The sequence below is a fragment of the Sander vitreus genome, chromosome 7 (genome assembly GCF_031162955.1).
Source record: "Sander vitreus isolate 19-12246 chromosome 7, sanVit1, whole genome shotgun sequence".
Taxonomy (NCBI): domain Eukaryota; kingdom Metazoa; phylum Chordata; class Actinopteri; order Perciformes; family Percidae; genus Sander; species Sander vitreus.
The window spans coordinates 4,489,786-4,561,874 of NC_135861.1; the positions used below are offsets into that span (position 1 = coordinate 4,489,786).

The 72,089-nt window shown below is 41.2% G+C and overlaps 1 protein-coding gene and 1 long non-coding RNA gene across 2 annotated transcripts in view; one reads left to right on the forward strand and one right to left on the reverse strand.

The window, feature by feature from the left end:
- Nucleotides 1–3,242: 3,242 nt before the first annotated feature.
- ntsr1 (neurotensin receptor 1 (high affinity)) lies at nucleotides 3,243–54,134 on the forward strand. Its single transcript, XM_078254268.1, has 4 exons — nucleotides 3,243–4,046; nucleotides 24,768–24,969; nucleotides 35,647–35,731; nucleotides 50,041–54,134. The coding sequence occupies exons 1-4, from the start codon at nucleotides 3,387–3,389 to the stop codon at nucleotides 50,294–50,296; spliced, it is 1,203 nt and encodes a 400-aa protein (XP_078110394.1). The 5' UTR covers nucleotides 3,243–3,386; the 3' UTR covers nucleotides 50,297–54,134.
- A 16,301-nt stretch (nucleotides 54,135–70,435) lies between these two features.
- Nucleotides 70,436–72,089, reverse strand: part of LOC144520242 (uncharacterized) — a 1,948-nt gene continuing 294 nt past the window's right edge. Inside the window, exons 1-2 of the long non-coding RNA XR_013502194.1 lie at nucleotides 71,639–72,089; nucleotides 70,436–71,527 (exon numbers count right to left, since the gene is read on the reverse strand). The exon at nucleotides 71,639–72,089 is cut by the window's right edge and continues 294 nt beyond it. This is a non-coding gene — a long non-coding RNA (uncharacterized LOC144520242). The remainder of the gene's footprint in view (nucleotides 71,528–71,638) is intronic.

Sequence of the window (72,089 nt, forward strand, 5' to 3'; positions counted from 1 at the left end):
CTGCCATGACGATTGCAATTTGTTTAAAGAAATGCCAATAAACCAGAGCACATTTTTCTCCCATCCCGGAATGCTGTGTGGACTAGCCAGACCCTCATCCACAGCACTGTGGAGGAAAGTCTGGAAATGCGAAATTATGAAGTGGGTAATATGTGTGCACAGTAAGTCCTGACCAGAGAAGCCTCGCACCTCACTGTAGGGCACAAAGTGAGAAAGGGAAAATAATTATACATTGTAATCAGTGTTAATGACAAATATTAAGCTCCAGTATTGGATACACCAGTGATGATAGAGGGCCTGTAACCTATGTAATAAACCTATATGCATTATTTGACTTCCTTAAAATACCCTGACTTAGGGCTCACCTGAATGATTAGAAGCTTTGATACCTTGATCTTTGCTACGGTAATCGATTTAAATCATAATTCAAATGCTTAATACTACATGCAAACATTAGTGCTGGGTAGTATGATGAAAAACTGTGACCAGCTGAATTATTATAAGTAATGCTATATGTTTTATTCCTCTGTGACAGCCTGTCAGCCGGAAATATGAATAGTTTTCCTATTTAAGAAGAAGGGCATTTTCTCACAGTCTGAAGAATATCACCAGCAGGTTGTTGATGTATGTAACAGTTACAATTGTGAAATGTGCCTTAAAGATATACTGTGTTGCCTACATACGAGAGAAGCAACGTCTTCAGTTGGTGCCCCGTATTCTTGAGTCAGTTGGGGCGGCACGTCTGTTTCAATCAGGGTTGTAGTGCTATTTGTTTGAGTACCAGAGCACACCTATGACACGCAAGTTTAGATACATAAGTTAATTATAACTCTAAAATGAGAGGATGATTTGCTGCCTTTTCATATTAACTAGTTAACAGTTAGCTATAGACTGAGAAAAAGTATCCTAATTCACTGTGCCGCTCAAAGGCTACGGCCAGCAGCTACCAGTAACTTTTAAAGGTGCACTATGAGTTCCGACATGGTCACTTCTGTTGACGTTCCAAGTAAATTCCAAACAAAACAAAAGCAAGCTTGCCCCTCCCCCCATGTTTCCCCCACTAACTGTCACTAACCCCCACCCCCTCCCCCAACCATCTTGTCGATGATTGGCTGGAGTAGTTTGTTGTATTTTGGTGCACAGCCTGTGCCTCTAATGTTTGTTTGACGTTTACGAGTCCTGTGTTGTCACCTGAGACCGGGCTTTTTCACAGTGTATTCAGGGGGCAGGCAGCTAGTGGATCAAGGAGAGATGCCTATAATTTGAGACAAAAATGAAATTGCTTGAAACCATGCAGGAACTCATAGTGCACCTTTAAGGTGGAATGTTTTCTTGCATATTCCTCAATGCATGAGTTGATGGTGTGAATCAATTAACACACCTTAAATGTCAATATGACAACTTTAACCATTCCATTTGTTTTTATTGTCTCTCCTGCATGACACACACATCAGTGATTATTGACTCTTCAATTATGAACCATCTGGACCACGGAAAATTAACTATCATCTGAAATTAAGCTACACAGATATTGCTTTCTTTCCTTCCTTCAAAAATATAATTTCCACAGAACTGAGAATATTCTATTTCCTCTCTTTGAGAAGACTTTGCCTCTCAACTCAAGTGCAAAATTTGGCTACATGTGGCCTCGGTTTTGATCATGTACGATAAAATAGTAGCTGTACAACTGGGCTCGATAAGGTTGATGTATGTATGTATGTATGTATGTATGTATGTATGTATGTATGTATGTATGTGTATGCAAGTAATAAACGACAAGCACTGTGGAAACCCCAGTTCAGGTGTTGCTGTGAGTTTTAAGCTATTGTCTCCTGCTCCGCTCTCCTAGCTACCTCACCGAAGGAGCACAGACCCAAACTGTTACAATGCCAAGCAGAATCCTTCAGCAGAAACACAATATTATACTGCAGCACATAAGCACACATGCTTTAATCTGTTACAGTATGTGTGTGCCTATGCATGAAACACATGATTAATATTGAGCTCCGAGGCGGAGACGTGCCCACTGATACTTGCCCAAGCCCTAGTATCTACTCATATTTCTGTCATACACACTGTTGAACTGATATGGATAAACCTTCTTTTGATGTACCACTAGTCGTTTAACTATGTGTGAAGAAATGCTGTGTGTGTGTGTGTGTGTGTGTGTGTGTGTGTGTGTGTGTGTGTGTGTGTGTGTGTGTGTGTGTGTGTGTGTGTGTGTGTGTGTGTGTGTGTGTGTGTGTGTGTGTGTGTGTGTCAGAGAGAGTTGAGGACCTGCTTTGGTACATTGGTCCCAGCAGTGGCAGCTGCAAAGTAACCATTAAAGAGGCATTTCTTCTCTGCCTGTCCAGTGATAATATTTCTCCACACTGAGACTGGATCATTAGCACTGAAGACACAATCTTAACTGCCGCCTCTAACACAATCTGATATTGCCTACTGTAGTCTCCAGCTGTTGCCTAACATTATTTCTTTGCTCTTCTGTGTCTTGGGTGAGAGAGAAGGAAAGAGAGAAGGCAGATGCACAGTGCTTGTGTGTGTGTGTGTGTGTGTGTGTGTGTGTGTGTGTGTGTGTGTGTGTGTGTGTGTGAAATGCTATATTTAATATAAATCAATAATGACGTAAAGTGTTGATGTTCACGTTACTGTTTATTGTGTACTGTCCGAATATTTGGAGGAAAATGCGTTTTAATGCTTTGGCAAAATTGTTAGTGAATGTTCTTAATGCCAATAAAGCTCTATGAATTGTATTGACAGACACACTCACACACACTCTCTCTCTCACACACACACACACACACACACACACACACACACACACACACACACACACACACAGACACACACCAACAACAACAATAACAACAAATACTGTATATATATATATATATATAAACCAATCTTAGTGTGTTAATGTTTATATTATTTTTTATATTGTTCTGTGCGAATATTCGGACACATTGTATTTCAATGCTTTGGCGACATTGTTATTGAATCTTCCATGCCAATAAAGCTCTTTAAATTGAATTGAGTAAGTTCTGGGTACAAAAATAAAATAATAATAAAAAAGAAATGTCTCAAGTGTACTTGAAATTAAATGGCCATGATTTTCTATGTATTGGTCCTTCGCGTTATTTTTGATTTCCAAGGTAATACATGAATTGATAAAACGACAACGGCTGCACTCACTGAAAGGCTGTTCGTCAGAGCAGCAGCTCTAATAGCGAGCACGCCTCCTGTCGTGGCGAATATAAAAAGCTGCTCTGCTCCGACTTTCGGAGACTGAACCCATTTTTTTCCTCAGGCTGACGGAGATGTGAATATGTTCACTCATTGCAACCAACCATACTTTCTGTGTACATGTTTTCACATATAGAGGCATCATGGATTTAAACTTCACGCTCTCAGGGCGCGACTTGGCCGGCTTGGGTGCGAGACTCTTTGGGAATAACTCACTGTTTCCGTTTGAAAAAAACACCACCGATTACAAAACGGATGAGGAAGACTTGGAAGTCAACACGGACGTTTACTCCAGGGTGATAGTCACTGTCATCTACGCTGCGCTGTTCGCCGTGGGCACTCTGGGGAACTCCATTACCCTGTACACCCTGCTGACCAAAAAGACCCTGCAGAACCTCCAGAGCACGGTGCATTACCACCTGGCCAGCCTCGCCGTCTCCGACCTGCTCATCCTTGTCCTCTCCATGCCCATCGAGCTCTACAACTTCATCTGGTTCCACCACCCGTGGGTGTTCGGGGACGCCGTGTGCAGGGGTTACTACTTCCTCCGGGATAGCTGCTCGTACGCCACGGCGCTCAACATCACCAGCCTGAGCGTCGAGCGCTACATGGCCATCTGCCACCCGTTCAAAGCCAAGAGCATCATGTCCCGCAGCCGCACCAAGAAGCTCATCAGCGCCATGTGGCTCGCGTCCTTCGCGCTCGCCATGCCGATGCCCTTCGTCATGGGCCAGGTGATGCGTAAAGGCGAGAAGATATGCACCGCGATCGTCTCTCCTGTCACCATTAAGACCGTGCTGCAGGTGGGTGTCGGGGAAGTGTCTTTGTCGCTGGTTTGTGTGTTGGCTTTGCAGATGTCTCCACAGTTGGTCTTTACGCACCGGGGACTCGGTTTTGTTTGTTTCGTTTATCTCGAACAACATCAACATACTGTGAAAGAAAGAAGAAAAAGGAAAAAAAAAAAAATCTGATAAAAACACAAAAATAAAACAAAATCATATCCAAAAACATCAAAAAACAAAAAGAATTGAGTTTGAGGAGCAGGCAGAAGCATAATGCTTATAACGTCCTGGGCCTACTTTACAATATCATATTATTAGATGAAAAAAATAAGATATGCATATAGCATACATCATTTTAAGTCATACAACAATCCGATAAGTTAAACAACATACAACTGTGTGTACATTCCCATTTATATATTCAGGTCACCTTTCTGTATTTGTCAAGTATTGTTTTCTTGAATCTATTTTTGAAACGTTTATTATTATTATAGAGTATATATAGAGTAGAGTATATAGAGTTAAAGGTGTAATATTAACATCACTCTGGTAGGGCTGCACGTTATAAGACAAATATGCGATATGTGATAATGTTGTTGAATATTGCGATAACAATATTACTTGTGATAATAAACAGATATTAAAGTGTTCTGCTGCACCAACCGAGCCAACCCGGCCACTGCTTTCAGTAATTTAAAATACAACAAATTGCTCGTTGAATTCAAAACAAATGAAAGTAAAATAATTTCCAACTTTCTTGATTGAACATTGAATTAAATATATAAAAGGCACCACTGAAAAAGGAATGATTTTAAAGTGCAATTTGCGATAATTTTTTGGGCATTTTTAGGCCTTTATTAACAGGACAGCTGAAGACATGAAAGGGGAGAGAGAGGGGGAATGTCATGCAGCAAAGGGCCGCAGGTCAGAGTCGAACCTGGGCCCGCTGCATCGAGGAGTAAACCTTTGTATATGGGCGCCCGCTCTACCAACTGAGCTATTCTGAGCTATAGAATCGCTGAGTAACGCGTCTCCAAAATCCCTGTTTGTGCGCACCGATATGTTGGTTTCCACTGGAAACTACAAAAAGGGACTATAGCAGAGCCTACGGAAAACAAAGTATGATGTAAACTATAGGTTTTAATTCTGTATATACAAAAATGTAGCCACATGGTTGTTAGTAATTCCACTTCACTGCAGGTTCATTTCTGACAGGAAATGAACAAGTCAGACTCACCTCAGCAACAGGATGCTTATTTCTGCTAAACTGATCAAACCTTGAATGTACAGGAAATAATCACATCCTCGGTTTTTAATATCTGTAAAACAATTGTTGAGCAGCATAAACAGCTACAAAAAAAGATGAGCGAACTGAAAGCACCATGCAGGGCGCTACAGGTGCAGCCTGTTCTCATGAACCATGCGTTCAAAAAGCTACGAAAAGTTAAGCACTGTCATTCGTAAGCATTCTACGTATTTTACTACATTGACGGCCGCTGTATAAGAATGCGGCTGGCCGCATAAGGAGGTGGTTGGGGTGGATGGGTGAGCGTTAACTTACAGGACTTTTAAGCCAGAGAGCAGAGTTCACTTCCCAGAAAAAAAGTCTAAAGTCTTCCACCCAGGAAATGCATGTTCCTTGGGAGTGTTTTAATCCAAACCACGATCTTTTTCCTAATCTTAAAGGTGCACTATGATTTCCTGCATGGTCACTTCTGTTGACGTTCCAAGTGAATTTCAAACAAAACAGAGCAAGCTCGCCCCTCCCTGCATGTTTCCGTAACTGTCATGACTAACTGACTTAACTGTCACTAACCCCCACCCCCTCCCCCAACCATCTTGTCGGTGATTGGCTGGAGTGGTTTGTTGTATTTTGGTGCACAGCCTGTGCCTCTATTGTTTGTTTGCAATGCCCAGCTGAGGGTCTGCAATGCCCAGCTGAGGGTGCATCTACCAAAAGTAATATACAAAAAGAAATGTCTAAATCAACAAAAACATACACATACAATGAATATCTCTTCATGACAATTCATGATTTCTCGCACACACATGCGCACGCACGCACACACACACACACACACACACACACACACACACACACACACACATAGAATAGAAGAATAGCCTCTTTTGAACATATGAGCATGAGCAATAAAAAGCTTGCCCTCTACCCACCACTGCTAATATTTCAATCAACATTCAAGCTGTGGTATAGGCAATTTATTTTTGGCATTGTTGGAAAAACATTCCATATTAATGTTTTGAAGGTGGTGGAAATGCAGCAATTTTTTAAAGTGAAGTGAACAAAGTGAGCATGCACGTCAGTGTTTCTTTGCTGTGCTGCCCCTCCTTCACTACAAGCAGTTAGTTGCTGGGGAATCATGTATTTATGATAGCAATCAGTTTGTTGGACTATTTGTGTGTCTTTCCACTAAACGGCGGACAGACCATTTACTGCAAAACCTGCGTAAGTGCGGTTTGAAGCAGACTGATTGTGTGTTTGGTGAAACATTTTACAGGACAAAGAGAGCACACACGTTTGTGTTTATTTGTTGTGCTGTGCTTGTACTTCAGAGTAACAAGCAGCTAACAACACAGTTGTGCTGCTAAGAAAAACGTATGAGCAAGCTATAAAGGGCACATGGTTCTCTATGTCTAGTTACTTTGTTTGTGTCATGGGTGAATTGTATTTTTGCCCTCCATTTTAGAGCCGTGGTCAAACCATCTACGCTTCAGAGAGCCACGAGTGTGCGATCCCAGCTTAAAAATCAATTGTGCATTCAGGTGCACCTCGTAAACTCTGAAGTCTATACAAAAAAAAAAATTCCATGAGCTCACTTTGCAGAACAATTAATTGTATCTTCAACAAACAAAATACAAGCAGATACCTAATTAATTTAAGATTGATTGGGGTCTTATCACCGATCCTAAATTAACTGCCAACAGTTTTTGTTGAATATTTGTATACTAGGTCTATTGGAATACTTGATCAACACTGAGGGAGGCAGTATGTTATGTTATTCAATAGTTTATCCATATGTTAAGTATTGTAATATACATAGCTTTGATAAGTGCTCATCAGACCAGACTTGAGCCTGTATACCATCCTCAGAAATGAGCACTAAGAATAATGTGCACATCAAAGCCCTCTCAGCCTTTTTTGTCTTCAAGTAAGTGTCTTGATTATCAAGTGCACCATCTCTGGATTGGTTTATTTGTTCACAGCTCCTTAAAAAGAACCATTCTCCCTTCTTTTAATGAGATACTTGCATACAATTAACCATTTCACACTTATTGCACATGTAGCTCTTGCCTCCCTGGACCTCCATTTCATGTACTTCCCAACTTCAGTTTAGTTTACCGTGGATCTAAGGTTTGACATTCTCTACCTTATACTTTTTTATTTTATTGTCTTCACAGCAGTTTTAAAGAGCCCTGAAATTATTTATTCTAATTAACCGATATTTTCCATATGGACTGCCTAGACAAGTTGGGTCTAACCAATATTTTCAATTTTGTCATTCAAGTCTAAAGGCCTATTATGATTATGCCGTGTTTTCAGATGGGTGTTTATGGCATGCATAATTGTCAATGTTTCTATTTTTTAAATATTTCTAAAATTATTGGTACATACACATTGGGTATATAAAATTGCCATAGTTATTTCCTGTAATATGCTGCCTGGGGAATGCCACTGGAGTTGTTTTTTTGCAATTCTCCTTCTCATTCCCTTGCAAATTGCATATTGTATCTTTTTTATGTGTGTAAAGAAACAAATCAAGCATTTTTTAATGATTTAATGTTGAAATCACATTTATATTCTATTGATTGGCATAGGCATTTGTACAGTCTATGCTGCAGACATATAAACACCTGGCAAAGTTCTGAAAACCGCCTTTGTGTTTATTTCCCGCTACAGTAGGTGTCTCTAGGACACTAATGACACACACACACACACACACACACACACACACACACACACACACACACACACACACACAGACTCATAAGTTGAAAACAATAGCGTCACTGTCACGACAAACAATCTTTCATCATAATCACATAGTCCACTGTTAGGGAGGCATGCAGCTTAATGTAAATTAAAGAGCCAGTGAGTCATCAGCAAGTGTGTAGGTGAGAAACAAAGAGAGGGAAAGACACATACACACACACACACACACACACACACACACACACACACACACACACACACACACACTTCCATACTCTGGGCAGAGCAGCCCCCTCTAACATAAACACAAAAAGGCTATTTCTCAAGATTCTCCCCACTGCTCCCCAAGATAAATTGTGTTGCTTGGGAGGTCCAGTTTGTATAATTGATTAGGCCAATCTGCCCATCTTTGTTTACAATGCACAAACTTGGCATTGACTCTGAATCCGAGGTGTTTTGGTGATTTAGGTAGTGAGAGCATTGGAAACGATCAGTTGATTGTTTTGGTGATGCACTATTACTATGGTGAACCTTTACAGACACTTGGCATGAGACAAAAGCAAAAGGAAATGTGACATCAACTGCTGTGTATCTAATGTAATCATTACACTTGTCACCATCATCACTTTCATCTGCTGTGTTTGGCTTTACTTTCTTATTATTACAGTACATCACACTGATATTTTCCCATCTGTTTGTCTTGTCTTTTGATTGTCCTTTCATGTCTTGTATTTTCTTTGTGTTGATATGCCTCCTCTATTCATCACTCCTGCATGACAGTAACTAACCAAGGCTAACCATTTTTATCTTCCGATGCTTTGAGACTATTGGCATTCGTAAGCCAGCTAGGCTCCAGCAAAGAAGAAACATGTTCCCACAAAAGGTCTTACCCCATAGAAATCACACAAGATTTTCTGTTATTTTTTCCACTTGATGTAAAAAGTAGAACAATAAATATGTTGGGACAGTTGAGTCTGGGAACATTATGTGACGCACGCTGAAAAGGAAGAAAGGATTACATTGCTTCCAAACCTTTTTTATCAATGTGCGTGTTTGTGAATTAATTGCGCAGTGCACATGTATATGACAGATGCAGCATAAGCTGGTTCAGTTGGCGTCCTGCTGCTACGGAGGATCCCCAAACACTTTACCTTGTTTTGACAACAGTTAGTGAAACTGATGGGAGAGAAGGTGTTTGTGTGTGTGTGTGTGTGTGTGTGTGTGTGTGTGTGTGTGTGTGTGTGTGTGTGTGTGTGTGTGTGTGTGTGTGTGTGTGTGTGTGTGTGTGTGTGTGTGTGCGTGCGTGCGTGCGTGCGTGCGTGAGCACACAGTGCTGGGGGTGGGAGTTCAATTCCACCTGCAGTTTCATTTAACTGCAGTGCCGTGAGTAAAACTGTCTTCTGAATGGCAAATATAAATAATGCAGAACATCTGAAAACTATTTAACTTCTTTAAAACCTTCAAAGGCAGACTTAAAAATGTTGCCAGTTTAACGTTATAACCCTAAAGGTCTCAGAAATACATCAGAAAAGGTTATTGTTGAATAATTAAGATTTTGTCCATCATGCCATGAGCAACTGTGATGTGATGCTGCGCACAAAGCAAGTAGAAGTCTTGCTGCAAGTTGTGTTGCTCGCTGTGGCGCCTCCTTCTTATTCTATTACTTCATAATATATATATATATATATATATATATTCAAAAAAGATCCCCTGTTGTCAAATGTCAAAAATGACTGTTGACTTGGGTAGCATTTTTTATGATTTATAACGATTGCAGACAATGTTAAAGTGTGTGACAAACACATTACCTGTGGCTGCTTCACAACAACAGCCATCCGATGTTTTGCCAATTAAATGCTTTAAAGCTTTAGTGTGTAACTTTTTGATATTAATAAACGTCCATTACATTCAAGCAATGAGTTCCTACAAAGCTCATTAAGACTATCAGCTCCACACAACTCTCTCTGTATTTCTCAGTATGACTTTGTTCAGAAGATTGTGGCGTCCGGTGAATTTCCCGCGCAGAAGCTCAAGTGAAGATAATCACCTCTTCTGAAGAGTCCATCATGTTTTTTTAATCCTCCGTGTCCTACTTGGCTACTAGCAACTGTGTGGAGGAGGGGTGGGGGCTCGTGCGCGATCACGGAAGACTTGTATCATGTGGATGCGCCGGCAGTTTTGTTGTCATTATTTAGAATTCCTCATGGGGGCGACAGAAAATACACACTACAGCTTTAAATGTGAATCAGCAGCAGCAGGATATGTTGTTAGGCAAGGCAAGGCGTGGCCAGGCAATTTATTTATATATCATATATAAATATATATCATATATAGCATATCGTTCATATACAAAGGCAATTCAAAGTGCTTTACATAAGCATACGCATACAAAACAAATACAACATGAAATGCAACTACGGTGACCAGACGTCCCGAAAAATTGAATCCTGCCCTAATTGTCCCAAAAATTAGAGCAAAGTCTCAAGAGCAGACTCTCGAGTAGTTATAGTCTGATAGAACATTAAAAACTGCTCATGTGGGCGGCCTCTAGCTCACCCAGTAAGAGCGTACAAAAACACACATCAACTCCCATGTTATGTGAGGTAAAATTACTTTTCTTCAGAGGTAGCATAAAAAAAACATTTAAGCCACCAAAAATATATATGTACATAAAAAAAAAAACACTTAAAGCATCTTATTATTTTTCTTAATGCGGGAGCAGCAACTTCTTTTTTTCAAGGTTTTCCCACTGATTTCTAGAAGAAAATTCTGTAAAATGAGATAAGAAACAAAAACACACTTGCATGTGTGTAAACTATCTACTGAGACACAGGAAGAGTGTATGAAGGAGGAAGAGAGCGTGTGAATGTGAGAGGCTGAAGGACTTAATGAGCAATGAGTATTTAATTCCTTAACTCGCTGCAGTTTAACAGTAAGCTCAAGATATTTCTAGTACATTTAAATTGTACATGCTGTGCATTTACCTTGGCCTGTGTACCTGTGAGCTTGTTTTCAGTTGTTGCAATGAGTGGTCTCCTGCTGTTCAGTATAGTCTCTGCTTGGGTTGTACAGGGTCATGCTGTTTGCGGAGCAGTAAGAGTTAGAACTGCAAAGCTGACTGATTCATCCAAGTCAAGTCAACTTTATTTTCAATTCTCTCAAAATACCAGACATGCAGATGACTCGAAAAATACCTTTCTCTCTGACCCACGGTGCAATAAGTACAAAATATATACAATACCATAGATGAATTCAAAATAGTGCAAAAGTGAGGCTAAACCAAGCAGCATAGCAAACTAAAGAAATTGGAAAAGTGCAATATAAAGGAAAAATATAAAATGAAAGGGAAAACGTGCGGCGGGGGATTCAGAGTCCGGAGTTCTTGGTGGAAATGTGGAGGGGAGGGCGAGAAGGGAGGAGGAGAAGGGTGTTGAGCTCCCTGACAGCCTGGTAGAGCAGGCTCTGAGGTTCCGGTACCTTCTCCCAGATGGCAGGAGGCTGAAGAGGCTGTGTGATGGGGGGGTGCTGGTTGTTCTGCGGGTGAGGCGGGTTTGGTAAATTTCCAGGAGTGAGGGGAGTGGGACACCAATGATCCGCCCAGCAGCCTTCACTATGCGCTGCAGGGTCTTGCGGTTGGAGGCGGTACAGCTCACAGACCACACAGTGATGCAGCTGGTCAGGATGCTCTCGATGGTGCCCCGGTAGAAGGAGCATATGATGGGTGGGGGCTCTCGCTCTCTTTAGCTTGCGGAGAGAATAACTTAAAGAATTATATTTATCGATAAAAAGTCAGGGGATCACCAAAGTGATTATAATTCCTCCTGAGTGAAGGGTCCATAGATGGGTCCCTTCAGACCAAGGGCCCTATAATGCAGCTACACTTACTGCACTGCCCATAATTCGCTCAATTGGTTTACACACTGTTCTTTGAGTCATACACACACACACACACACACACACACACACACACACACACACACACACACACACACACACACCCAGCCCTACATCATATCACCACAAATACATTATACAGTAATCCACATGCCCCTTAGCACTCAAAATACCAACCATTAAAATGCACACAGGTACAGTCAGAGCACCAGGCTGACTCCAGAACTCACTTCTGCTGACAGAAACTTTAAATATTCTCCCCTAGAAATTCAGAATTTAGTCTAGAGATTGACACCACATGCCTCCAGCAACTCTGCAGGTAAAATGGCAACTGGTGTGTGTGCGTGCGTGCGTGTGTGTGCTTGTTTTACTATATTCGTGGGGTCCAAATAACCGGGGAGTCCAGTATACTTGTGGGGTCCCGACAGCCTTGTGGGGCCAAAATGCTGGACCCCACAAGGTTAAAGGGCTGTTTGAGGGTTAAGACTTGGTTTTAGGATTAGGGTTAGAATTAGGTTAGGGTGAGGGTAAGGGATAAGGTTAGGCATTTAGTTGTGATGGTTAAGGTTAGGGTAAGGGGCTAGGGAATGCATTATGTCAATGACGGGTCCCCACAAAGATAGTGAAACAAACGTGTGTGTGTGTGTGTGTGTGTGTGTGTGTGTGTGTGTGTGTGCGTGTGTGTGTGTCAAAACCCACCTCTTCACCACAGCCTACGGACTCTATGAAATTCTGTTTTTACCAGCAAACATTGCTACCGCTAACCCATTTTTTATTTAGTTTTGTTTGTGTGTTACTTTTACTGGCTTCATGTAAAACGTCCTTGGGTCCCTTGAAAGACGCTATTAAAATCCAAGCAATTATTAACAATAATATTCAATTACAATCACAGCATTTAAACACGGTGTTATAATACCAGCTGTTATTCATATTTTGAATAGCCCTAACACCAGTCAACACGACTAAATCATGTGCCTTAAATCATGGCACATAATTTAAGAATTTAGATAGCACAGATGTCAAATCCATCTCTGTCCATGATGGCACATACTGACACCAATGGGCTGCATAACAACATATTTTTACACAGCAGATACGTTGCATTCAGGAAGTGTTCAGACCACCGTAGTTTAAAGGTCCCATATTGTAAAAAGTGAGATTTTCATGTCTTGCTTAATTATGAAGCAGGTCGAGGTGCTGTATAAATACTGTAAAGTATCAAAATGTTCAATCCACAGAGAAATGCACAAAAAGACAGGCGCTAAAATGGAGCATTTCAGACGCAGGTATATTCAGACAAACAGTATGAAAAAAAAATGATGTGTTTTTTGAACATTTAAGCATGCAAACGTGTTCTAGTAGAAAACCAAACTAAATATAACTGGAACTGTGCATTGTGACCATTGTGTCATGAAAAAGCAGAGATTAATAAATAAATATAAATTAAGCATTAAGCAATCTTAGTTCTTAACTTAAACTGCTTAATTAAAAGAGACGATTAAAAAAACGTTCATAATCAATTTGACTTTAGCTGAAATTGAACTGGAAGAGTAGCACAATCTTGTGCCGAAACCAATCCCTCTTTTTGCGTAAAACTGTCATTTAAGCATCCTTCCTGGCTTTCTTCCTGTTTGGTTTTTCATCTTTAAAAGAAACCAGTCCAGATCTCGTAAGATCACAGGCAGAACAGAGCCTCTGTTATGTATACATGCTCAAAGCCTCAGTAGCTGAACTCAAAGTGATAACTTGAGCTTCAGCCTCACAGACAGAAATTCTACCAGTGCATTCAAGTTATGTGCTGCCTTGATCCCCTGCATGTGTTAGATCATTTTTTGGGGGGTTTTCAGCTGTGTTCTTCCTAATGGTAAAAAAAAAAAAAAGCAAAAAAAAGACGGAAAAAGTTGAGACGGATCCAACTTTCGGAGTAACGCAACTAGACGTCACCCTGCAGTTTCTAATCATGTACCGGCGATCAACAACATTTTACAACACCATGAGGGTAAAAAAAACTAAACTGCCCAGGAGATTGTGTAACTCTTGGATGGATCACTTTGCCTGATCTGAATGGGCCTTCGCAGACCTTCGGGTGCGTCGGGTTAGTTTCCTGCACAGTCGATTGAGTAAATGTCATTTAAATGGAACTCTGGCACTAAATAGACACTCTAAAGGCAGATTTATGCTTATGTGAGGCTCTACGCAGAGCTTTCACCTTAGCATATGTAAGTGGCCTGAAGTTTATACTTGTGCGTCGTTGTGTGCGTCGATCTCTTTAAGAGAACAGCAGGGCCGGCATGTGTGTGTGCGTGGGTAGTGTGTGGTAGAGAGAGTGACATTGATTAGCTTCGGCGCGAGTACCGACTCTAGAGTCATAGTGAGAGATACAAAGTGTCTCCCCTTCTTCTTTCTGACCACGGTCGGAAATCTGCAGCAAGAAAAGTTAACCCTCTCCTTGATTTCATGTTGTTTATGGAGCAGGACCATCTTATATATAAGACCAATCACAATAGTTTGCAGTCTGCATCGCAGCGAGGTGTAGTTACCCTTTTTTAGAGGTGCACGTCAGGATACGGCTGGTCTGTTTCTATACTTACCTACGTAGGTACCCAGTAGGTACCCACGGCGTCGATTTGACACGGGACCATAAATTGGCCTTAAGCATTAGCACCAGTAACCACCAATTCAACTAATAATTCCACAGTATATCTGAGTTATCTGGTAGAAAATATGTGATGGTAAGGGGAGGGGGCAGATTTGCATACGATTATGGTCATTACATTTAAAATTGTTCACAATATTGAAAAAAAAGTGTTGAAAGTGCATGATGACATATCTGCAAATTGCAGGTGAAAGCATGTTTTGGTTCTCTGTTTTGTGGATCTTAGAGATGACACAAGAGAAAAGCCAGATGCGATTGTTTCTGCATGAGATTATAAAACACCACATGACACATGGCGTGTAGCCTGTGCAGAGACCTTCGTCTAAACAATGTCACCATGATGCAAATATTTGGATTATTCCCTGCTGAAAGTGAAACAGAAACATGACAATTATGAAAGCAGTGTGCCGTAGGAAAAGATAAACAGGCTCTCTATCTATCTCAAACACCCGCTATACGGAATTCATTTCAGGGTTACGAATATTTTTTGAAAGGGTAGTAAAACTTTTTTTCCATTTCATACAGAAAAGGATATAAATAAAGGCATGCTGTTCATTGTTTTGGTTGTCATGCAAACTTTGGGAAATTTTTATTGGGTATCAATGTTCAGCTATTATCTGGACATTTTTTCTTTGTAATTTCCTAGATTTTGTGTCATTCTCTTTGTGTAAAGATCAAGTAAAAAAGTAGTACGGATAGTTTTTTTTTTTTTAATTGCAATGTGTTTAGCTAGAAAATTGAAAATGCGAGAGTTCTAAAAATGTTCTGTTGGATCCACTTTACTCTCGTTTTTAAAGAGAATCAGCCACTGCTGATGTACATATTTTGCTTGAGCGAGAAAGAGACATCCTGCGGTTACTTCAGCTTAACTCGGCTGTCTAAACAAAGGTTCTTGAGTGAACAAGTCAGCGGTACTGTAATTAATTTAATGTTGTTCCTCCAGCCTTTTGGAGATAAATTGGCCTTCTGGTCTCCCTTATCTGTTCCAGTTTGATAGAAAGGTGAACAGCTGTGGTGAGAAGTACAGTTGTTTCATTCCATTTTATGAGGGAGACAGACAGAGAGAGAAGGATGACAAAGGACGTGAATGCTAGATGTTATAAAACCATGGAAATATTGTATAAAAATGATCAGCAAGGATATACAATATTCCTGAGGAATGCACAGAATGTCCTTCGAGCAAAATGAAATTGTATTATTGTGCAATGTCAGACCAATGTGACTGAGAAAATGTGTGGTTACAGATGAAATGACTCACAGCATGAGGTTCTGGTAAACAGCATAAGTCATTTACAACATACTTTAATTGAATCTGACTTTAGAGGTAGAAAACAGAATTATACTTTTGGACTGAATTTTCTGCCAAGCTATCTTTCTATGGCAGATAAAAAGGTTTTTTTTTAAAAATAGTACAATGAGGCAAAAGGCAGAGTGTGTGTTTGTGTGTTGCCAATGTTGGTTTCTTTCTTTTCTTTGTTCAGATACCTAGCCAGGCAGGAAGTGTGACAAACTGCATGGTACATAATCCATGGCTAGCGTAGCGTGGACGATGTTGTAAAAAAGGACTGCCAGGTATTCAGAAAGTAGATGGTGACCGTGAGGCAACACAGAGCACCTATCTATAACTATCAAAAATAAATACAAGAAAATATGCAGTGGTGACCACAATTCCGTCTAAAGAGCCTGATTCGGCTGCCAATTGTCGTCTGGCCGTCCATCCTTTCACAGAGAAATCTCTCTCTCTCTCTCTCTCTCTCTCTCTCTCTCCCCCCCTTCATGGTGACACAGCTGATCTCAATTCATTTCAATTCAAAAGGGCATTATTTGCATGGGATACAGACGGTTACATTGCCAAAGCAAGTGTGATATTGAAAATATTTGTATCTACAAAAGTGGGGGGCCGTGCAGAAAAGGTTTAGGAACCACTGGACAAGATAATCATCAGAGGATTGAGTCCATGAGTCCGCGCGTGTGCTGTAAAAAGGCCAGCTCTAGCATTCGCCTCGTGCCTCAAAAAGTATTCACAGACCATTCAAGGCTAACTCTAGCTGATAGATAAATATTAACGCTGCCTTACCCATACGGACAGCTCCCAGGCATGAAAGCAAGTTGGTTAACACGGGCCAAACATCCACCGTCTCCCGTGAGTTGTCAAACTGATAGGAGGTGAAAGCTGAGCTGTGTGCCGACAACATCGAAATGGTGTGAACCACAGTGATCAAAACACGCCGCACCAAGGGGCTTCGGCCTCGTACTGTTTTTGTCAGTGTATGTGTGTATGGTGCAGTCAAGTCTAGGCTTTAATTTTCCCTATTCTCATATAAACAGCACATGTGCATACATGCCAGCTAACAATTTTCACCACACTTAACAATGAAAACGCATACACAAGGATACACAAACAAGCATACAGGCTGTCTGTTTATTGTTGTTATTGTTTATTGAAACAATAACAACTTGTCGTAGCAGTCAGCTACTCTTCCTGGGGTCCACACTAACACACAATACATACACATGACATCACAGAGACAACCCATTACAAATAATATATATGTAAAATCCCATCAATGTGCAATACACTTATCAAGCCCCCATACATACACATGCAGTTGGACACCCGGGAACATACACGCATGTACATTTCTGTTCAAACAATAGATCAAACTAACAGTCTCACTCAGGAACTATTACGTTATAAATAACCCACTAGTCTCGCTTTGCCAGACCTTCCTCCACAGTGCTGCGGAGGAGGGTCTGGCAAGTCCACACAGCATCTCGGGATGGGTTTATTGGCATTTTTATTAAACCAATCACAATTGTCATGGGCGGCGAAAAGCTCTGCGCGGTGCCGCTGTAAAATAGCCACGGGAAGGACCTTGTTTTGGTGGAACATGTGTACGTTCAAAAGTTGTTTTAGTTGTTTTAGTCGTGCGAGATAAAACTGAGACTGAACAGATAGTTTAGCTAGCTGTCTGGATTTACCCTGCAGAGATCTGAGGAAATAATAATAATAATAATAATAATAATAAAATGCCAACACAAAGAAAGCAGAAGGAAACGGACATCGGCGAAAAGACATGCATCCAGCGGAATTTCCTGCGGCACCGGAGAAATCCCGGAAGTGGAACGGCGTGGATATAGACTAATAACCTACGATCTAAAACATTTTTGCATAGAACAAACATGTTTTATAGAAAAACAATTATAAAACAATAGGAATATATTTTTATAAACGCTTTAAGAATCATATAAGACTAATACAGTTACTTTCCAGTATTCAATCCTTCATCTGCATGCCAGATAGATACCTCTGCATATACTTTTTGAAAATGATTGAGTATTAACCAAATACTCAAGGGTAACTTATTCCAGTTCAATACTCAACAGTTTTTTTTTTTTTTTTTTTCGATCAGCCAGTCCTTAGGCCAGGTACAACGATATGACCATTACTAGCAAATCTTGTCGTATGGCTTTGCGTATTATTACGCTTGTCTGTTTTCCGTCTACCTTTTTTCCTTCTAAACGATCAAGACTGAAACGGTTCCCAACCAAAAGTTGAACAGTGATTGAAAAATCAGCAGGGCATAAAGGCTCAGGTAAGAAACAATTGCATTAACAGGTCGTTTGCCCTTATCAACAGTAATGGTTTTATCTAATGCAGGATGGATACAAATCGATATGAGAATAATCATAGCTTCCAGTGTTCCAATTTCTGGCACACGTTTTTATGAGTAAAACTAGAAGAGGGTCGGTTTTTACATCCAGTTACCATCTTTAATGAATATCCCAGGTGAACATTTTTGCCAGAAGGCAGACCATGCAAGCTGCTCAACATAATAGTGTTAGAAAAGCATTAGTGCTGGCTGTTGTTTGTGATCAACTGCAGCTCCCTCACACCCCCGTTCAGCAGTCAAATCACAGTTCAAGTTGCAGACTCTCAGGGTTTACACCCACACATTTTGAGCAGAGCAAATGATAGATTCTGCTGTGTAGATAACGCATTATAATACACATTATGCTTTAAGCACGATCACACCAGCATTGCTAACAACCCTAACCCCATGAATAAATCCCTTAATGTCACATATGTATGCATCATGAATTTGTTTCAGCTTCCCAGCTTAACCATTGCGTTAATCTCGGGTCAAATTTGACCTGTTTCAAAGTTCACAACCAAATTGCCCCACAATAACATGGATGCATAGATGTATGTTGTATGGAACCCATGCAACATTCTTTTCGGGTATAATTAATGATTACTTTCATTAACATTTGAATGTTGGTGTTTTATTACATTTTAGTATAATATTTAATAGTTTCCCTGCTCAACTTTGACATATACCAGTCTGTGATCCACTCAACCTCCTCTCATCTTAGCTATTAGTCAAAATAATTCATCATGTCGGCTTTTCTTTTACTCAAAAATTAGGTATAGGGTCATATATATTAGGTTTATTGATCATGGATTTAAAAAAACACATAAAAAGGAAAAAAAGCACACAAAGAAAGTTCATTTTCGATTTTTAGCCGGAAAGACAAGTTCAAGGTCGACGGGAAGACAACACAAGGGTTAAGTAGTTTGCCAACCAGCCCTGTGACTAGTCACTATGTTACCACGCTTCTAGAAGCAGGTATAGATCCACCAAACTGGGTCGAGGAACAACTGGAGATACTCTCATTTCATTCATCTAAAATGAATGTTTGATTCTTTCATATGTCAACACTTTTACTAACGTTAGGTTGGAGACCTAATTGGCTAATTTGGGCCACAGACTAAAATGAATTGACATTACCCAGACTACCAATCCGTCCGACCGGTTGTGAGAAGTTGCTGTTCGTAGAATAATTGGTTTATCGAAGATGCTAGCAAAGCAACACAGTACATGAAATAAGCAGTGGACATCTGTGTTTAAAGCTAGTAAAGTAAGTAAGCTAGTATACTACATAGTTTCTGTCTTCCCCATGAGGAATTCTAAAGCCCAGTCCAGACTAATCTCGCCACGAGACGAAACCGGTGTAGAACGTTGCAGGGAAAAGTTGCAGCAGTCTGAACTAGTCCGTCTCAGCTCGAATCAAACCAGCTGATGGTTTCGCTGTGACTCAACTGGTCAAGTCGCAGAGGCTGGTTTTAGAACATACAGGACGGCACCTGTTTTCAACAACCAATGGAGAAGTCAGCTGGTAAATTCAGCTATATTGTGGCCTTTCTAAAAGGGAGTCTAAACACTACCATGCTAGGCGTTGTTATGCAAAATCAAAAGGGCACATAAACAATGCAAATGACCTTAACATATCACACACAAACAAATGCACGTTGCTGAGGTTGCTAGGTGACAGGGTGCTAGGTGACGATGGCATACAGAATTGGATAACAAGAACCCCACAGCTGCATGATTGAGCCAGAGGAGATGAGCAGCCTGATGGAAATACAGCATTGCCCCTTTTAACACAACATTTAACTCAAAGGGTAATTTCATAATTTTTACAACCTGGACACTATTTTCCCATGCATTGGTGTCTAAGTGACTAATTTGTACAAGAATCTTGCAAATTGGTCCAGTATTATACAGCGAGAACGCTGTAACCGGCAGTCGCGTACTTGGCTGCAATGTAATCTCATATAGAGCAAATGTGCATTGTCAAATTTGTTGTGCTGTTTTTGCTACTGACAGGCTCAGATTATTCTGTCTGGCCACATTATGGAAAGGATCCTTACAGAGATAGATATTTTTGTTAAAGAGTGAGATCCTTTTGGTTTTATCAGAAACGGCTCCGAAATCGACGTTGCCAAACCCACCAGACAGCTTAAAAGTGAACCAGTATTAAAGATTGTTGTTCCCATCAGTCAATTAGACACATAAACATAGGGGGAAAAAAGAAAAGGTTCCAGGTTTAAAAAAAAAAAAAAAAAAAAGATTATTCTTTAATGGCCAGTTTGTTTATTCATTTATTTATTTATTCATTTTTGGGGTTTATTAATAGACAAGTGATTAACAGGAAAACACATACTGTATGAGACATGACAAGGCAAGAGAAAGGAAAACTTGAAAATGTAGAGATATCTGCAGGTGTTTTAATGCACATGTACTGTACCTAAATAGGACAGGCATCTGGATGGTTCGTACAACTAGATCCTTTCAAAGCAGTTTGTAAATTGTGGAAGTCCAAAGTGAGCCAAGGCTCAGACCTGAGGCAATACAGGATAGCAGCACTGCAGTCACCCATTAAGAAAATGAATTGCCCACTGATGCGGTTTGACTGTTAACCTATTAAGGATGGAGGGCTCCTCCATAAATCAAACAAGCTCCTCAGGACAGTATGTAGTAATAATCATAATTTAAGTTTAGATTAAGTGTCACATGTGCATGTACAGTGTAAAGCGGGATATGTGCTTCTGCGGATGCTCCATGCAGAGCTTTGGCCGTAGCCTACGTAAGTGGCCTGATGTTTATACTTGTGCGTTGGTGTGTGCGTGAGAATAGCAGAGCCGGCATGTGTGTGTGTGTGGGGACTGTGTGGTAGAGCGAATGAGAGAGTGACGGTGATTAGCTTAGCATAGTGGGAGAAACAAAGTGTCTCCCCTGTGCTTTCTGAGCATGGTGGGAAATCTGTAGCAGGAAAAGTTAACCCTCTCCTTGATTTCATGTTGTTTATGGAAAAGGAGTTTGGGGGAAATGCAACGCTACCAAGCCAAAAGCAAGCGGCGTGCGACGTGTGACGCCACAACGTGTAGTTACGTAATTTGAGAGTTGCACGTCAGGCTACTGCATAGGGTCCAGCGTAGGGTCCATATCTCCACGTACCTACGTGTGTTCCGGATCGGGCCGCATTTTTCTGTCGAGCCCGGCCCGCGTCCGACAGAGCAGTAACCGAACCCGACCCGAGCTCGACAGCCATTAAGATATTTATGTCCAAGCCCGACCCAAGCCCGACACAGTTAAAATCAAATTTTTTTCTCATACTAATGACACGTGTACGTTTGTTTGTGTGGAAAGCCCGCTTTTATTAAGCAACTGTAGGAAGGCATTCAGAAATGTCAACAGATGAGCGCATCAGCGCACACGGGGCAACAAGTGCACGTTAACACAAGCTGTTTTAAATTTAAAATGTCAATACCTTATCTCACTGATGTGACCGAGCCCAACCCGAACCTGAACATCCTTTCTAATTATCTGTCCTAACCCGGCCTGGTCCGTTGGGACCTGACGGTATCCGACGGGCTCGGTATTATAATAATAATAATAATGTTTTGTTTTGTTTTTTTACGCATCTTTCTTTTTGGAGCAAGTTTTGTAAATGTCCTGGAGTTGTCCCATGCCAATTATTGTAACTGCTGTCTTTTATAGTCTATTCCCAGCACACTCTCAATGTTACATCAGTAAATGTTTACAAGAACTTAAGCTCCCATACCAAAGGTCATGCACCAATTGGATACTGATTTTTGATACTGACCCAAATAGCAGAATCAGGCCGATCTATTCAATTCTATGTCCATATTTTGTTTTGTCTCTCCACCCCCACCAACAAGATAACTGGCTAGTAAAATAATCTTTGAGGCATACAGCAGGCCTTAGGTCCTGATTCTTAGTAGTAGAAATTATTGGAAGATGAATGTAGTTTATTGGAGAATGCAGAGGTGCACTTTGACTACAGTTGTCCTCTCTACTTTACTCATGGATTTGATAATATTAAAGAAATTGATTTAACAGCAGTTGCAATTGCATGCAACCGTAAAAAGATCAAGAGTAAATAAACATAGGTGGTTATTATTGAAAATGGCTCTGAATTAGTCATCAAATTATTTTCTCATGCTAGTTTAGTCAGGTACAAGTATCAACCACCGGTTAAAAGGCACCCGAATACAGGAAATCTGCTTTGTTACACAATTTCTTGGAGTAATAATCATGATTTTAGCCAAAAATGTAACATTTAGGCAAATTTGTACATAAAAAGGCTCAATTTGAAATTTCGAAGGATCATCGCCCTTGATTTGTGTTGATGTCTCGTCTCATGACAAGTCTCCGCTTTTAGCTTGTCTTTCTTTAATGACTGCATTTAGTTTGCTTTGTGTATCCCTGAATCATGCCAATCTAGATGGGAAAATGAAATAGAAATTTGTCACTAAAAGCAAATACACATACAAATATGCACACCCGTAGAACACACACACCTGCATAAACCTTGTTTCCAGCAAGTGATGTGATTCTCAGCTCATGCGACTCAACAACATGTGTCAACAGAAAAAAAAAAAAAAACATTTTCAAAATATATTGGGTTTCTTATCAGGATGGGAAGCTGCCAGAAAATAGACTCACCACTCACTTTCAGTCTCATCCAACAGAAAAGACAAGTGATGCAACGGTTAGTTGGTGAATTTTAGGAGGTGAATTAAAAAAATGGGTTCTCAACTCTTGATAAGAGTTAGCCTAACTATTGCACACAGTCAAAGCTCTGGCAGGAGTTAGCGAAGGGAACACTAAAGCCCTGTAGTCTTTTTTTAGACTTACAATATATATACACTGTATATTTTAAGATTTTGTAACCCTTCCCCTCCTGGGTTTTCCTTTTACATGCCTCAAAATGTAGTTTTAATTTTTACTGTTACCATTTCCCCTCCAGTCATTCCAGCCCAATATCTAAATTTCCCAATTATCCACATTAGCCAGTTGTTTGGCTGCTTTTCATATTTCTTTCTTTCCACCCTCCCAGAGGTCTCGTCTCACTCTAAAGCCGAGGTTTGCCTTGCTGCTTTTCTTCTGCTCTCCTTTTCAGCTGTAATCGATCAACAATGTCTAGGAGGCAGGGGGCCCTCAGAAGTCAGCCAGCCTGTTCATTAAAGCCATTAACGTTTCTCAACCATGCATATGTGTGTGTGTGTGGCTGTGTGTGTGTGTGTGTGTGTGTGTGTGTGTGTGGGGTGGGCGGAGAGGGAATGCTGTAGGAAAGAACTGATCTGTTAGTTACATTGCTTAGGCAAATATCTGCACAAATTACAAACCTCAAACACCCATTTACATTTTCTCTCTTGAGCAACTTCTCATACCGGCTCCACACGGTTACACAGTAGCTCTAGTAAGAAGTCAGCTGTCATGAGGGATGTCTAGCAGCACCTCCTCTCTTCTGTTTTTGCTTTCTGTTTTCTCTCAATAATCTTCGCTGCTAACTTTATTCTTCCACAAAATGTGTCTTTATTATGTTCTACCAGTGGTGAGGCAGCACAGTGTGAAGAAAATGATTTGCGCAACACTTTCCATTCGGAATTTGATCAAAGTTGGCACTTTGTGTGTTTCTCGATGGAACTGAAAAATAAAATAAAAAACTACTTGGAAGTCAATATGTTTTCATCATTCCTCTGCCAGGGAAATCAAAGCAAGGACACTCTTGATATGTCTATTTTAAATTGATTTGATCAAAGGACTGCATTATAGTGGTTGTATAAAGGTTTTGAAAAGCACAAAAAGTGGCCAACTCAATTAGTTTTGCTTCATCCCATCTATTTTTCCTCGAATGTAAGAGATTCACCCTGCTGTCACCCAGTTCGCCTGTACCTCTCGTGCCCTCTCATCCTACTCGCTTTCTTCTGCCAAATCTTTTTTTATATATCCTGTCCGTCATCTGTCTCTCTCTCTCTGTCTCTCTCTCTCCCAAGATGTCTGTGTAACATTCACAGTCATTTTCCATGATTCAACAGTGGTTGCTTTCCAGGATGTTTGTGTTCTTGTTTTATGTTTATGTGTTGTATTGTTGTACCTTATCTATTGTTTTAAGCCATCAACCTGCTAAGGACTGCAGATGAAAACTAGCCTGCATGTCGAAATCTGACACATTTACATGTTGTACTCTGTGCTCATGTTTATTAGTGTGCATTGTCCCTTTTAAATAAAGAAATCTAAAACAAATCTAATGATCTGCAACATTTGCATAAAATTTTTTGTTTTGATCACAGTATTCATTTCCACTGGCTTCATTAAAAAGCTGAAAAAGAGAGACAGAAAAAAATTATGAGACATTATGACTTAGACTGAGTCTGAATTATTTTATGTAGAATCAAACACAGGGTTTATCAATTATTCAATCGAGAACTATTTTGATGGGCCAAACCCCTAATTTTTGTGATATAGAAGCTTATTTGTTAAAAAAAAAAAAAATCTGTGATGGATGTGATATGTTTGATCCAACCTTAACCAGTGTGTCAGCTCTAAATTCTAACTAGTGATTACTGCCTCTTCTCCCTGTACAGGTAAACGCCTTTCTGTCCTTTGTGATACCCATGGTGGCCATATCGGTACTGAACGGGGTCATAGCCAATCAGCTGCTGCGAATGTTCCGTGAGGCAGAGCAAGAAAACCGTGTCTGCATCATTGGGGGAAATCCCACCATGCTGAACGCCACCACGGAGCCCAACCGTGCTCGCTCGCTTCGCCATGGAGTTCTTGTTCTCCGTAAGTGAACATCCTCCCACACACATATACTGTACATAATATACAGAAGGAGAGTTGGTCATTTGTGTTGCCTTTGGGTAACGAATAACTCGAGTCAGTTAGCAAGCTATTTCCCTGGATGCCTGTTGATTTGATTTTGCTGTATGTAGTAGGTCTGTGCAATCAATCAAACTTTTTCATCACTGTTGATTTGTTTAACTGTTTCACTGTTTTTTTAAAGTTCAATAAAGGCAACATCTTTCGAAAAGACAATGAGTAATCGTGTTAAATAATCGTGATGTTAATATTGACCGAAGTAATCGTGATTGTGATTTTTTTCCCCCATAATCGAGCAGCCCTAACTTGTAGTGCATTTTAGTATTTTAAATTGATGTGCAATACATTTCATTTTTTGTAGATAACAATTTTTTATTTTTTACAACATACAAAACATACAACCATAAACCATAAATGTATAAATGACAACACCATAAGCCCATCATACACGTCTCCCCAGCACAAAGCTTCTTAGAAGCCCTCCAGAAAGCTCAAGTATACTTTCCCCATTTTCTATAGAAATCCAATCTGCCAAACCGTTTATATACTTTCTTCTGCTTTCTGATGCTGACCCTTTCCACAATGTCCTGAGTGTTTTTTAAAGATATCATGGCAGGTGCTCCATCTAACTGTCAGTGAGATGCACTTCACTCACTCCAAGTGAGCAAATGCTCCATAGCAAGCATATTCATCACTGTTATCTCGTCAGTGATGAAGTGGCAAATCAAATGTGAATAAACTAACCAAGCAACCAGCATTTAACTTTGACATGCTGATTTCTTTCTCGGCCGAAACAACACAAAAGCTGTCTACCGACTAGAGCTGGCTCGAATGCTTCGACGCTTTGTGTTGCCTTTGTGTATCCGATTTTTTTTTTTATTAGGATGTATGCATTACCCCAAAAATCCAGAATAGCCCATGGAATAAGGAATAGTAATCTCACATTATTCATTTATGCATCAGCATTAATTATAAGTTGTTATCATCAGATGGACCACTGTTTGGTGTGTGTGTGTGTGTGTGTGTGTGTGTGTGTGTGTGTGTGTGTGTGTGTGTGTGTGTGCGCACTTGTTTACCTATTCAACAGGGGACCTCAAGGTTTTTACACAGCAGGGGTCATTTTGTGTGTGTGTGTGTGTGTGTGTGTGTGTGTGTGTGTGTGTGTGTGTGTGTGTGTGTGTGTGTGTAAGGGTAAGGGTAGGGGTAGGGGTATGTGCAGTAGGCCTAGGTGCAGTGCTGTCCCGGGTATTGAAATTGATGGACAGACAGATGGAAAAACCTCTCACAGCCTGCCTCACTGCATCTTGGCGCCTGGCCTGAGCTGTCATCTAACGTTACCAGCACAGAAACTAAAAGTATGGGATGTCGAAAAAGTCAAGCATATTTTCAAAATTTGCAAAGATTACAACCAAAATGTTGAGTGCCAGATATACCAATGTAAACTGGTATATCACAAATCTATGAGTTTGGCAAATCACCTTAAAACTGTAAGTAACAGGAAGCAGACAGGAGCACCCCTCCTCCAACTTCTGACCTCCAAGCGTACCAGGTGCACAACACCAAACTTAAATGAAAAACATGGCGGACCGTGACAAACTGATGTTTTTTTGGCAATTGTTAAACTTGATGATGTAGAGGCATTTCAATCAAAAGGTCATTAACTTAATGCCTTTAACGAAAGGGGTATGAGTGTGAAGGTGTGCCCTATCCTTAAATGGTAGCACTTGTGTCTCTGTAATGAGATCCATGATGGTTATTGGGCTGTGGATCATCAATGTTGTCGCTGAGTTGATGAAGAAGACACTGCTTATCAAGTTGGTCACCTGAAGAATGCAACATGCCGTCACTGTTGCTCTGATATTAGGGACTTTCATGTGCAGACACTTGAGCCTCCTAAATTTGGATTTCACGATGCCAAAAGCATTCTCAATGGCCACACAAGCTGCATTAAGCTTTTTGTTAAAGCACCTCTGCCTGGCAGGTAGTTGCCCATCATCCCTGTAGGGCTTTAGCATTTGTTTCAAAAGAGGATAAGCTGGATGACCGATAATGTGCATTCCCTCTGAAACCAGGGCCTTGAGATTTTCTCCCAGGAGCCGTACAACACCTGTGCTGCAAACTCTGGAATCATGCCAACCACCAGGGTGACCTACATTTACATGACAGAAGAGCCATTCCCTGTCACAGAATTAGGTGGGGATGACGGAATAGAATACTGTTCTGTTAAAATAGGCTATGGGATTGTTGCAATGTGGTTTTATACTGGGAATGTCCAATGAATGATATCCATCGACAGCACACACTGTATTTGGAAATCCGGGTGTTTGAAACCGTAATGTAAATGTGTAGATGTGATGGGTCAGATGTGTATTGACCGGGGGACAAAAGGGATGGAGATGTGTTGACATTGTAGATTTTGAGATGTTGAATCTGTCTGCCACACGCCGATATGACTCCTGGTTAGACAGAGTCCACAGACAGGTGAGGACACTTTACTGTCTGTTCATGGAGAATGGTCCCAATGTGGTCATACGGTTCTGGATAGCAAAGAAGAGAAAATGAGCAAACTGACATGAACATATCTATGTTAATAATACTGTGGCCTCAAAATGCTTTAGATACTGTAAGCCTACCTCCACTTGTCCTCTTGATAGTCTAAAATGACTTTTGAAGTCAGTGACACTGTACTAAAAGAAAATACCTTAACGAAATGCTGTATTTTTGGAACCAACCTAGAAGAATTATGAAGCTGATTCTATACAGAATTTTAAAGAATTAATTGGGCTTGTAGGGGAACAGGTATTGAATTAATATCGTTGCTGACAAATGAAAACCATATATCCCCACAATGTCACGTACATATGCAATAATACAAATACAAGCTTGTTTTAAAATTGTGACCACATTTCTAGATTATTTAAAAGTGTTTTAATTTGCCTAAGATGTAGGAGAATTTCTACACTCATTATTACCTGATAACTCAAGAATCATCAAACATGGATATCCGTGGTTTTTACTGGATGGCCATCAGACAAAATACCAAGCAGTAGACTAAACCAACTGTAACAGTGGCCATATGTTCTGGCTCATTTTAAATATTTACAGAGAATCCAGAGAATTAAACTGCTAGCTGCATCCAGCCTTAAATCACCTCAGGTGATCACCTGTGGAGAGAACACAGTCAGGAAAATCACAGCAGCAACACAAGATGACACGGGTCATCATGATACTAACAATTGAGAGAAATTGTGATAAGATTCCTTTATTGTCATGGCATTTACATACAATGACATTCAGGTACACTACCTGAGACGGTGCTCAAAAATATACATTAAATATACATGAAATATAGCTATCAAACATCTCACCTTCATCCACATGCAACTCACATACACAGTTGTCAATTTATGCATGTTAAAAGGTGAAAAAGAGTAAAAAGGGTTTGTGATAACCAATAAAAGATAACTGCAAGAAACATTTATATTGCACAGTTGTGTCTATACCGTCTTTGATTTTAGTGCAGAGTTCAGTGTGGTGATGGGTGGCGATGAAACAGCTAAAAATAGGAGAGTAATAATAAATAAATAATAATAAGTATTACATCTAAAGAAAAACAAAGTAACAATTTGAGAAGCTTGCATTCTTATACAGTGGCCGTCAATGTGGTGAATACAGCAAAAAAAAACGTGGAATGCTTACGAATTACAGTGCTAAGTAGTAGTAACTTTTCATAGCTTTTTGAACGAATGGTTCATGAGAACAGGCTGTTTGGGACACAACTTTAGTCTTGAAAATGCAACAATGTCCTTGTCCTTTTTTGGAGATTAACTCTACTTTGTGATCATATGTTTTATAATGTGAATATGCAATTATGCATGTTTCCATGTGTCTTTTAAACTGCAAGAGCCACTGCAAATAAATATCTCTATTTAAGCTCTGGTCTTTTATTTAATCAAAGGCATTTGTGGTAAACTGTCACAGAGCTCGGCTTGACATTTCTGGAATGTCATTAAGAATTTGTATTAAAATGCATAATGTCTGTCTAAATTGGTTCTGATGCCATTGCCTGACCTCCGTCATCATATCACCGATTGAATTGAAAACTTAATTGGGTCATAAGGAATGTAGTAGCTAGATGGGTCCAGTTTTGCCTCTAATACTCCCAATTACAGCAGTCGTTGCTGACATCTGTTCCGACACCCAAAGAATAGTGTTACACTTTAGAGACAATCTCATTAAATTGATCATGACATGTGACTGTGATTGCTATCTTTATCACACAGACGTGATGTAGAGACTGACTAATCTACACTGTGTTGAGTATCTGGTAGGGTACAGATCCAATTATCAAAGATGTTTTATCAATATTAATAAAGTTATGAATATGGTTATTAATAACTTTATCAAATCAACAAACAATCAAAACGGGGCACCACCCTGGAATCTCAGGGGCCAATAACCAAACTGTGAAACAGTCTAATTTAGGTGGTTTTCCCTTTAAAATACCGATCTTAACTTGGTTAATCTATCTGGTATTTTAAAGGGAAAACCACCTAAATGAGACTGTTTCAAGCCACTTGATCCTGCAGACAGTCTGCCAGCCCCAGACGGACAAGTCACCGTCATTCATGAGCAAATGGCCATGATTCTTCCAGAGCCTGATTCGGACTCTGACTCTTCCTTGCCGCCGGTGAGCCCACAGCCGCCGCAGATTGGCAGCCTTGATTTGTCCAACCCTTACAGGTTTTTCCTTTGCTCGCTGAACACAAGCGATGCACTGCACAGCACCTGTATGGTTGAAGGTGCACCCTTTTACGGCGCCACACCCACAGACGTGCCCATATCACTTTGGCCAAAGAATCCTGCCGTCAGACCAGATTTGCACCATTACATGTGCCCACCTGATCTGCCTCCAGCTTTTGCACAGCCAAACCACTGCCTTCCTTCAGAGTCCCCGCAGACTCTCCTCAAGGTAGCTGGAGCAGGCGCCTTCTCTGTACTCCAGGGAAAGGGGGTCATAGACTTATGGCCCCACCTCTAGGTAAACTGGATTGGCCCAGTTACCAGAACTGGGCGAGGTAACCAGTACCTCCTCATCGTCACGTGCACTCTCACCACGCGGGTTGAATGCCTCTCAGCACCCAACTGCACAGCTGTGACAGCAGCCGTTCTGCTCCTGAACTACATGTTCAGCCAGACCAACTCAACATGCGGTCCTCACGCCCAGGAAAAGGAGCAGCCTCTGCACCTGGAAAGGGGGAGGGAGGCTTCCCCCCCAAGAGGATAAAAACGCAAACCAGTTGAGTCATAGGGATAGCTGCATGCTTCACCTCACTCCGTTGACATGCACTTCCATCCTAAACTTTTTCAAACAGTGAACAAACTATGTACATACACACATACATGTATCTACAGTTGACTCTGACAGAGCTCAAAATCCAACTGCCGGAGGGAGCTTTCCTGTTTCGTTAAATCACGGGCCCGTGTTTTTAACTCGCTTTCTGTTCATTGCGGAGGATCCGCCGAACAACTAAGTGAAATGCACATCCAAAAGTAAGAGGCTTAATAGTGTTCTGGGCAGATTAGAACAGGGTGTGTATTATTAATGAGTAATGTGCTATTGTTGCTATTTGTGTTACCATTAATGTGATCTGATTAATACGGTGCTATTACTGCACGCTTTGATTATTAATCTGTTTGGCTGTGAATGTATCTTTGATCAGGGTACTTGTTGATGATGTGTTGAATAATGTAGCTTAGGTTAACTGTAAATGCTGCATTGCTAGCTCCTTCCACGGAGCTTAGTTACTGTTCTGAGCGAGATAGTAAAACTCCCGTTAGTCAGTCCAACCAACGGTACTTCGGCGTGACGAGACAGTCACGGCGTGGACCCTTGTAGGCAACAAATCAGCTGTTAGCTTACCAGAGAGGCTAAACATGTAAACATCCCCTTGTTAGCATAAAAGGGTTTATTTTCAGAGCGAGAAAATCAAGACTCAAAGTGCCTTTTCTTTTCTCATCAAGAGAAAGTTTTTCTTTCTCTAAATATGCTTCTTTCCTCTTTCACTAATCTCTCTCACACACACACACACACACAGAGTGTCTCACCACATGTTGGTTTTGTTTCTACTTTTTGTTGTAGTTTATAAAAGGGTATATTGGTTTTAATTGATTTGAAGGATTATTAATTGGCCATTGATGATTTTGAAGTTAATAAATTCTATTATACTGTAAATGGCAGTTGTCTGTCATTATTTGTGTACCTACTGTAATAACAAACTGGTTGAACACAGTCTGTGCTCGGACTCACCCTTCCTTTTGTTCCTTTAAGAATACCAGATGGATTAACCAAGATCGGTATTTTAAAGGCAAAACCACCTAAATGAGACTGTTTCACAGTTCGGTTATTGGCCACTGAGATTCCAGGGTGGTGCCCCGTTTTGATTGTTTGTTGATTTGATAAAGTTATTAATAACCATATTCATAACTTTATTAATACTGATAAAACATCTTTGATAATTTGCCAATAATTGGATCTGTACCCTACCGATACCCAACAACTGTAATGTTCCTCATGCTCTGTACTCATGAGCTGACGGAGACATTGACCAGAATAGGGCACAGATAAATTTACCATCTCAACCCCCCGATTCTATCTTTCTCTCTGTCCTTCTCTAACTGAATTAGACCTGCTTGTGTGTGTGTGTGTGTGTGTGTGTGTGTGTGTGTGTGTGTGTGTGTGTGTGTGTGTGTGTGTGTGCGCGCACTTGTTTACCTATCCACCAGGGGACCTACAAGTTTTTTCACAGCAGGGGACATTTGGAGGTCCACTGTTTAATATAGAGGTATAAGGTGGCAACTATAAAGGCTCAACTGCAGTAAATGTCCTAACTAATTTTAAACTTCACACTACTGAAATGAAGACTTAACAAGAAGCTGACTTTTACTAAGCCTTTAAAATCATTCAGTTCCAAAAAAAACTAAGCAGTTTTCACAGGACCAAGATTTCAATCAATCAGTTCTAAGAAAACAATAAACAAAACAACAACACAGCGTCACAGTGTTTTGACAGTTAATTGACAGGTCTAATTAGGACATACTTCTTAATTTGTGTTTTGGAACAAAAGACGTCCATGGTTAATATGTACAATTTTTATTTCAAACAATTTTATTTGTCACATGAAATCTTACTAGGTACACTTCCATACAAATAGTCCCCCGGTTGATTAACACTGGCACTCCAGGATCCAGTCAAGTCTCTGCGAAAGGACACCATATCTCCTGACATCCCAGTGGAAACCAACGCAGACACAGAGGCCACCCAGCTCACAGTCCAACGCCTGCCAACTGGCTAGCAGGATGCCCAGCAGGGAAGTGGCAGTCGGTGTTCAATTCCTCCATATATTAAAGAGCTGTGACGGCAGAGGCTGCTTTGCTAGAGTTTCAGAGTTACAGTTTCTGATTAATGGCTGCTTGAGTCTGTGTGATGACCAACTCACCAATTGGGACCGACTAACAATGACAAATTGCGAATGGCAGAGTGCTGAGGACAAAGCTGCCATGCTGGAATAGACAAATGGTATCCCTGTCTGCCACTGAGTTATTAATGGACTGAGTGGGTGTAGAGCAAAAAGACACACACACACACACACACATATACACACGTTACCATGCTAGCTCCGTCCTGTCCCACTGTTTTCACTGCTTGAGTCTGTGTATGTAAGCATTCCTTTTTATCTGTTGATAGTCTTTAATAGTTCACGTTAACCTTTTAAGATGTGTTGACATTTCAGCAAACACATGGGTAGGTCCACCACAGAATAGAAAACAATCAGTGTTGGCGACGTGGGCTGAGAGTGTTTCTTTGCTGCACCCAAAGTGCTGCCTGAAAAATACCATCTGTAGGGAAACTCACCTCAGAGCCACGAGAGAAAATAAGAGAGAATATTTTATTTTGCAATACTGTATCGATTTTCAAAAAGGCAATATCGATTATTTTTTGTATTAAAAAAATGTTGTGTTTAAACCCCCAACCGCTAGATGGCTATGCTGAGACGCACCACTAGTGTCCTTGCCTAACAGTGCCTAGCAGTGCCTGACTTTTTTGCTAGAAGCTAACAATGAAGCTATGGTTGAACTTTGGCCTACTTAAGCATATAAAAATTAGCTCACTAAGAACCTGTAAACCACAATCCCAAACTGGCAGTTTGATTTTCTGTGTACTGAATTGTTTACTTAAAGTAAACTTCTTTGACTTTTATGAGCATCATGTCTTTTTTTAAATATTAGTTTTTCTAAAATTATACTTATACTATATATATATTTATATTATACTATATACTATACTTATAAAAATCCAATATATGGCCTTACGCACAGTATCGAAATATATTGCAATATATTGAATCGTGACCCATGTATCGTGATACGTATCGTATCGTATCGCCAGATTCTTGCCAATACATAGCCCTATAAATTGGGACTCAAAAATCTGTTAGATCTCTGTTGTGATAAGTGCTAAGTGATAAGTGATAAGTGCCCCTTTTCATAGTTGTACTGGATGAGTTTTCTGCAATGTCTAAGATTGGACCTGGCCCCAAAATAGGAACATCCAAGTGAACCAAGATGATGTTCTTATAGTAGTTTCTCTGCCCTGTGGTGACAGGATCATATATGCATAGATGTTGCCTGTAGTTTTCTGCAGTGTACTTTCTAAAAGAAAAACAGCGAGGGCTAGAAAAGTTTCCTTGTAAAAGCGAGCTTACACTATACAATTTTAGACCTGATTTTCAACTTGGATATTGCAGACAAAAGCCCCTGATCAGAGGCAAATCGGCGCTCGCTCCTGTAAGCGGCAATCGCTGTGAGTGAATTTTCAAAGATTCGATCTGAGAAAGGCACCCATGCGTCATGGACGCCTAAGAGATATCTTGCAATATTTATATTTAGAATGTTTTCTCTTGCACAGCAGGCAACCTGGCAGTGACTGCAGTTCCATACTGCCAAAGATACAATCCAAAGCAGGCTACAAAGTCATATATTCATACATTTAGGCACTTACTCAAAGAATACATGCTGTTTCGCAGCCAGCATTACTCACTTTTACACCTAGAAAACTTACATTTTGGGTGTTTTGCCAAAGAGCACTTTGTCATTGCTTTCCACAGCTGTTGTTGTGAGCTGAACAATCAGTAAACTCATGCTGGCTTTAAGATGTTGACTGGCCACACACCATAGCAGAGGTTTCAAACATGTGCTAAATTTAATTTAATAAATTACATATTTGAAGATGAATTGAGTTGTTAGAGCCTAGTCTTCCAGTGGTAATTTTAACCCAGTGTGGCCAAGGAAAACATATCGAATTTAGTGACAGTTGTGACCAAATTTGAGCTTTTGACAGAGGCGTGTTGAGAGAAGAGACAAAGTAGACTGAGCTCCAGTTGACTGCAAGACTACAAATCCGTCCTCTGACACAGTACCACCTTGTCATCCATACACAAGAGAGTGGATAAAATTGTTGTTATAAAATAAAAAAGGTGTTATATATATACACACCTTTTTTTATTTTTATTTTTTTTATAACACCTTACTGTATAGACCCCACTTCTGGTGTAAATTCACATACAGTACAGAAAAGTGATAAACAGATATCTGTTGTGTGGCAAAATATCAAAGTGTAATGATGTCCTAGTAACTTTATCTAGAAACAGATATCTACAGTTTCACTCATATTCATGTGGCTTTAGGCTTTTAATTATATATGTTGATTTACAATTCAAAATCATTTTACTGTTCATGTGCTGGGGCAATTTTCTGTCACTGGGTTGTTGTGCATGATGGCACATGACTTCTATGTAATCTTAATCAAACACTAAAAGATGTAATTATTCTCTCTGTTCTTGTGTCCGCAATACAAATCTACATGTATAGTACTTTTCCGAACCTGATTCTTTTAATATTCACATTCTAATCTTCTGAACAGCGTGTGCAAATTGCAAATAAGCCTTTTGACTTTCTGCATCAGTTCAATCAGGAGAGACTTCATTTCATAGTGAAATAAGTTTAATGAACATGGTGTATGATAGGTTGTATGTTAAGAGTCTTTTGCGATTAGACTCCATCGCAATGTTAAATTAAAAGGGGTATAGAGGCTGTGGATATTTAGTAATATCCCCCTGATGGAGTCTAGACACTGGTGGAGGTGATAAAGGGACAAAGGAAGCCTGAAGATTTAGATGGATGTGATGTGAAGTGGGTGTTCTGATGAAGGAACCCTGGGTGCTGGGAATGATAAGAACTGGAGGTGAATGGAGTGGAGGAGGGTTGCATCAATTTTGCCTGAAATGACAACTAACAGCAGCAGAGAGTAGAACAGATTTGAATGCAACAACGCGATAGCTGCTCACTGAGATTGTGGCAAAATCTGGTTGGTTTAACTGAAAGAGTGAACTCCCACATTCAGCTGATGACATTGCAGCTGATAAGGTTGGGGGAGAGAGGAATGTGAAGCATAGAAGTCTTCCTGAATGAACTTATGCTGAGCTTCATTTGTATGTTTTGTTTGTGTGTGTGTGTATATTGCTCTTTGTCTATGTTCTTCTTCTTGACCTCTGATGCTATCTCTCTCTCCCTTGTGTTCAGGAGCGGTGGTCATAGCCTTCGTGGTCTGCTGGCTGCCCTATCACGCTCGCCGCCTCATGTTTTGCTACGTCTCTGACTGGTCGGAGTGAGTAACGATTCTTCTCAGCCTCTATTTCGAGAGAGATTGTTTGCTCACTTGATCTCTATCCCTGCGGTAACACACCAGGGCTGCATACGCAGTGCACACACACACACATACACCTTCACATGCATGAGCATTTACACACACTTTCACATATGCAGGTACCCAAATATGTGCATACAAATATTGGCTATAGCCAACATTTAGAGGGCCGTCAGTTAAGGGCATCTGACAAAGAGGAGCAGGAGAGATGCATCATCCTGATTAGATTGTCTCCATTTACCATTATCATCCTCTCTCTCGCTCTCTCTCTCTCTCTCTCTCTCTCTCTCACTCTGATTTAACGATTAGCCCTTTCAAACTGTATATTGTTTCCATAATTACTATAAATCGAACAGACACCATTTCAGTAAATAAGTGTTAGTGCTGGGAAAGCCACGTATTTCTACTCTATATGAAGGCTGGACAAACAGGTTCTTGTTTCTAGGGTTTCCTCGGATCCTCTCTGTCATTGCCCGAGAAGCAACACTGAGCTTAAAACATATTGCTTATTTGCCTGTTACTGTAGATCCGAGCTTCTCGGTGTCTTCAGTTTGTGATGCAGTTATGTACATTTGTGCACAGCCTTAAGTACAATTTAGTATGTGTGCAAAGAAAGAGCAAGCAAACTTCGTGTTTCTATATGTTTTATTTCAATCAGGAGAGAGTTTGTTTGCAGATATGCAAAAATATTTCTTGTACAACTGCATGATAAAATGTACAATGTCTTTTGGAGATTAGACTCCATCGAATTAATATTTTTAAAGGGGTAGAAAACAGGAACATAACCCCCCGATGGAGTCTAGACACTGGTGGCGGTGGAGAAGGAGACTGAAGACCAGATCGACGAGGCAACGGAGCGGTCAGCTGGGAGAATTCAATTTTATTTATAGTATCAAATCATAACAAGAGTTATATCGAGACACTTTACAGATAGAGTAGGTGTAGACCACACTCTATAATTTATAAAGTCCCAACAATTCTAGTAATTCCCCCAAGAGCAAGCATTTAGTGCGACAGTGGCGAGGAAAAACTCCCTTTTAGGAAGAAACCTTGGCCAGACCCAGGCTCTTGGTAGGCGGTGTCTGACGGTGCCGGTTGGGAATGTGATGAACAGTGGCAATAACAGTCACAATAAAGATAATGGAACAGTGACTAGAAAATGGTAGTCATAGTAGTTCATGTCATAGCAGGGCACTGCAGGGCGTTACAGTATGTAGCGTGGCACAGCAGGTCGTGGCTGGACGTAGCAGGTTCAGCAGGATGCAGCAGGGCACCGTAAAGCGTAGCACGGTGTAGTGAAGCAGGACCACGGCGACAGCTGCAACCAAGATCTTGATCTTGGAGTAAACTCCCCAGAGCTAGGTTAGTACCAAGCATTTCTGGATCTCCTCACTCCCTAACTATATGCTTTATCAAAGAGGAGGGTTTTCAGTTTATCCTTAAATGTGGTGACAGTGTCTGCCCCCCGAACCCAGACTGGGAGCTGGTTCCACAGGAGAGGAGCCTGGTAGCTGAAGGCTCTGGCTCCCATCCTACTTTTAGAGACTCTAGGAACCACAAGTAACTCTGAATTTTGCAAGCGTAGTGCTCTAGTGGGACAATAAGGTACTAAGAGCTCTTATAGATATGATGGTGATAGACCATCAGGAGAAGGATTTTAAATTCAAAGAAACGCGATGACCGGAGGCGGTAGGGGAGGTGGAGGGTTGAGCGCTTTGCCTGAAACGACAGCTGACAGCACAGGGAGAACAGATTTAAAGCAGAGCTGTAATGCTGTGATTGGCCCTTGAATTTCGTGGCTATGAATTTACGCTGAGCTTCATTACAGTGAGAGACCTGAAAACATTTCTTCTCTTTTGACCTTCAATTTCAGATTTCCTGGGAGGCAGTACAACTGTAATATTACTCAAATTAGTTGCATTACATATTCATAAGAAATTTGTATGATTATTGTATCACATCACTAAGTAATTAGTTGCCATCCAACACTGGCTGTAAAAATAATATGAGCAGCCGTTTGTCTTTAAAATAAGTAGATCATGTTTATATTGTATAAGTGTGTTGGTGTGTGTATCCTACCTGCAGTGGAGGCATTATTGAGCGACAACCACCGTTATTATTCAGGGTCCCAGGAAACCACATTGTGACCCATTAGCATAGACGTCATGAAAACGCTGTGAGTCACTCTCCTGCAGTACAAAAGGACAGCCTTCAGTTTTGCTACATTTCAGATGTAACAGATTTATTTTGGAAATATGCTTGTCCTGCCTGGTAAAAGGCATTGATAAAATAAGGTTGTCAGAGTCAGTTGGAAAGGACATCTAGGAAATTATTATTATTTGTTTTCTCTTTTTTGCTTGCTTGTTGAGATGTCCTTACAGAATGCACCGGGCAGAGCAGCAGCAGCGCCGCAGCGCTTTAAGATGGGGCAGTATGAAGCGACAACGGTAGCGAGTAGTATGTAGTAAGTAACCCAGAAAATGCTGCGTAAGGAGGTTGGTTGGGGGGGCGGTGGTGGATGGGTCAAACAACACAGGACTTTCACCCAGGAGACCAGGGTCCATGTCCGGTTCTTGTCCCACGGGTCGCTCAAACGTACATTTTATAACCCCACCCACGATCTTTTCTTAAACCTCACTGTCCCATTCTTGTGGCGCATGCAGTTTGTTTTTATGATACCACTATTTTCAAACTACTGATTTGGCTCCTAATCTCTCATAAAAATCAAAGCTTATACATTATAACGTAATTCAACTGTATGGTATGGCTCTGTTTGACTCACCTCCCTTTTTTTGGTACCAGTTTCTATATTTGTTTTCCACTGTGGATAGTTACATCATCTTTCCCCTTTCATTAGCAATTAAACAGGCAAACAGAAATTGTACAGCTTAGTGTACGGCTTATTGTACACCGTGGTGTATGGCTAAGTGTACGGCTTAGTGTTTATAAGCAGAGAAATGAGCCGATTCAACATGGTCTTCCATGCCTTTGTAGGCCTTCCAGAAGCTTTTTTAAACCAGCCTGAAACTACAGTGTCTTTGTACATCCGCGATGTTGCTGCCACCTTCCTGACTGTGTTACTTCGCTGCTACACGTACTAACATGGAACGAACGAGCCAAAATAATGATATAACAGCGTAATAAAAATGCTTATTGCACAGCTTGGTTGAATACTTGATTATGATTGGTCAGTCACTAGTAACTGTTTTCTGCGGGTCTGTTAATTCTGACTGAACCAATTGTTTTCTTTAGCGGAAGCAATACAAACCGTTTTAAATCAATACAATCCTTTTTAAATCAATATGTAATCCTCTGCACCACAAAGCGGTTTTCTATTATCTATCATTTCACTGTGTGGGGAATTGGCAAATTGGCGCCCCCTGCAGCTGCAGACGCCCCTGCTTGCTGAGAAGGTGGATTGCACAGAAGCTGTGTGAGAAGGGGAAAGGGGAGGGGGGGCACGGGGGACAGTTCACCTCTGGGTCTCCCAAATGGAACGGACAAGGGGGGGAACGGGGGATCCACTGTATAGAGCAATACTCTAATGGAATTAGTGGGCTAAAGTCAGTCACACCTAGACTTTCTTCCAAATAACGCACTTTTAATTCATAATATTATAAATACAGGCCTATAGTTCCTGCACATTTTTGTTTTTCTGATTTGTGTGAAATGGCTAATAAAAATAGGTAATCCTAAACGATTATGTGGTCACCAAGGTGAATTGGTTTAGTCTTGACTTCTGGTATCGAGTGACAGTGTTGGAGGGATGGGAAATTTGTTGATAATGAATCATTTAAATTCCTTCTGCACACACTTGTCCTGCATTGTGTCACTCGCTGTGTGTGCATGGACTGGCCAAGTACAATAACTATTAGATAGATACTGTCCAAAGATTGATTGCAGCCTTTTTTTCTATTGTAAGTTTCCTACACTTGAGCTGAGAGTCATCTGATATAGTGGAGTGTTTGTATGTGTGCCATTGACAGAAACAGGGCTACATTTTCCAATTTCAATTGCTGATTTCATGCCAAGAAGCACCCAGTGCAGATGGATGTGTGTGACAGCGAATTAATCAGCCTCTAGAGGAAACTGACTGATGTGCATGGAGCACAGAATCACGTTTGAAAATGTTGCACCTGTGGTCCACAGTTTGTCCATGTTGTGTGTAATTATGATAAAAAATGTCTGCAACTTGAGGGACTCCTATCAAAAATTCTACCACAGCAAACTGTATTCCTCCATTACGAAAGAAGAACCCACATACCTGAGTATATGTAATGAAAAGGTCAACTATCCTTGATGACCCTTTCAATCCCTCATTCATCTTTAATGGGGTCCCTTTATGCAGACAGACATCACTGACTTTCTCCACACTTCAGTGACCCTTGTCCATTGCCAGAGCAGAACAGATCAATAAACCAGATTCTAGTAACTGAGATGACGCTTGGGAGTATCTACACTGTGTGTGAGGACATTGACATGTTATGACTTATAACCTTGAGCTTTCTGTCTGTTATTTGTATATGTTAAGTTGTCTTTTTGTTTCCCTCTTGTTTCCGTGTTACATACCCTCCTATTTAGTATCCATTAATCCTTGCTTTGCCTGTGCACATAAAGAAATACAATACCATATTAGGGCTGCAGAGATTAAACGATTAGTTGTCAACGATGAAATCAATTGCCAATTATTATGATAATCGACTATTTGGTTTGAGCCTCTTTTTTTATGAAGAAATAAAATCCCCATTCTCTGATTCCAGCTTCTTAAATGTGATTTTTTTTCTAGTTTCTTCTTCACAGTAACCTGAATATCTTTGAATTGTGGACCAAACAAGACATTTCAGAGCTTCGTTGGGCACTGATCGATATTTTATAGACCTAACAACTAATCGATTATCACGAAAATTATCTACAGATTAATCAACAATGAAAATGATGCTTAGTTGCAGCCCTTTACAGTACAATCTCATGGGAGACATATTGGTGTGCGAATTATCTGTAAAGAGATGAGAACATAACCAACAAGATGGCATATACAGTATTTTCCCTGGGAAATCTTTTGCTCTGGTGCTCCACTAATGAACCACTTAAGTCAAAAAATATATAACTGTACGGTATACAGTATTATGTGTATACTGTGTTGTTTTTATTTGCCAACTTATTTGGTCATACTTGCAATTATCAAAATAATCTGTTGTAGTTTTTGTCTGCAGTGATAGTGCCCCATACAGTAATGTTTTCTGGGGTTTGTGGAATTTTTGTTTCTGACTATGTCTGTACTGTAATTTAATTGGTGCAATATATGTGTGAGCCAGAGCGTGTGAGCGGAGCTCAAGGATTTTGGATAGAGCACAGATTAGATTTTTAAAATGTTGGCGCATCGCCTTATTTCCCCTACTCCAATTTTTCCGAAGGCAATATCCCTTTGGAGGCCAACGGCGAAGGCAAGACCCTACTGGCGGCCGGAAGTGAAGGCGAAACCCCTCTGGAGGCCGTCGGCGAAGGCAAGACCCTTCTGGCGGCCGGCGGCGAAGGCGAAATCCCTCTGGAGGCCGGCGGCAGGCGAGACTACTGCGGCCGGCGGCGAAGGCGAAATCCCTCTGGAGGCCGGCGGCAAAGGCGAGACCCTTCTGGAGGCCAGCAGCGAAGGCGAAATCCCTCTGGAGGCCGGCGGCGAAGGCAAAACCCCTCTGGAGGCCGGTGGCGAAGGTGAATCCCTTCAGAAGGCCGGAGGCAAAGGCGAAACCCAGGCGACGGGTCAGCTGGGCTGGAGACAGGCGATGGGTCAGCTGAGCTGGAGTCAGGCGACGGGTCAGCTGAGCTGGAGACAGGCGATGGGTCAGCTGAGCTGGAGTCAGGCGACGGGTCAGCTGAGCTGGAGTCAGGTGACGAGTCAGCTGGACCAGTTTCTGCCTACAAGGTAACAGGATCAGAAGTCGGCAAATCCACCGACAGGGTAACTGGAGCAGAAGTCAGCCGGACTACCGACAAAACACGGGGAGCAGAGGTCGGCCGGACCACCAACAAAACATGGGGAGAAGGAGTCGGTCGGACCGACAACAAAGGCTAAGTCTCTGGGGGGCAGGGCAAAGGCAAAGTCTCTGGGATGCCAGAGACGGGTGAAGTCTCAGGGGTACCGGGGAAAGGCATAGTCTCTGAGGTATCGGGCAACAGCACAGTCTGAGGTGTCGGGCAACAGCAAAGTCTCTGAAGTGCCGGGCAACGGCACAGTCTCTGGGGCCGCGGTCAATGAAGGCACTGGGAGACTGGTCAGCTGAAGCTCTAGAAGACTGGTCAGCGTAGACTCTAGGTGAACGGTAATTGAAGACTCTGGAAGAGTGGTCATCGAAGACTCTGGACGACTGGAAGAATGTAGAAGAGCGGTCATCGAAGGCTCTGGACGACCGGAAGATTCTTGAAGAGCGGTCATCGAAGACTCTGGACGACCGGAAGATTCTTGAAGAGCGGTCATCAAAGGCTCTGGACGACCGGAAGATTCTTGAAGAGCTGTCATCTGAGACTCTGGACGGCTGGACGTCAGCTGGGACTCTGAACGGCTGGACGTCAGCTGGGACTCTGAACGGCTGGACGTCAGCTGGGACTCTGAACGGCTGGACGTCAGCTGGGACTCTGAACGGCTGGACGTCAGCTGGGACTCTGGGAGAGTGGTCAGTGACGACTCTGGTAGAACGGTCAGCTGGAACACTGGTCCTCTCTGGCTCTGGAACTCTGGTCGCTCTGGCTCCGGAACGCTGGTCCACTCTGGCTCTGGAACGCTGGTCGCTGTGGCTCTGGAACTCTGGTCCGCTCTGGCTCTGGAACGCTGGTCCGCTCTGGCTCTGGAACGCTGGTCCGCTCTGGCTCTGGAACGCTGGTCCGCTCTGGCTCTGGAATGCTGGTCCGCTCTGGCTCCGGAACTCTGGTCCGCTCTGGCTCCGAACGCTGGTTCGCTCTGGCTCTGGAACACTGGTCCTCTCTGGCTCTGGAACTCTGGTCGCTCTGGCTCCGGAACGCTGGTCCACTCTGGCTCTGGAACGCTGGTCCTCTCTGGCTCTGGAACGCTGGTCCTCTCAGGAAGGCTGCACGTCAGCAGAGGTTCTGGATAGCTGGACAGCACGGGCTCCGGTCCACTAGACAGCACGGGCTTCGGTCCACTGGACAGCACGGGCTCAGGGCTGAAGAGAGGTTGAAGCGGGGAATGGCGTCGGGACCCATTACGACCACGTCCTCGCTTGCGGCCTCCATGGTTAACACTGGTCAGCTCTGGAACACTGGTCAGCTCTGGCTCGCTGGACAACACGGGCTTGGAGCCCCTGAACAGCACGAGCTCCTGTCCACTGGCCAGGAGCTCCTGTCCATCAGGATGAATCAATCAGTTATATGTTCTTCATTAACACGTCACTGGTGCGTGGTGCGTGATTTCCAAACATTTGAAAAACTTTCGGATATTTGGCCTTGTTTTACATCTCTTAAATGTTTTTTTTGGGTCTACTGACTCTATGAAAGTGTATGTTTAGTAAACAAAAGTTGATTGCAAAGTAGTAGTATCTCTTATTTTTGATTTTGAAAGAACTTCGCTTGTGAACACTCCACCCTGACGTGTTGTCTACAATGGCACCAAAAGGTAGAGGAGAGGAGGACTATGTTTCTCTATCTCAAGTCCGTGAGCTTATGGAACAACAGAAATTCTTTTATAAAGATCTGTTGGACCAACAGGAGCGGAACTATCAAAACTTTTTAAAGATAACGATTGAAACAAACAACAAAAGATTGGATGAAATTACGAAAGAAGTAAGTGGATTACACAAAAGCCTTCATTATACACAAAAAGATGTTGATGAACTACAGGCTGAGGAAAAAGAATCTGCCAGAGAGCGCTCAGAACTGAGATCTGATGTCACAACTATCAGTCAAAACATCCTCTTTACTGAGCAAGATGGACTACTTAGAGGAACAATCGCGAAAAAACAACATAGTGATTGATGGAGTACACGAGTCAAGAAATGAGTGCTGGGCAGAAACAGACAAAAGTACGTAAACTCCTCTCAGATAAGCTGCAGATCTCGGGGATCGAGTTGGAACGTGCTCACAGAACCGGACGGCCTGGCGCACAGAAGGACACTACCAGATCCAGACCAATAGTCGTCAAGTTACTTAAATTCAAGGACAAAATTGCTGTCATGGATAGAGTAAAGAACCTAAAAGGATCAAAGGTGTTCATCAACGAAGACTATCTGGAAGCAGTTCGCCAAAAGCGCAAGGAGCTTCTACCAGAGCTGAAAGCCGCACATGAGCGCGGAGATGTTGCGTTTCTGCGATATGATTAACTAATCGTTCGCCCAGCCTTCCAAAGAAAAGACAAAGACAAGCCCACTGACGGATCAAGCAGTTTATAAAGGTAGATTATATGTACCTACTAATTATAGTTGCCTGTTCCACAAAATCAACTGAACATGTCTATTAACAAATTACCTAAAGGCTTAGTATTTGCACACATTAACATCTGTAGCCTTAGAAATAAAACGTATGAACTCTCCCTCTTTTTGCAGTCTAAGGTTGATGTTTTGGCTGTTTCAGAGACTCATTTGGACTGTTCATTTGATGATTCAGAGGTGGCTTTGGATGGCTTTTCTGTGTATAGGAAGGATAGAAATAGGTTTGGTGGAGGGATGGCAATCTTTATACGTGACCACTTTCTACCTACATGACAGCGAGGCTATATAGCTTCAAGTGCAACTGCCGCACTTGAAGCCTATCTTGATTGGCTGCTGTTATAGGGCTCCAAGCTCGACAATACAGCACTTGGACTGTTTATGTGCCATGTTGGATAGGGCTACAGAGGAAACTAGAGAATTGTACCTACTAGGTGACCTGAATATTGATTGGCTATCTGAGAATTGCCCGCTGAAGAATCGGCTCTTGTCTATGGCTAATTCCTGCGAACTATCTCAATTAATATTTCAACCAACAAGAATCGCTGTTCAATCACACTGAGGTCAAATCTTCAAAATGCATTGATCATATTTATACTAACGCTCCAGATATGTGCTCCATACCTGTGTCTAATCCAGTGGGTTTCAGTGACCATAATGTTGTTGCTGTCTCTAGGAGAACGAAGTTGCCTAAAGCTAATGCAAAAATAATTTTTACTAGATCCTATAAGACATTTGATCAAGAGGCTTTTCTTGGGGAACTTAATAGCATTCCTTGGGCTAATGTATGTGATGTTGAGGAAGTTGAACTTGCTTTAAAAATTTTCATGGACTATTTTATAATTGCTAATAGACATGCCCCTTTAAAGAAATTTACTGTTAAAGCCAAAAGTGCTCCGTGGATAGACGATTCATTAAAGAAACTAATGATTTTGAGAAATGATGCCAAGAATGTTGCAGTCTTATCAAGTGCACATGATGATATAAAAGATTAAGAAATCAGGTCTGCAAAATGAATAGAGAAAAAAAGAGAACTTCTTATCAACAGAGAATTTCTGAAAGTGGTCAAGATAGTAAAAAAATATGGAAAGTTCTGAATGACATCATGGGTAAAAAAAACAGCTCAGACTTCTTCCTTTGTGGAACTAGATGGTGCGTGTTTAACCAAACCTCTTCATATTGCGAATTATTTTAATGATTATTTTATTGAGAAGACCTCCAAGCTCAGAGAAAACATGGGCACTACTGTTAAATACAATTCAGAAGAGCTTATAAGAAATGGTTTCATGAGGGGAAAAAACTGTGCTTTTGAATTTCATGAGATTAATGTTGATGAAGTAGAGAGATTGTTGAACTCTCTGGAAGCTGATAAGCCTGCAGGTATAGACCATCTAGACTGTAAACTGTTAAAAATATCTGCTTCATACATTTCTAAATCTGTCATATTTTTAATGGAAGCTTAATCAGTGGTGTTTGTCCAACATTATGGAAAGAAGGAAAGATTTTTCCAATTCCAAAAGATAAAAAGTCAACTTTTATGGTCCAAACAGCAGGCCTATTAGCATCTTGCCTGTACTTAGTAAACTTTTAGAAAAAATTGTGTCTGTGCAAATTCAAGATTATCTTTCTATAAATGGTTTAACATCTATGTTCCAACATGCATACAGAGCTGGTCACTCTACTGGTTCCGCTATGTTACAAATGTCTGATAGCTGGCTGACATCAATTGACCGGTCGATGCTTGTGGACAGTTATGATAGATTTCAGTGCTGCTTTTGATGTGATTGATCATGATCTCTTAATTGGTAAACTTATTTGTTATGGTTTTAAACACTCAGCTATTTTGTGGTTAAGAAGTTACCTGTCCGGTAGATTACAGAGAGTATATTACAATGGCACTTTCTCAAACAGCAAGGCGTTAGACTGTGGTGTTCCACAGGGGAGTTGCCTAGGGTCTCTTCTTTTTGCAGTTTTCACCAATGATTTTCCGCTTGCAATTGGGCAAGCAAGTTTAACAATGTATGCAGATGATTCTACCCTCTATTATGCCGCATCTACATGTTCTGAGCTTAATCAGGTTCTATCTAGGGAGCTCAACATCGTACTTAATTGGATAAAATCAAACAAACTTGTGCTAAATGCATCAAAAACAGTCTGCATGGTATTTGGCTCTAAATATAAATTAGCACATGGGCCTAAATTGAATCTTGAAGTTGCAGGCCAATCTATAAAACAAGTAAATAAAGTTAAGTTTTTAGGTCTACGGCTTGATAGTGCGTTATCGTGGTCCGATCACATTGACTATATGGTTACCAAGATGGGAAGAGCAGTTGCTACTACAAGGAAATGCTCACCATTTCTACCATCTTCTTTACTAAGGCAAATTGTTTGCTCTTTAGTTCTATGCCACTTAGATTATTGCTCAGTAATCTGGTCATCTGCCTCAAAAACCCTACTTAGAAAACTTCAAGTAGCACAAAACAAAGCTGTAAGACTCGTTCTAAAGTGCAATTTTAGGTCCAATGTAGTTAAAATGCATGAAAGTCTTAAATGGTGTGGGGTAAGAGGTATGAGTGTTGAAAAAAGATTATTAGCCAATTTGCTTACTTTGTTGCACTCTGTTATTTAAAGTCAGACACCATCATTTATATTTGATAACATAACTTACAGTTCAGATATCCACACTTATTTAACAAGAGGAGCCAGTAGGGGGCAGATGATGTTACCTTTACCAAAATCCAATAACTTGAAAAAAAACTTTTAATTACAGAGCAAGTTCTTTGTGGAATAAAATCCCTAGTAACATTCGTTTTATCACAGGAAAGGACCATTTTAAAAAGAAAGTCAAATCTTACCTTCATTTAAATTATTTATTATGAGGTTTCTGATTGTGTGTCTTCGTCAATGTAAGCGACCTTAATGTTAGCCATGTAATTTATTGTAATATATAACTTCGTTTTCAAGATATTTCTCTATTTGCTTGGTTTGTTATTGTTTTCATTTAATTTGTAATTTTTATTTTGTTGTTTGGTACTTAGTTTTGTTGGCAGATATTGTTGCATGTATTTTATTTTATTTTCTTCTATTTCTTTTCTGTATACGTTATGAAATGTTTTGGTATTGTTTGACTGGGTGTGGTGTTGGACCCCAGGAAGACTAACTGGTCGTCTAGGCGTCAGCTAATGGGGATCCTTAATAAATACAAATACACTGGATAGCATGGGCTTAGGTCCACTGGACGACACGTGCTCCGGTCCACTGGACAACACGTGTTCCGGCTTGCTGAACAGCGAAGACTCTGGCTTGCTGCACAGCACGGGCTCTTGGCCGCTGCACAGCACGGGCTCTGGACAGCCTGCCATTGAAGGATCCGGGGTAAGGAGAGGTTGTACACGGCGTCGGGGACCATGTCAACCACGTCCCCTCTTACGGCCTCCACGGCTCCCAGAAAAGATAGCCAGGTGGGTAGCTTCATAGGACTGCTGTTGGTCGGGGGTACTCACTGACCACGTTGCAGGCTTGTTGCAAACTGGCAAGGGAGGTAGCGGACTGCTAGAGGGCTGGAGAGAAGATAACCTGTTAGCACGTTGAGATGAAGGCTCACAGCCAGGAGTCTCTAGGAAGTCCTGTATCCACTCATGCAAGGAGCTCCTGAGCCTGGGCCGAGTGGATACCTCACGGTGAGCTAACCTTAGAGCTGCCTGTTTAACCTCCCAACTAGGTGCTCTCTTCCACTCTCCAAAAACACACATAAGAGTGTAGGTCAAATCATAAAGTTCATCCTCTAAATATTCCGCTGGGTCCATCATGGTCGGATCATTCTGTCACGGTTTGTCAGGAAAGACTAGGCTTGGACCCAAATGCAGTTTTTTTTTAGGTTGTTTGCACTCATCCAATTCTGTGCCAGTGAAGAAGTGGGCACAAATGAATTTGATGAGTGCCAGTTGAATCTCAACCAATGGAAAACTGTGTGGAAAACGGGATTCTGACTGTTTCCACAAATGTTTCAACAACTGGTTTTACATACTTTTGAACAATAGAAATATATAACTGCAAACTTTAACCACGCAGGTCAACTTTGTATTCCTCTAGTATGTTTTCCACTTCAGTATCTCCCTAAACTGACATGCTTGATTGTAGTCTCTTCAATTCTGCTCTCATCCTCCATCACGGTCCCAACTCCTGTCCCATCTTATGTAATCTTTATATCCTTAAAGTACCTCTCCTCTCCTGATGTGTTGTTTAATCTCCCTCTTCCTTCTCCTTTCCAACAGCAATCACAGGGACAGAGTAAGATCACTCAGTTAAAAACATAGGACCTCACTTGTGTGTGTTGCAGAGCAAATATTTAAAATTGCATATAATAACCTTTTTAAGAAAACAGAATGAAACCTTTCATAGTATACAGTATAAAGCATTGCAATGCCTTATTGGGTTGATAATGAAATGAACATGGAATTACTGTCAAAGTCAATCTTACTCTTCAGTATGTGTCTATTTAATTCCAGCATAGAAAAAGTTGATTTCCTCTTACTGTAGCGTTGACACTATGAATAGCAGTAGTAATAGTTTGTTTATTGTCCCTGCGGTCATTAGGTTGCAGCAGAAATCACATGGCATTTTTGGCAACATAAGACAAGAAAACAGAAAAACAATAAACACAATTTCAGATATATATACTCAGGACACAACATGGACCAAGGCATTTAAATATGGGGGGTTCAGACCAGCTGGGAAAAAAACCTTGTGACCGCAGGACCATCATTTATTAAGAACGTTGATGGCCTGTGGAACAAAAGTGGACTTGGATCAGTTTTTTTGGTAACACAGGTGCACAGTATCGTCGTCCAGAAGCCAACACTTCAAATGAAGAGGCAAAGGGGTGTATCTGATCACCCACAATGCTGTTTGCCTTTTTCAGTGTTCTGTGTTTGTAGATGTATTCCATACTTGGAAATGTATTGCCTGTTTTTTATGATACTTTTTCTGTGCTTCAGTGGCGTTGCCAAACCAACAGATGATTCCAAAAGAGAGAACACTTCAATAAAAGCATTTATTTATTCATTGGATTATAATGCTGCAGACATTAAAAGACAATTTTCGAAAAAAGACCATTCTTTCTTGGGACTTAGCATTCAATCTGTCAGTCCACCTGTCCCATTTAGGCTTGTGGTCGAGCACAATGTCAAGGTACTTGTACTCTGTGACAGATTGTATAGGCTCCCCATATATAAGAGTAGGGTTAGTTGTTAGTTGTGCCTTTCTAAAATCAACCGGCAACTCCTTTGTTTTGGAAGTATTGAGGAAGGTTTCACAACAGTCAATAAAAAGAACTAAAGCCAGAGGCTGGTGAAAGGCTTACACTGCAAACTTAGACATCTCTGTAGTCAATCTGTTAATGACATTGGAATATTTTTAAAGCAAGGCCTGAAATGAGCAGTGACATCTAAAGAAAAGATTAATGGGTTAGTATAATAATACATGCTCTGCAGCCATTTGTACTCACCTGGCATCACTCTCTCTCTGGTTGGCTGAACAAATCTTCTTAGCCTGTTGATTCTCAAACCTTAATTATGTGCCCAGTGGAATAAGGCAAGGTAGGATTTCAACTCTCATTACACTTCTTAACAGTTAAACAAGGAGAGGCCTTTATAGGACCCTATGTGTAATTTTTGCCTCAGGGCCCCCGCATCTACATCTTGACCAAAATGTGTGTATGTTTATAAGTTGATAATCATGCATTGACGTTTAACATGCCACATATTTAGATTAAACACATACAGTATGTTAAATAAGTCACACATAACAATGGTTCTCTGTCTTCTGTTTTTTTCACAGTGACTTGTATGACTTCTACCACTATTTCTACATGCTGACCAATGCCCTGTTTTACGTCAGTTCGGCCATCAATCCAATCCTCTACAACCTGGTGTCAGCCACCTACCGCCAGATCTTTTTCTTCACGCTGCGCTACTTCTGCATGCCCTCCCGTCATACACCTAGGAGGCGTTCCCACCCTCTAACCCGCCGCTCCATCAGCATCTCCAGCAACCACACCCTCTCCACCAACATCATCAAAGAGACGGCCTACTGATTGGGCTGCAAAGGAATACACTTTCTCATGCTATAAACCCACCTGCTGCCACTTTGTGATTACTGGTCCAACTTACTTCATCAAGGACATTCTGGAACTGGTTTAGAGAGAGAACTGGGGTTATTGTCATGTGGGGCGAGATGCACATTTTATTATGTAAATGTTTTATACTGTGTATTTCTATACATGCTTTTATTGGTCCAATCATTCACCATTGGTGCGGTACAGTGTACAGTGGACTCTACTGTTTCAGTGTTTTTAAGATTTAACTTATAAACCTCTTGAAAGTACTTTCTCTATAAACATGGCATTTGGCAGTACTTTCACCACTTGCAAAGGTTCTGATGTAACCCTCACACAAGGGGAAAATAGTTCGTATTTCTCTTTCTTGAATCCAAGTTGCATTGACAGCTGTATGGGAAGAATCTCTTGCATCATTACCACAGTTACTTCTCTTGCCTTATTGGCTTTATCCCGAACAGCTTTGAAGCAAACATTTAGTTGAACAGAGGGAGAGTTCAGATAATAGCGAGTCCTAAGACTCTGGTCCATGGAATTTATAAATAGTGCAGACAAAGATTATGATTATTTTTGGTAATAGCTTACTGCATTCATTTAAAAATGTGAAGTAAGTGTGAAACAGAGAAATGTCTGGGATTGATTTTTTTGAAGTATTTGGACATTAGTGACCATGTGGAGCATGTGGAAAGCAATTACTGCGTAGAAAACAGCTTGCATTCCTGAAAACGTGGAAAACAGGAGCACTTCGACAGACACAGAGCACCCACTCCAACATACCAGCTGCTGCTTGAGCAGTCAGAGGCAGGGAGAGATTTCCACATTTCCTTTAGGAGCAACACCAAGATGTTAAACAATCTGGACTCTCCTATCAGTTAGTAGATGATTTGATTGCATCTACATAAAAGTCTCCTTCCAGAACAAGAGTTTAACTATAGGGGGTTATTATCCCATATACATCAATATTGGGCAATTCCATGCCTCATAGTGTATGTTCATCGGCGGCAACGTTCGGTGCCAAGTATTGTGCCATTTATGTAGCATGGCGGAAAGTGAAGGTGTGGAGGTCCAGGTGCTCACAGACCTGCAGTTATTGTTTGTGTGTAATTATTAACAATTACCACCATCTTGCCCTAACCTGCCCTAACCAGGTACTGGTGAGGTTGCCTAGCCTGAACCAAAACTTTAACATATTTGATTTACCGTAACCATGATCTTTCCCCAACAACACACTGACCTTAACCAAAGGCCAAAAGGCTGGAGTATGCTTGAAACAAACTAGTTTGTACTTTGTGTCCTCCGAACCCATTTCAAACCTTACTACTACGTTCTAATCTCTGCACGCCTGGCCTAGAAATGTCTAATGTCGACATTCTTGTCTGGCAATGGTTTGATTATACACACACAAAAAGCCACTGAGAACAGGTAACAATTCATAAAGAATTTTTTTTTTTTGGGGGGGGCATTTTAAGCCTTTATTGACAGGACAGCTGAAGCAATGAAAGGGGAGAGAGAGGGGGAATGACATGCAGCAAAGGGCCACAGGTCAGAGTTGAACCCGGGCCCGCTGCGTCGAGGAGTAAACCTCTATATATGGGTGTCCACTCTACCAACTGAGCTATCCGGGCACCCAACAGGTAACAATTCTCAAATAATTTCCGATCCAGGGAAATTAAAAATGAATTCAGGACCATAAGTCAGAAGCTGTTTTTATTGGGTCATCATAATCATATTAGTTGAAATCGGCCATGTTATCCTCTGTGGAAAATTAATATACTACTAGTGTTTGATGCTTGTGTTGTGAGTATTCTGAGGCATAGGTGCGTACAATATACTGTACAGTAGTAGTGTTAGGGTAATGCTTTCATGCGTGTATGTTACCCATAGAGTACATGTAACTTACAATTTATGGTAGTTTTAAATGTGTTTCTGAACAAATTACAGATTATGTTTCGTTGATGTAATATTAACAAATAGAATATTCAGCTGGTGGTGGGAAAACCTAGCCTCTTACTTAACTTATAAGAGAAGCCTCTCTACACTGATTTCAGTTTACTACAAATGGAAATCAATGGATTTTATTATAAAGGCTGAAGTAATTAAACTGTACCAGGGTAACAGCAGCTGAATCATTCAATGTTTGCACTGCTTATCTTACTGAAGGCCTGCTTTTTATTTTTATTTTATCTTGCAGCTTGATTTTTTGTTTACCAGGTTAAAAACCAAAGGTTAAAATGCTGTAGCATGAGTGCGTACAAATCCCATGGACGAGTATAATCCATTTAGCCGTCTTTATAAAACCGTCTACAGCAATGCTAGTGGCTCTTTTTGCATCCGGCGCTTAGCGCCACCCAAGACGATTGTGATTGGTTTAAAGAAATGCCAATAAACCAGAGCAGAGACTAGGTTGGAGCTAGTCTCACATTGCCAGACAGCATTCCAGGATGGGAGAAAAACGTGCTGTGGTTCATTGGCATTTCTTTAAACCAATCACAATCGTCTTCGGTGGCGCTAAGCAGCGTACGGGGCAACTGCACCTCTGCAAAATAGCCTCGGGAAGGGACTTATTTTGGTGGAACGTGTACGTTCAAAAGTTGTTTTAGTCTTGCAACAGAAAACTCAGATTGGACAGATAGTCTAGCTAGCTGTCTGGATTTACCCTGCAGAGATCTGAGGAGCAGTTAACCATAGTCCTCACAAATCCACCAGAGTTTAAAATGTCAACACAAAGAAAGCCCAAGGTAATGGATATCCAGCCTAAATGAGTGAAATCCAGAAGAATTTCCATTGGCAACAGAGCAATCCTGGAAGTGGAACGTCGTGGATACAGACTAGCTCCAACCTAATATGCTTGTGTCTGAACTACCAGCTCACTGCACCAATCACAGTCCGGTAAGGGGCTACCGGCAGCTACGTCCATGGTTTAGGTGTGTGTGACGGCCGCGACTGTTCGTTCAAAACAACAATGGCGGACATGATAGAGAGATGGTTCATCCAGTCTCCTGCCAGGTATTTTTTTAAAGTGCGCTTTCCCAAACAGTTTCCAATGACAATAAACCATCTGATGAGAGAGTTGAGATATTTTAGTCTGGACAGAACAACATTCATAGAGCATGCCACTATTAAATTCTGGCTGAAATGCAAAACAAATAAAATACTTAAATTTAAATACTAAGGAAATTCACTTCAGTGTATTCAGTATTTACCACCATGATGCATTACACTTCATTTTAGCCCACTAATTCTCCAATTTGCTGGGGCAACTGTTGTTGGACAAAATACTTGACACTGCTACAACCTTATCAATGCATATCACAGCAGCTCAATCTCTGTGTATTATTCTTATTATACCATGGCTGGTCGTTTTTAATATAATGTACTTTGTTATTGTTAACATTAGCTGTGCTTTGTATTGGTTGATTATGACCGTGTTTCTGTACAGTATCTGTATTCCTGTTGAATCTGTGGACTTTATATACAGTATGCTACATTTAAAGTCACGGCCACACATCAGATTCACATAAAGATCCACCAGACATATTGAATGAAATATATGATACTGTATATCCCTTTAATTGTGCAAACCATTCAAACGGCACATGCAGTTAATAACAGTTTTCAGTACTCTTCTGCACAGACTTGTACTGTATGGATATTATAACCTGAATGTGTCTCGACCCAGTGTTTATTGTATTTAAAGAAAAATGTTGATGATTCCGTTCAGCTATGTATAAGTGTATATGACAAGTTGCTCTAACAATGTTATTTCATTTCATTTAAAAAAGGAACAATAAAGGAATGAAGATATATAAAATGTTGACGTGCTGACAGTATGTCTCTCCTCTGTTTTATTCAATGCACACATGCACACATGCAAAGTGTTTTTATAAAAAACACACATCACAATTAACAGCTGTAGGCTTGAGAAAAGAAATGTCACTCACAAAGCACATATGAGCAGAGAAGGCTGTTGTGTTAACAAGCGATACGTCTTACTAATTAAGGTGTTAATTGAGTTTCTCCTCTGTGAAGCATCAAACCCCATAACTGTAAGCATACAGTAAATGTCAATTTCTGTGGCTGTTTCTTTGTTTAGAATTACAGCAGCAGGACTGGCCAAGAAAACCACAGAATAATAAAATGGAGCAAAGAATTGTTGCTGATTCGTTCTCACAGTCACCTTAGAGGAATGTTAACTGGAAGCCTGGATCGGGTAACTTTTAGATGTGTAGATGACTATTTTTGATTGCCTCAGTGTGCTTGGCATCCAAGCTGAAGGGGAGGAAAGCAATGCAGTCTGCCTCACTGCCCAGTTCAGACCAAAGTTCGGTGACAAGACAAAACCGTTTTAGAACGTCGCAGGGAAAAGTTGCAGAGGTCTGAATCGGCCCGTCTCAGCTTGACTCAAACCAGCTGATGGTTTCGCTGCGACTCAGCTGGTCAAGTCGCAGAGGCTGGTTTTAGAACATACAGGATGTCACCTGTTTCAAACTATAGATATAAAATTATCCATAATCCATTTTATTTCTAGCTGGTCGAAATGGCAGAGCTTTAGACGGAGCCTCAACGACTGCCCAAAAGCACGGTAACGTTATATGTTCAAGCGAGATAGAGCGCGACTGAAGAGAGGGAGCACATTTGAACAAAGCAGTGAATCAGAGAAATAAAACACGTTTTCACAGATGCATCACTAGAAATGCAACTGTAGCAAGCCTCTCAATATCACTAATGTTAGCCATGTTCATATTTAAATGCAACAAATGATATATCCAGCTACAAAAAAGCCTGGAAGTCGGAAGTTAGAACGGAAGTACAAAGAGGCGTTGTTATGGAGTTGATACACAGCAAAAACGTGAAAGGCGGAGCAGTATGTCCTGTATGTCCCTTACCGGCTAACGTATTTCAAAATGGCGCATGAATATGGAGCGTCTACCCCAGTTCATGCGAATGCAAATGTAAAATTTCAAGCCTAAAGGAATACTTGGAATTGATGGTGGTGGAAAATATTCATGAAAAAGGACAAGTTTGTGAATGGGCAACACAGATTTTGATAATGAACAACTAACTAACTAATGTTACACACTGGACCTTTAAGATTCTCCACTGGAAGCATCACATTAAATGACTGGAAGGGCAATCTAGGGCAGTGTTTACCAAAGTGAGGGGGTTCCAGGGGGTTCGCAGCAAAAAAGGGGGATCATTTATTTTCACTATAATTCCATCCATAAGTAACACATTGACATAATGTATGACTATTTTGGTAATGTGTTTCATACACTTTATGTAATAAAACATCTAAAAGCAACAATCCTATCAGGTGGGGGATCCTTGGACAACATTTTATCAAAAGGGGGGTCTGTGGTGTAATGTGTGTCAGTTTAGGGGTTCCTGATGTGAAAAGGTTTGGGAACCACTGCTCTAGAGGGTTGTAGAGGGTAATGTATCATGTTTCATCTACGATAGGGACATCCAAGAGTTTGCTGCATTTTTTCAAACACATTTATTCTCAGTTGGATTGCCTTTTCAATACATGAATTAACTAATTGGCAATATGTTTGCCTGTCTGACTGCTAAATGAGACTTAAGCCCAGTTTAAGCCCTTTATTTGATAGGACAGCTTAGACATGAAAGGGGAGAAAGAGGGGGAATGACATGCCGAAAAGGGCCCCAGGTTGGAACTGAACCCGCGGCCGCCGTGACGAGGACTTGCATTCTGTACATTGAGAACATGCTCTACCAGGTTAGCTACCAAGGCGCCCCACAATTTAAAGTTTGTGACTGGTGAATTTAGAGATCTAGTGATATTTTAAAATGTACCAATTACCCTTTTTCATTTTCCCTTATTCTAGAGATTTACTCCATCCAGTTTGATAAATAGTAAGATATGTTTTTCCCCTTTAGCCATGAGGAGCTGGATGCAGGTATGCAATTACAATTTGTATCCCTTGTCCCTCCATGTCCACTCTATTGCATTCTGCCAAATGGAAATTTAAGCACATGGCAGAACACAACTAACCAGTCCATATATCACTTCTGAGTGGGAGAATGCTTTCTTTAATGACCAGTTGCGGAATACAAGTGGCTGCATTTGAATTGGTTTATCACAGCAGGCTGACTTTAATGCACATACTGATGCTTTGAGAAAGCGGTAGGAGAGTTTTCTATTACATCTATTGAAAGAGGGACACTCATCAAACCATTTGGTCCAACTGAGAAAACAGCTTCTTACTCTTTATGTTGTGTTTTGCTTTCTTTTTTCCATCTCTTTTACTTTCTTCCCTTGGCTACCCTGTGGTCTCAAACTGATTTTGATTTTATACAAATACATTTGTCCATGGTAGCTTTCATTGCAAACAAACAAGGTTTGGTTTACATTCAAATGCATCTGCAATCTGCAGAACAGTTTATTGTCACCATTTATTGTCACCATGCGTACATGTGCATCCTTAAGTGCATTTTGCTGGTATAAGATACAAAAACCTAAAATCTATAATATGGTTCAAGGCAATGGCTGACTAGAATTTCTTTACATTTCGGTTGCTTGTTTTGCTGGGAGGAGCGAATAGAGGACGAGTCGAGAAGACCGGTAAATCCACTGCTTCCAGTTCTTTTATAAATATTTTGTATTGGAAGTACAAAATCAGCACAAATCACCGTTTTTTCCTTATTAGCCATCCACCCATCCATCCATCCATCCATCCACCTGAACCCCACACCCACCCCACTCTCCTCTCCAAAATGCCCACCCACTCACCCCATAAATACACAAATAGAACAAAAAACATACATAAGAACAACACTAATCAGAACACAGAAAGTTTTTGACAAAAGTGAATAAATGGAGAGAAAAAAAACAGCTTAAAGATTTTTAAAAATTACATTAACCAGCTCTTCTAATATCTAACATTCAGTATAAATTCCACCTAGCTCTGTGGAAATCATCAGGTGGCTACTGGGGGAAACTAGAAAATTCCACAAATAAAGAAAAGTGGATCAAAGTTTTGGGGCACTGTGAAGCACCTGCTTATTAGTCAGATAGGAGGAACCATAATCCCTCCATTCTTAGTCTGTCACTCGCGGGGCTAGTCCTACTCACCCATCTCAGGGGAATACCTAATGCATTCCTGCACGGCAAAGCTGCTGTACAATAGAGACCGATCTTAGGCCTGCGGCTCAGAATGAATGGCATGACAGTTTATAAAGCAGCCTTGCAGCCAGTGAGCAGTGATGCACTGCCATTTGTAGCTGGCGACACTGGGGCATGACACTCACGATGATGCATTGCAGGCTGCGAGTGTTGCCGCTCCGAGATACTAATCCATCCTCATACCACAGAGAATTCTCATTAGATAAAAGATAACTGTAGCACACGCTTTTTTCCCCCCTTTCTCTAGTGTAATTAATCCCCCTGATATGGATCAGTAAGTGCTCTTATACTCTTTTACTTTTTTATATATATATATATGCCATTTATTCTAGTTGCAAAAATATAAATGATACATTTTCTGTATGGGAGTGGCAGTTTAAGTTAAAGCACCTAAAAGATGTTCTCAGACAAATCAGTTCAAGTGTAATTGGAAACGTGTATTTGTATTTCAAATAACAGTTGAATACTAAGAGCTGAAAACAAGTGAATTGTCAGCTAATCAGAAGTGAAAAATTGAAAAGCAGCTGAAATGTCAGTTTATGACAAAGTGTGCATAAATATGCATTAACCCGATAATAAGACCACCCTCTTTTTTTCAATACTCATTTTTGGAAAAATACTTTTTAAAGACCAAATCTTGTATAATAATACAAAATTATTTGAAGAAAAAAAATGATGAAAACCCATTGCATAAATCAAGGTTGGCTGTTGTTTTTACCATATATGAAATCATGTTTGTTGACTTCCTAAATACCCCTTTAGACAAAACATAACCACCCATCCCCTATGTCAACCTAACCACCTTCCTCCCACTTGAATGCTTCAGCGCTGCATAACTTAAATTCAACGGAGTCACCATTGATTTAAATATTGAATCCAAACCTTTCCCTGGTTTTGCTTATTGTTAAGTATCCCTTGGTACCTGCCAATGCAGCAAACTCCCTGTCTTTTACATTACACACAGCATTGTTTTTGCATCTAAATCCAACCCCCAAACCTCCACACTGCTTTAGATGCAAAGACTATGCAGCACAGTTGAGATGAGTAGATTGATGGTCATGCCATGTAGGGTACTTAAAATATCATAATTATGGATTGAGTCCAACTAGGCTGAATAGTTTGCCATAAATTGCATTCGGGCTGAGAAGAGCTATGCCATATTTCTTGATTTCCTTTTTATTTTCCATCACTAGAGTGAATAAGCCATGCCTCTCCTCCTTCTTCTCTTAATCCCTCTGGGTAGAGTTCTTCAAAGGGGAAAACATGACACAGCACAGCTAAAAAAAAAAAAACTGCCTTGAAACAGCCAAAGAAAAAGATTTGTGCACGGATAGCTCAGTTGGTAGAGCGGGCGCCCATGTATAGAGGTTTACTCCTCGACACAGCTTTAAAAAAAAAAAAAAAGATTAACCAATGCAGAAAATCAGAGAAAAGTTTGTGAGGAAGGTGTCAGAGAAATAAAACGAGGCATGAGTTAGGAGAGAGAAACAGGGAAAGTCTGTTAAAAAAAAGGAATGGTAGACCAATAAACCGAGAGAAAGAGAGAGAGAGAGAGAGAGAGAGAGAGAGAGAGAGAGAGAGAGAGAGAGAGAACGAGAGAGAGAGCGGTCAAGCGTATGAACACAGCATGTTATTTGCACACCAAATTGTTTTTAGAGCCAACACAGGAGCTTAGAGATGGCTTTCCCACAGGTTGTAATGAGGGAGCCGTCGCTCTCATTAGCTGCAGTCGGACAGAGGAGGCAAAGCAGTCAGATAGAATGGCCAGGTCACAGACAAAACACCCAGTCACATTCCTTACTGTTCTGTCTTTCTTTCAATTCACTTTTTGTTGGACTACAGGGTTTCTACAAATTCCCAAAACTAAAGGTTGGGAAGTACATCTTCATAATAAACATAATATTGTTGATATACATATCCAACATATCCAATATCTGCATTAGTAATTTTGTTAACACTTGGTCCACCCTGCCCCCTGTGGTTTACCTCGCCCCATCTGTCAAGCTTTATGTAAAATTGTATTATAGCCTGTATTATTATAGTTTGTTTTATTTTCTCCACCTATACTGTATAAATGTAGCAATACTTGTTGGACATATGAACACTGGGTGTTTCTACAAAGCTAACTCTGTTTTGATTTCCAGATCCTACCCAATTAGTACTAAATGCAGACCAGGAACAGCCTAAGCAAGCTAATGTTAGCTCCTTTCAGCAAAGAGCATGTAGCATCAACAAAAGCACTGGTTGTGGCTACTGTAGTCTTTATCCACAACGTTCCACTTCCGGGATTGCTCCGTTGCCGTCTGAAATTCCGCTGGATGTCACTCTTTTCAGCCAGATGTTCGTTACCTTCCTCTTTCTTTGTTTTGGCATTTTAAACCCCGTGGATTTCTGAGGACTATGGTTAACTGCTCCTCAGATCTCTGCAGGGTAAAGCCAGACAGCTAGGTAGACTATCTGTCCAATCTGAGTTTTCTGTTGCACTAACTAAAACAACTTTTGTACGTGCAGATGGTTCCAAGTTCCTTCCTGAGGCTATTTTGCAGTGGCACCATGGCTTTGCCCGGTGCTTAGCAGTGATTGTGATTGGTTTAAAGAAATGCCAATAAACCAGAGCACATTTTTCTCCCATCCCAGAATGCTGTGTGGACTAGCCAGACCCTCCTCCGCAACGCTGTGGAGGAAGGTCTGGCAAAGCAAGACTATGGCCATTGCTACCACAGCCGACTACGGATACTTTGAACTTGAACTTTGAACTACAATGTCGAAACTAACGTCGGTCATAGCCCAATTGTTGGTCAAAACAGCAAATGTTCTATTTTCATTTCGAACGGCATCCTCTCATAAAAAGCTAACTAACCAACGCATTCTCATGAACGGGTTTGTACGACATAGTACGACAATTTATGCACACCAATTCGTATGATATCGTACGAAACTAGGCGACCGTCGGCTGGTCACTAGACGGCGGCTACAGAGCTGAGGGCTGACACCGAGTGGCGGTTGCTAGCCGAGCAGCAGTTGCTAGTAGTGTTTAGCTGCTAAAGAGCTCTGTGACGCCGGCTACAGAGCTTTGTCGTATCAGCGGCAGTTGGTAGCCGCCAATAGGTGACTGTAAGCTAGGTACAGGCACCACCAGATGACGGTCTTTTCAGGGGCCGTGGCAGTTGAGTTTACCTGAGAAAAAGTGAGCATCATGCAGCAACGACAGCACCAAAACGACTAGTTAAGTTTGGGAAAAATATTGTGGTTTGGAATAAAACACTCCGAAGGAATTAACGTTTCCTGGGTGAAAGTATTTTCGCCTTGAGGCGAACTTCACTCCCCGGCTTGAAAGCGCTGTGTTTTATGACCAACCCAATGTCATGCTATAGTTAATAATTTGCTGATACTGGCCAATAGACACATTCAGACAATTAGACAAGTCTGTGTGTCCAGATCAGTGGCAACATTCCTGTCTGTGGACTGGGTTTGATTTTCAAGCTACACTCTTCTGTTTTCACTGTAATAAAGTCACGTTTCACACCAACATGCACACACACACACACACACACAGGTGAAAGTCCCCCACACATGCTCCTCATGCTATTCTTAGTGAAACATTTCTCTTGTGTGTGCATGGATAAAATAATGTGTGAGTTTGAATGATGGCCTTTACGCAGTCACTTTTACCAAACCCATAACATCTCCTGATTGAGCAATATTTTCAATCTGTCACCCTATATAACGGGGTTATTCACAGGTTAAATAACAGCCATCAAAGAAGCGGGAGTGCCACAGCACGCCTTTTTCAGCCTGCAGCTGTAAAGTAACTGAAATTGATTGTTAGATGAATGGCATTTTTTTTACTCAACTGGTCTGTACTTAAATGTAGTTTTTTGTTCTTTCAATACAATAACAGGGTCAACAATCCTTAAATTCTACAATATTATTTTAGTGATAAAGCTACATTGTGTAAGAATTTCTCCCATCTAGCGGTGAAATTGTATATGACAACCAACTGAATAGTACTTTCTAGCCCCTCCCCCCATTCCGAGCGCGTTCTAACTCCTACGGTGGCCGAACCCAAAATTAGCTCTTAGTATCTCCATCGTTTACACGCAGCTGTTCTAGCTGTCTGCGTTACAACTGCATGACGTGAGTTCTCTGCCAGGGAAATCACAACGTTATGCACAACTATGCTATGGTTAGCCAAGCAACTATGAAACTTCAAATTTACACAAATAGGCGGAATTACCTGTCGAGAAGAACTTGTCAAGAAGAAAGCAGGCAACCTTGCTCCTTATGAGCTCTTTTCATCTTGGAAAAGCCACTCCAATATTAACTTTGGTCTTGTTGCTTTGCCTGTCGTGCTGTCGTTTTAATTCTCTTTTTAACTTCCTTGGCGACTCCGTTACATGTCCTAGAGCAGTGGTTCCCAACCTGGGGTCCGGGGACCCCTCAGGGGGGCGGCAAAAATCACAGGGGGTGCACAAGTCTTTATCTGGTTTGAGGTTGAGGTAAAAAAAAAATATTCATATATATATATATATATTTAAAATATTATATGTTAAACAAATTATGATAATACACTAGAATATATAATGTATACAAAAATCTGTATAAAAACTATATATTTTTGTTCTCGCTTAAAATTGTAGGCAGGCTACTTAGTAGGCCAAACCTCCGGGACCTCTTAACCTGGGACCCTTCCTGTCATCAGGTCAGCTGCTAGCTGCTATCATCCTAAGCATACCCTGTAATAAACGTCACTCAAGAGACTGAATCTCAGCAAGTTTTATCCCATAGGCTTCAGGAAGTGTTCACCACAACACAAGATACAGAAGCTCCTCTCTCAGGACTAATTCTTGTCTTATTAGCTTGGCGCTGTAGTGCTGCTGAAGCCATTTTGTTTTTGCAGGCATTAAAGGAGTGATAGAAAGCAAAACCGATTTGACCTTGTCATAGTTGAAAAACGACAGTTTGGAGGGTAAATAGGACATACATAGAACCTCAAAATCCCATTGACACCCCTTTCCTCTGCAAATCTCACAATTTGAAACTGCTGCTGAAAACGGACGTCAACTCCTCAACTCCTAGTCTTTGTCACGCCCCAACATTTGCAAAGGCATACACCACTGACCTGAGGTCAGCTTAGTCTTCTGAATCTAGCTAGGTCACGCAGATCTCCAGAGGTCCACTATTTAATTACTAAATTCACTTCTGATACTTTTTTATGCGAGAAATCAACTATGTAGAGGTCAAATATGGGCCGTTTTACAAAAATTGATGGCTAATTGCAAATTTTGTCCGACTGTGTGTCGCAGTTCAGCAGGAGCTCAGCAGGAGTTCAGCAGGAGCTCAGCAGGCTACGTGACAGCGGCCGGTGCTGTCTCGCCGCCCGGCGTGTCCTCCTTCACAGACCCCAGCTTGCTGTGAGCTAGATGGATCTCTGTCACGACCGGAAGCCCGCAGTGCTCCATACCCACGCAAAGTCACTGTTTCTGGGTTACTGGACTACCAAATGCCGAGGCCCTGACGGAGCTCCAGGGCCTGCAGCTAGCCACGATCTTTACCCATAGGATTGAAGGGACACCAGCAGCTAACGAAACCCCTCAAATTCACAAAAATGCATTAAATTGAAATTGGACACAAGCGTTAGCTTTGTAAGACCTTAGGGTAGCTGTTATATAAGTGGCGTGACGAAATTCAAACTGTAAATATACTATAGTTATGCGGCCGACAGCCAGCTCCGTGGAACCCCGAGCCCCGGTTGTCCAGTAACCCAGAAACGGTGACTTTCTCCTTGGTATGGAGCGCAGTGGGGCTGCCGCTGTCTCGTCAGACTGTGTGGACCTCCTGAAGTCCGACACGTCTTACCAAATTTGTAATTAGCCATCAATTTTCGTAAAACGGGAGCTTATTCCCCAGAGTCCTTATGTTTTTTTGTTTTTTTTGCCCAGCATGTTTCCTTGGATTAGGGTGGCACCTAAATCATGGTTGCATCTCTACCGGTGGTCCTGCTCCACGCCCTGCTATGCCCTGTTACACCCTACTACGCTCTACGGTGCCCTGCTACGTCCTGTAATGCCCTGCAATGCCCTGCTATGCCATGAACTACTACAACTACTATTTCTGGTCATTGTTCCATTATCTTTATTGTGACTATTATTGCCATTGTTCATCACACCCCCAACCGGCAGCGTCAGACACCGCCTACCAAGAGCCTGGGTCTGTCCGAGGTTTCTCCCTAAAAGGAAGTTTTTCTCATCACCGAGTTTTTGCCACTGTCGCACTTAATGCTTGCTCTTAGGGGAATTACCGGAATTGTTGGGTCTTTATAAATTATAGAGTGTGGTCTAGACCTACTCTATCTGTAAGGTGTCCTGAGATAACTCTTGTTATGATTTGACACTATAAATAAAATTGAATTGAATTGCAACCCCCCAAATATCTAATAATCATTTTATTTACATAATTAAAGACATTTGCACCATAAACTGATGCAGAAAAGGCACAAAGTGTTGCAGATGTTATTGACGTGGGTGGGTCAGATGGTGAAACTACACTGTTCTGAAGGTGGACTACAGAAAGGCATCTGGATACTTCGTTCAACCTCCTGCCCACTCATTGTATGGAAATAATAGTAAAATGTATGCAAGATAATTAGAACGCGTTAGACCTACGAATCTACTGGAGGGTACATATGTTATAAGGGTTAGATGGTTGCGGGTGGGTGACAGAAATACATTATTAACACTAAGGACAATATTCTCATAACTGTAAACACAGCGAAGTGAAGTTATGTTTTCTCTGTCAAGTTTATAACTACAGATTTTAGTTTTGCTGTTGTGTCCCACGATATCAGTTACAGTGGCATTACTCCGCGCAAGCAGCCTCTCTCATCACTATAGTAAAACACTCATACATAACATCAATACATTACATAATTTAAAAAGCAATAGCCTACAGAGACTGTAGAGAGGGTGAAAGTAACTTATTTGGGTTTTTGATTTCAGGTAATTGATTTGAGCCGATCTACGCATTCCATAATATTCCTACTTTCACACATGGTCAAAATAATGTAGTCATATCTGCAGTGACTTTCAATGAAACATATATATTGAAATAAGCCATGACGGGCGAACAGGTGGACCTGTTTCAGACGCTGCTCCGGGCTAAAAATAAACCGCTGTCCGGTGTGCTCTGTAACTTTGGATTCAGCGATCCATTCATTCACAGTTCTGTTAACACATGCTCACTGTCATTTTACGCGTTGGCGATGAGGAGTAAAGTTCTAACATTAACAGTTTTTTTAAATCACTCAGACGGTGCTGTGAAGTACATTATCATTATTATTAGATGTGTTGAAATGTCTCACAGAAAATAATTCTGTACATACGGTGCGAACAGAATTACGGCTGCCAGCGCTACTGTGCATCTTCTGATTATGAACGGCGAAATGATGATGCGCCGCTTTAAATTTTGCTGCCGCAAGGACTTGTGGGACGGCGTTATCTCCTTTCCTTTTGTAAAGGATGGTCGAGTGTATCCTATACTAAAGGAGGTAACAAAGGAAGCATTGAAGCACCTTTCCTTATCACTTAGACAATTCGAACGGCTCTTATCATGGCCGCCACTTAACTACTTACGGGTCATTTCACTCCGTTAGGAACCTTCCTAAGCAAATTTGACTATTCGACCGCAGCCAGAGTGTTTCAGGCAGAGGAGCTGCAGCAATGGGCAGTATGAGAAACATATGCTTTTTGAACATCAAAGAATGTAAAGCTAGTCTAGACCCCAAGAGTACAAATACAACGCTCAGAAGAAGTATAATAAGGGCTCTTTAATGCCAATGAAATATGATACAGTTGTTAGGTAATTTTTATCTGAAAATCTTCAAAACCATAAAAGTTATAAGTTTATACTGTATGATGTTTTTTATGTTTTGTAAAGCCATACACTATTTTAATGATCTTCTTAAACAATTTAACCAACTAAAACAAAGCTCTTGAACCACTTACATTTTTTATTTATTTAGCAACCATGAGGAGGTTACCATATATAATAATCCAATAAATACCAACATAACTACAGAGAGAGAGAGAGAGAGTGAGAGTTGTAAAATATGATATATATATATAATAATCCAATAAATACCGACATAACTACAGAGAGAGAGAGAGGGAGAGAGAGAGAGAGTGTGTGTGTGAGAGTTGTAAAATATGATTACACAGTTGGTAAGAATTGTTATAGCAGTGGAACGATATCCAGCAAGACATTTGAGCAATACAGTACTGCCCTGTTGTTTAAAGTGACATTTATGAAATGTCATCAAGTTTAATAATAATAAAAACAGAAAAGCCAAGAAAGATTAGCAGACCAGCTCTGTGGTTCTCACAGCTAGCCTGCCAGGTCCATTTATAAAGCACAATTAGCGGTAATTGTTGCAACACAACTAATCAGTCAATCAGTCTCTACAAATTTTGACAGATGGGACGTCAATGTACATGATGTGTGGTGTTAACATGGCAGGAATGAGCGCTGTCCCCACAGGTCTTTATAATCTGACAACTAGTCAATAACAACTTCCACCACCTGCCAGTCTGTGTTTATTGTGTTTTCTTACAGACTTGTTGTGCTTGTATGTTCTTGCTGTGTGAAAGAACTGTGTGAAGACAAATTGGAAATGTTGAAACTGAAGCAAGGAACAAAAGAGCTTGTAATCATGTGGAAAATATACCAGAATAAGATTGATCTGAGCTCATCTAAAGTGTGCATTCTTGAGACTTTATTTACCGCATCATTACATTTGCCTGCCTGGCTTTGCAACAAACAGCTGTTTGATGATTTTTTTTGGAAAAGAAGATACTTCTTTAAAAAAGTATAAAATTTTTTTACGGAAGTACATTTTTCAAGGCCCAAAAAACAGGCAAACAGGGTCAGAACAGGCAAATAAAAGCTGAGTAACGCTAGAGAGCTAGGCAGTCACACACAAGGCAATGTGATGAGCTGATAGCCAGGCCTGACGGGGAGACAAGATGTGAAATGACAGGGGAGTGAGCAATAGGGTGCCTGGGTAGCTCACCGTACGTCCGCCGTGGGTTTGACTCCAACCTGTGGCCTTTTGCTGCATGTCATTCCCCCTCTCTCTCCCCTTTCATGTCTTCAGCCGTCCTATAAATAAAGGCCTAAAATGCCCAACAAAAAATCTTAAACAAAAAAAAAAAAAAATTATAATAATAATAATAAAGGGGGATTGAGTGATAAAGCAGAACCAGATTTTAACAAACGAAGAGTTGGTGGAATTCATGACACATTGAATTCATGACACATTGCCATCCTTAAAGCACCAATGAGAGCCGGCCTCCAGCTTTTCCTGTGCAGAAGTAACACCAACTGCAGTGGGATGTCAAATGAGCCACAGTCTTTTGTTTCTTTTTTCTGTATTAATTTGACCTTTGAAACAAAAAAAAAACAAAAAAAAAATGTAAATTGTTCAGGAAAGTCCTTACTACTTTTCAGCCAAGGTGACCCTGCACTCATGGACATTTAAAAAAATATATATAAACTGAAACTGCACCACATGAACACGAATCATACTCAAAATATATCCATTTGCCTCAGGTAACCTTTCAGAGTCAGAGCAAGTTCAGTACCTTGTATCTCATGTTTTGATGAAAGGTGGTGTGAGGCATTAGTGTGGTGGGTGTTTCCAGATTTGGCTTTGTTCCCCACATTTTCTGGAAGTTGTTCAACCGTCACCAGATCGTTAGGCAGACATGAACCTGAAAGGCATGTAGTCACAGAAACACGTTGATCCTTAGACTCTTTTTTGCAGGGTTCATTGTTATGCTGCGTAAGTTATTTCCGTTAGGTTTTTCTCTTTGTTAAATTTGTCCAGGTGGCTGTCATGCAACCCATGATTTCTTGTTGTTATTAGTATTACACAAGACCGTCACAGAAACTATGTGGGACGAATTCTCACACTTGTTTTTCACCTGAGTTGTATAGGCTATACTGTGGAACAGCAGATGATAGAGTAACCAGTCATGCTTCACATCCACCACAGGGTCCTTCAAAAACCTTAAAAATGCCTTGGAGTTTTAGTGTAACAAATAAAGTTATGTTCCCATTCAGTGTTACGCAACTTGAAGTCTAACAAACATGTTGAATGCATTTTCTTCCTCAAAGAACATTTCTGAATAATTTATATCCTGTATTGTTTACATTGATGTGTTAGGCCTGCTACTGCCAGCTAGCTTTCTGTCTCTCCTCTCCCCCACCCCTCTGTCTGTTTGTAATTGCAGGAGTGAAGCCTGGTGTGCTGGAGTCAGGGTTCCAGCTGCAGCTCATTTACCATAATCACCTCAGCTTTAAATACCCCGGTCAACCTGCCACTCTTTGTCAGATCATGTCATCAAGATGACCACGTTAGTCTTGCTGCTGCCTCAACCTGCTGGATATTGCGCTTTGTGTTTGTTGCCTGTCCTGACCTGTTTTCTCTTGTGCTACAGTTTGTTGGAACCTGACTCCGGCTGCCACTTCATTCTTGCTGTCCACCTTTCCCACTCGCTACCACTGGACTTCCCTACAGACTGTACACACACACCCAGATAGCACGGACACTCCTGCTCGGAACCCCTGGACTTGCTTCCCCTTTCTGAAAATCTGGACAATTAAGTACTGTAATGAACTTGTTTAACTATCACTCTGACTCTCTCTGTCTGTGTTTGAGTTCACGCCAGTGTAACACGTAACATTATGTTCACTGCCTTTGTTCGCACATTGCGGCACTTCTTTAGCCTGGCTCCGGCCTCCTATGTACTTCCACTCAATTTTCATTTTCCTTCAGTACTACGTCTGGGTTTGCGGTATATTTGTGGGTTTTCTCCGGTCCAATCAGCAAACAGAGGGAGTGGCTGAGAACGATGAGGTTGTGCACTAGTTTGAGTTGTAATTCCGTAATGGCAGCGGAGAAAGATGCGAGCGAAACTATTTGGTCCGTTATGGCAACGCTGCCAAATATCCAGAAGTTAAAGCCTGAGCAAGAACAATCTTTGCCGAGTTTTGTTGGTGGTCATGATGTTGTGGCCCTCCTCCCCACAGGGTTTGGGAAAAGTTTGATTTTCCATCTCGCTCCGTTAGTGGTGAAGGAGTTGACTAAGGTGAACGCTAGCAATGTTAAGCCGACGTCACAAACATTGGCGATTGGTTATGGCAGACCCAGAGTGGTTCTGGGCAGATCCAATAGTTTTAAACTTCAACAGAGTACCCACCTTCAAGGAAGTTAACACTTGTCAATGGAGAGTGCCCAGACACTCTGTACAAATGACATGTACAAGAGTCTGGTAGGACCAGGCTAGCACTTCTTTGCTCATTATCACCGGCAAATGTTGATCAGTAGTATAGCCTGAAATGGTGGCAGCGATGTGAAGTGTTGCTTAAAAGCAAACACATTACACCACTTGTGCTTAAAATCTCTATATAAGTTACCTTTAAACTTCGCAAGGTGTTAAGTTGCTGTTGTGCTGTACAATAGGTTTGTGGTGCCTGCTAGAAACAAGGTTGCAGGTAAACTCTTTCACATTACACCAATAGCGTCCCACTGCAGGGCTCCAGGCTTGGGTCCAACCGCTCTTTGACCAACCTGTTCTCACTCCCAACTCGTAAAATACAGACGCTTGAGTAATGGCTCTCAGCATCAGATACGCTGCAAAAAGCACCCTTCAGCACCGGGAAGAGCAGCAGCGTGACCGCTGCGTTGGAAGATGATGTACAAAGAGCGACAACGGTAGCGATTAGTATGACTGACCGAAGTGCCGCGTAAGGAGGTTGGTTGGGGTGGTGGATGGGTCAAACAACATTGGACTTCCACCCAGGAAACTGGGGTTCGTGTCCTGTTCTTGTCCTCTGTGTCACAGAAACATACACTTTATAACCCCAACCCCCCAGTCTTTTGCTAAACCTAACTGTACCGTTCTTGTGCCGCATGTCAGTCAGTACGTCCCGACCGAGAGCGTCAAAAGTGACGTCAAGAGTCCCAACACTAAAGGGGACTTTTAGCGTGAATAACAAACACCAAAGGCACATGACCAAGCGTACATATTTTACGCGACGGGAGAGTGAGAATGTGTTGCTTTGAGCCATCTCCAACGCCAGGACCCATGGTGGAAAATCGCCACTAGGGGTCTCTCAATCAAAACAAAAGACACCGGACTTTGATGATGTCGTAATGGACTAGTGTATGTATTAATTATTCACGTTACGTTACGCAAGGTTTATTTACTTTGTCCTTTTATTCTAATGAAATAGAAGGCTTACTGCAGCAGACTTGCTTAATACTGGACCAATTTCAAAAACTTGTTCCCATCAGTCACTTACACACAAAAACAGAAAAAATAGGGTTCAGGTTAAAAAAACACCAAAGTTACCCTTTAACTTTACCCAGTATCCATAAGTGGAAAACCATTAAACAAAAAAAAAATGGGTTATGACCCAGTGCTTGAGTTAGTTTTTTTATATTACTGTTAAAAAAAACATTGGCTAAATTGACCCAAAGTGGGTGAGTTTTGACCAAGTGATTTTTAGTGTGAAGATAAAGCTGCAGAAAAAGAGGGGGAAATTCATAGAACTAGACAGGCACGAAGGCAGTGGGTATGAAATAAATCACAATCGAGTGCAGTCAGTCTGAGCAACGACAGTCATACCAACTGTTTAGAGATTGAAACGACGCAAATGTTGGATACACAGAGAAACAGATGGAAGAAGACAGATGAAACAATGACCCATCAATCAATTATAAAGGCCCATTCATGCCAAGCCTTGTCTAACCCTTGGAAATGAAATGCCTGGTTGACCTTCACTATGGCAGTCTGTCTCACATTCATATGGCACTAATGAGACCGTGACTGGTTGTGATGAATAGTGTGGCTCGGCGTTGTGTTCCCAAACCAGGCTATGTAACAGACAATTGTAAAAAGAAAAACATGCAGTAAGAAACAACAAAAGCATATTTATAAATGAGAGAATTGAGCAAGATAAATACAGAGTGACATGACAATTTCGATGAATAAAAAAGTTAGCATTATGGCTGTGTACAAAAACAGCAGTGGAGAGTCAATTATGAGACTCGTGTTGAATTCCTTAGGGTGCAGTGTCACGTTTTCCTTCAGGTTAAAGGATAGCCAAACACTTGCTTGTACAAAGTGAATCTGACTTCTGAGCTGGGAAGCCTTCAGTTACACTGGGGAAAACTAACGTTATCATAAAATGGTCACAGGCCTTCTGAATAAAAAATGTATTTGGTTTTAATGGAAGTAGAAATCATTGAGAATTTAAGCATTTTTTTCTCCAATTTTAAAAGCTCAGCTCTTTGATTAAAAGTGGCCATCCACAAGCAGAGCTCTGTGAGGCTTTATGAATTTTTCACCGATATAGACACGGACAAGGAATAGTAAGTGGATCCCTTTCCAAGTCCATTTGGCCTGATAATGATTACCAACTTAGTAACATACTTGATCACAAATGGATGGTCAGGACTCATGGAAAGAGCTGAAATAATAGGTGTGCAATTAGAGTGGTAGCCCAGATGTTCAAGATGCAGACTAGTAGCCCAAAGGTTGCCAGTTTGAATCCCTGGTCAGAAACTGGTAATGGTATCGTGTGTGCTATTTTTTTTTCCCATTAACACATTTTCTCAACTGGTCAAGATGCACTCTTTGACATGAACTCAACGACTATCAAGCCAGATCATTTCAAATGATCAGTTTCACTCCTCCCACTTAATCCATCTTGCCAATATGTGTTTTTCTGACAGAGCTCTACACCCAGCCCTTTCTTTCAAACCCTGAATCTTCATTCAAACCATGTATGTTTTTTTTTCTCCTGCTGATTTTCCTTATTCCCTTTTCTGAGGTTCTCCTGCTTCGAAATTCTCAACATCCATTTCCCTTGGTCCTTCGACTGCATTTTCACATTGCTCTGCCAAAAAATCTGGAGGGAAGGTTGTTGACTGTTAGCTGGAGTTTGAAAGTTAAAAGTTTGGGCTGATGTCATCCATTGGTCCAATCCTGTTATGGCTGTGGCTAAGACCCAGAACACAGAGGATCACGACACGGACACTGAGAGGAAGTTTAAAGTGACTTTTAATGAGTGTTCACAAAAAAAAAAAGGCAACGAAGGCAGGGACAGCTTACAGCGCTGGTGGTGGGGACAGGATAGTAGCGGGCGAAGTAGAGTGTAGTGTGTCCAAAACATTCACAGGGATCCCAGCTGAGGGTGGCACGGCAGAGAGGCGAGGAGCTGGTAGAACAGCGGCAAACGGCAAACAGGTGTAGTAGTAGTCGGTCTGAATGAAGAGAGGAGAAACGGATGCGTGCAGAGCACGAGGAACAAAAAGGAAGGCAAAAAAACTTACAGGAGTCACAACGTAGTTCAACAACAGAGAGCCAAGTTACCACTTTGGTAATCGTAATGATCTGGCGCCGAATGCAGGTTCCAACCGGGCTAAATACTGCAGCCGTGATTAGGAGAATCGGCGACAGCTGGGCAGATGAGAGAGAAGAATCGCCAGCAGCAGTGCAGGTAGGTAGATCGCCCGGGCACGCCCCTTGACCTACATTCAGCCGCTCCGGCAAAACAGACAGA

Bases quoted from the DNA above. Each gene is read 5' to 3' on its own strand.
- ntsr1 (XM_078254268.1), top strand. From the start codon at position 3,387: ATGGATTTAAACTTCACGCTCTCAGGGCGCGACTTGGCCGGCTTGGGT. The intron at 24,970-35,646 runs GTAAGTGAACAT...CCTTGTGTTCAG, and splicing joins CCATGGAGTTCTTGTTCTCC to GAGCGGTGGTCATAGCCTTC. The intron at 35,732-50,040 runs GTGAGTAACGAT...TTTTTTTCACAG, and splicing joins TACGTCTCTGACTGGTCGGA to TGACTTGTATGACTTCTACC.